This window comes from Asparagus officinalis, chromosome 3 (genome assembly GCF_001876935.1).
Source record: "Asparagus officinalis chromosome 3, Aspof.V1, whole genome shotgun sequence".
NCBI classification, from domain to species: domain Eukaryota; kingdom Viridiplantae; phylum Streptophyta; class Magnoliopsida; order Asparagales; family Asparagaceae; genus Asparagus; species Asparagus officinalis.
Window position 1 is genome coordinate 25646961 of NC_033796.1, and position 72089 is coordinate 25719049.

At 35.5% G+C, this 72089-nt stretch overlaps 2 protein-coding genes across 7 annotated transcripts; one reads left to right on the forward strand and one right to left on the reverse strand.

The window, feature by feature from the left end:
- On the forward strand, positions 1917–10961 carry LOC109833495 (arogenate dehydratase/prephenate dehydratase 1, chloroplastic-like). The gene is made up of 11 exons (XM_020401183.1): positions 1917–2455; positions 6895–6959; positions 7040–7132; positions 7212–7412; positions 7499–7579; positions 7682–7777; positions 9360–9437; positions 9515–9604; positions 9686–9753; positions 9867–9948; positions 10465–10961. The coding sequence occupies exons 1-11, from the start codon at positions 2194–2196 to the stop codon at positions 10519–10521; spliced, it is 1173 nt and encodes a 390-aa protein (XP_020256772.1). The 5' UTR covers positions 1917–2193; the 3' UTR covers positions 10522–10961.
- On the reverse strand, positions 33525–57593 carry LOC109833496 (probable tetraacyldisaccharide 4'-kinase, mitochondrial). Of its 6 annotated transcripts, none has more exons than XM_020401185.1 (9): positions 57312–57593; positions 57093–57216; positions 55943–56170; positions 50979–51077; positions 48810–49019; positions 46965–47024; positions 44941–45021; positions 44560–44768; positions 33525–33961 (listed from the first exon to the last, which is right to left on the reverse strand). In XM_020401185.1, exons 1-8 carry the CDS (start codon positions 57488–57490, stop codon positions 44598–44600), a joined length of 1152 nt encoding a protein of 383 aa, XP_020256774.1. In that variant the 5' UTR covers positions 57491–57593; the 3' UTR covers positions 33525–33961; positions 44560–44597. The 6 variants fall into 6 exon arrangements, 3 of the variants coding, with proteins under 3 accessions (XP_020256774.1, XP_020256773.1, XP_020256775.1); XM_020401184.1 differs by having other exon boundaries at positions 50928–51077; positions 57312–57592; XM_020401186.1 differs by lacking the exons at positions 57093–57216; positions 57312–57593 and adding an exon at positions 56754–56927 and having other exon boundaries at positions 50928–51077.

Sequence of the window (72089 nt, forward strand, 5' to 3'; positions counted from 1 at the left end):
TTTTATGACTAGATTTCACTAAACCTCCAAGAAGTTTAGACATTTTATTACTAAAACCCTAAAATTTTGAAAATCTAATTAAACGTGCAATAATAATCCCTTCTTTATATAGAAAAACTGATTAGTGGTTCACTGTTAATATTACATATCAAAAGAATGCCACGTGGTCCTTCTTAATTTTTAAAGAGTTAATTTCACTAAACCTCCAATAAAGTCGGTTGTTTGGCACTAGGCCCCTAAATTTTTTAAAACTCGTAATAAGTTTGAGGATTTTAAACAACCCACAAAATATTTTGATATTTTGCACTTACCCCACATAATAGCATAATCCCATAATTTTACACTAACAAACATTATCCCCTAAAACTAGTATATACCTCTCAAATCATTTCTATTTGTAGTTTAACCCATAAAGTTACAAACAACGCCCTTAAAATAGAAAAATTACAAACAATCCTCTTAAAACTTGGAACAACAACCAACCCTTCTGAAAAATCTAAAAATTACAAATAACCCCTTTTAAGTTCAACAAAAATTGTAGACAACTCTGTAAAATGCTAGAAAAAGTACAAACAAATCCCTAAAAATATGAAATTTACACGCAACACCCTAAAGATCTAAAAGTTAGAAATAACCCTTGGAAAATCTAAAATTGTGAAAAGCCTTTAAAAAATCTAAAAATTACAAGTAGACGATAAAAGTTTAAAAGATATGACCAACCACACTAAAAATTTAAATATTACAAATAGGTCCTTTCAAAAATGAAAAATTACAACAACCCCCTTTAAAAACTAAAAGTTACAAAAATATCTTCAAAATTTCAAAAATTATATACATAACCCTAAAATTATAAACATTTGTTATTGGAGGTTTTCTACGAAAATTTATTGCAGTTTAAGTGATAAAACAAAAATCTTATTGGACTTTTTTTAGATATAATCTAGTGGGGGTATCTTGGTTATTTTGACCGTACATGAACCAACCATGCTAATTTCGGAGTATGTTGTAATTTTTTTTTGGGGTTGTAACTGATTTGGCAGGGGTTTTGAGGAGAGAAGGTGAGGTGAGGGGAGGTGCAATGAGGTGGAGGGATAGATATCCCTTTTAACCCTTTATGTTTGGTTAGAGAAGGTGATTTAGTATTAAAAGTTTTTATTATCTTAACGTTTTAATATTATAAAAATAGAGAAATATTATAAGGATGGCATTGGCGGTTTAGTCATATAATAAGAATTGCAATTTTTGAAATAAATGCCATTTAAGCCCTTATTCTGTATCTCTTTGTAAGGAAAAAGCACTAGCTCAAAAGTTATCTAATTTTAAAGAAACAACAACTCAAAGAAAATTTTAGTACAAAACAGGTTTTAGAAACATGATGCTTGTACGAGCACGGACATAATGCTTGTACACTTGATTAATATTATGTGACCACAGTCAAACCATTTTCTAATAGGAAAATAATAGAGGCACACCCCAACCATAACTCCAACCACACCCCCTCTATCATTCGCTACAGTGCACCGGACCCCACATGAGATTTTAAATTTTTAAAATCCCATATGGGGCCCGGTGCACTGTAGCAAATGAGAGAAAAGGTGTGGTTGGAGTTGTGGTTGGGGGTGTGCCCCTAGTGCCACCCTTTCTAATAATTACTCAACCAGGGGAGGGTGTACCCAAATTACTCATCACTAAAAATGTCATTTAACACTTAACTTCTCTCTCTTTCGAAAAAACAAACTTTAATTCCCTCCAAACAAAAACTCATCTAATTCCACAAACTCCGACGGTGCACCCACATCCTCACCCTAACCAAAAATCACGGGCCCTACAGCAGGGTGCAATCATTACTCAGTACACCAACTGAGTCCACTCTCAGAAATCTTTTCCCACCAATAAAACATCAGAATCCACACTGGATTCAGACACCTTGGTCAACAAAAAAAGATCAAGCTGAGGAGTTACTTCCCAACCAAAAATTTCCTAAATTATATCCTTTTTTAATTATTACATGAAACCCTCGAATAGTTTTTTCTTGATAATCTCTCACATTGTTGAAAGAAAATAAAAATAAAAATCGTGCTGCCAACAACCCTTAGTGTCTGCCCACCAACTGGCAACTGTTTGTTAAAATTCCCCAAGGAAAACCCAATTTGATTTGGGAACATCGAATGATCTCAAACGAATGATCTCAAAATGGCTCTGAAGGCAATTGTGGGCCTCGATGGGGGATTTCAGCAGTTGGGTATGAGGGATTTGATGAAGAATGGGCATTTGGGTGGTGGGTCTTTGCGCCGGAGATTGGAGGTCTCTAAGTTTGGGAGATTGGAGTGTGAAGGAGTTAAGATGAAGCCTGTGGATGGTGATGAGAATGTGGAGGTGAAGAAGAAGGAGATGGGAAATGGCGGTTCGGGTGAAGAGCTCAAGAAGCGGAGCAGGGATTCCACTACTCTTCCAAGTGGGTTTTTTCTCTTGGTATTTCTTTAATTCATGTTTTGTAGATGTAGTTGTTGATTGTATAGTTTGCATATATATATATATGTTAATTTGTTTAATGTGAAGTCTCTGATTTTTTTCCCATTGTGTATGGTAGGTAAACTCATTGTTAGATATGGCAAGATCTGAGTCTAATGTAGCATCCAACTTTGTGGAAAGTAATGTATGTTTGATGTAATGAAAAAACTGTCTTAGCTGGCAAATGCATTTGCTTCATGCTTGAATTTTGCTTTGATAATTAAAAGGTATGGGATTGAAATTTTACCATATTGAGGAGGAAATATGAAATTCTTTTTTTCCCCTGCCGCATCCAGTTCATTAGGTTCGCATGCCATGAAGTTTTTAGGATTTCATAAATATAGTAATGTATGTTGATTGCTGCTCTTGTTTTGAAGGCCAGAGAAGGATTTTTATGTCAGCTACAAATAATTGGGACATTGCTTTTAGTATTAATCAGTTGGAAAAGTGTTCAATACATGTTCTCGTGTTGAAATGTCTCATGCATATAATCAGATTTGGGGGACAGACCTTTTAGTTCAGTTTTGTTAAAATAAAATTAGGAGTGCAATTGGTTTCATATATATTGGTTTTGTGATTAAGTGCATGATTAAATAAGATCAAAAGAAAGAGTCCATTTGATAAAATTGGATCATTAAAGTAGTGATTAACAGTCTATCTGATCATACATCTCCTGAATCAAGTCTTTGTAAAATTACCGTCTATTGGTATCAACTTCCATGGTTTACAGGGCATCAAGTTGATTTGGGGAACAAAGATCTTATTGGTTTATGTCCACTGAAACAGGTAAATTTTAATCATGCTATGTGCAGGGAACACTAGCTAAGAAAGAGTCTTGTGGGGGTGAAACTAGTCTGCCTCTTCAACCCATGAAGAAAGCCAAACAACTCATAGGTCCACGTACAGTCTCGTCAAGGTGCAAAGTCGGTTGTTTGAACTTGACCTGACTCTGACCAAAATGCAGTGCTTAGGCTCAACCAGATACAAGCCAAAGTAAATACTGGAAACCTATAAACTAGATCGTGCACGGTAGAAAGCAGTACCGGAAAAGAAACCATTTATAGTTTTGTGGGGTCACATATTAGAGGAAAGTGATTTAAATTGAATCCTATTTAACAAGGATTTTCATTTAGAAATGGGAGGTTGATGTATGCAGAATTGTCTTCATTTAGTTGTGACCTCTTTTAATGCACCTTGTGAACTCGTTTGAGCACCGTGATTTCAAACTAATTATTAATAATGCTAAGTTGGACTTGGGCGAGAGTTTTGATTGATATTTTTTCTAATATGTTTGAGATTGTAGCCTATAGTTGTAAAGGCAAAATTCAACTAGAATAATAGTTTTTTTGCTAGCTAATTCTATATCGATGTTTATAATAAGGAGGATATGCATGGTGTTGTAATAATGCTGGTGCTGAGATTGACAAGCGTTTCTTCTTCTGTGTGGCTTTGGAAACTTTCTTGGTGCAACTGTAAAGAAACTCTGATGCATGTCTACAAAGCAAGGATATTTATTGTGAAGTCATTCCGGACATTTGTTTACGATATGTCCTTTCACGTCATTTTGTTTCATATGTACTCCTTTGAAACATTTATTTTTGTGTTTCCATGAAAGCCTTTGTTTCTACGTGGTGCGACTCCCTCCAATCTTCATGTACCAATATAGCTACAGCTCTAACGAGGGTTTAAGAAGGAAGCTTGAGACATATTTAAAATTTTCTTCGCACTTATGAGATGTCTATATGTAAGAAAACATTAAGATCCTTACTAATTTGACAAGTTTTACTAAAAGTAGAAAGAAAATAAAAGATAATCTTAACTGATTTAAATCTGTTGTTTCTAATCAGGCCATAAAAGTAAAAACAATAAAAATCTGAATAGGTCCAACCAAAGACTCAGTCATATGATGCCTCTTACATGTTTAGCAGTTATTTGATTCTCTAAAATAGTATTCAATTATGTGAGAAAGGTCTTTTACAAGTGCAATATGACACCAAGGTGTCCGATGCATAACCATAAATTTTTTTCTAACCAAACATAGTTCCAACAATTTTTTTCCTCGAAGTCCATCGGCTTAAGAGTGTCTTAGACTCTCAAATGTAACACACGTGCATGCAAGTTTCAGCACTTGATGTGCGGGGCTTACATTGAAGTGCCCATTCTCCTAGGGAGAGTTATGCTACAGACTAGTATAACGTAGGTTGTTCGTATCATATTTTTTTAAAATACTCATGAATTTAGCTTATTTCTTTCCCTGGTTTAGAATTAAAGCTTCTAGCAAGCTAGCTCACAGTCGTCTACGAAAAATGTTCTCATCCGTGATTTATTGACTTATAACCATTCATCATTTTATATGAAAAGTATTTTTCATCAGGTGTGGAAGTTGATATAGCATGAATGCTTCTATCCTGAAGTTCTGCTATTTCAAACATCCTCACTTCTTAAAATTCCTAGGGCAAATGTACATGTTATACACCCATTCAAATCCTCAATTTTCTTACAAGATATTTTCAGAAGCTTTTTGGATACTTCTTTGACATTTCTTGGTCACGTGCACTATATTTCTCAAACACGTGTTTCTTATTCATATATGACATGTTTTGATATGCATTTACTTACAGTTATATGAAAGACATATTTATAATTGTAAAAGATATATTTAATAAAAATCTAATGAATTTATGTTTCCACATAAGAAGTGAGATAAACCAATTATTCAGTAGAAAGTTGAAGTGTTAAATGACATTCCTTATGTTAAATCAGTAAAATGAACAATAGTTTAATCTAACACATGCACAAACATTATATGTTATTGAATTATTAGAAGACATTTGTTAGATATGCATGTTTGTGTATGTATGTTACGATGATCTTTCACTTTAATGCATAGTACACATTCCATTGTTAAGTGATCAAGCCCCCATGTCCTTTTTTGGAGTTTCCATGTCTGTCTCCATTGTCAGTTATAATTCATCTGAGATCATGTGTGAATAAGTAAAAAGACGAAGCTATTGAATTCTAAAGGATTGCATCACATCAAGGACATACAAATTCATGATATAAACCATTTGAGGCTAGGTTACTCGGACACTTTATCTAGCCTCCCATATCTGTGTCCTACACTTCTCATATCCGTGCCCATGTCGAACACTTCTTGAATATATGCATACATTTTGTCAGACTTGTACTCAATTATATGATAAAATGTTTTAGTTTAAAAATCTCTTGGCACTTCTTGAATGTATATTGTGCACTTCACCTCAAATTTATGAAACTTGTTGGCCTTGGGACAGGTTCGTTCTTGCACATACCTAGTTCATAAGTATGGTTTTAAGGGTCGTTTGGGTATCTAGTTCAAAAATGAGCAGTTTTTCAATTTGTAATCTACTCAATAAAAGAAACATAGAAATGGTATAAGAATTCTAGTTCTCATAACATGTGAATGAAAAACAATATCGATGTCATATAGGTTATTAATTTTAATGTGTGTATATGTGTTCCCGTGTCTTTACTTTTACAATTTTGTTGTGTTCTTTGTCCGCACCCTTGTCCGTATCCACACCTGCACCTGTGTCCGTGCAACATAGATTTGAGGCCTTCACTAGTTGCAATCCTCCACAAGTAAGGTATCTAGAAAGCACAGTAACAGCTATGATATGTTTGGCCAAACATCTAACAAAGCTGCAGAACTTCTTAAACATTGAAAATATGCAACAATGAATTAAATCACTTGTTATCAGAACCCTGTGATTCTTATACTGCCTGCAGGGGCCCTGTTACACTTTAATCAGTTCCTTGTTGATTCTTGTCTGATCAAGGAGCCTGCAGTAGTTCTTTTTTTTTGTTTATTCTCATGGAAAAAAATGTGATTATCCCAGATGAAACCAATCTATTATATCATTAGTGGATCTTAACCAAGATCCTTTCTTGTTGGGGAAATTTGTTAATTTTTTTCACAGGTGTATTAAGATAATCCGTTGACTCATCATTCATCAATTTACTCAATTACTTTAGGCAGGTATTGCCATATTGAAGTGTTTAAATCACTTCATTCATGAATCTATACGTCTTTCTCTTGACAACTGGACCAAGAACGATCAAATATTGTTGTCTCGGATGATGCATTTCTATTAAGGTCCATAGCCGTTTGTGACAAGAAATTATGTGCATTTTTAGGACAACTATAAGATCTTTGTAGTTAAGAATGATTTATTTTGTTTATTTTCTATAGTCCGTTGATCCATTGTGAACGTCCTTATATTCTAATGTTGTTTGACTATTTTTTTTCCTTCTGAAGCTAGTCACATAACCAAGTATATGATGTTTCATATCATTGTAGGCGGTAATTATGTCTCAGACTAATACATCTTACATTCATTGCAGAGCCGTTATCTGCTACTAATCTTTCTGATTCTAGCAATGGCTCCAATGTGCGCATAGCATTTCAGGTATGTTTTCCCTTTGCCAATGACATCTTCAAGCAGTAATATATAACATTTTCTTACAAAATTTCAATTTATTAACACAGGGTTCACCGGGTGCATTCAGTGAGGGTGCCGCCCTTAAAGCATACCCAGAGTGTGAAACTATTCCCTGCGAACAATTTGAAGTTGCATTCAAGGTTTAAATGCACATAATCCATGATCCTCTTAATTAATTGTCTATCCCTTGAGCTATCTTAACTCCACTTCTCATCATAGGCAGTTGAGCTTTGGCTAGCTGATAAAGCCATTCTGCCAATTGAGAACACATATAGTGGAAGCATACACAGAAACTACGACCTTCTTCTCTGCCATGCACTTCACATTGTAGCCGAGGTACAATTGTCTGTTGATTATTGCCTTATGGCTCTCCCAGGAGTGAGAAAAGAGGAGCTCAAACGTGTTTTAAGCCATCCACTGGTTGGTATTTTTTATTCCTTATATAGTAACTACAAGGCATCTATATTTCATTATTTTTCAGTAACAACTTTGTATAATGGTTACAGGCACTTGCTCAATGCCAGGGTGTACTGAGCGAGTTAGGTGTCACTCAGGAGAATGCTGATGATACCGCCGCAGCTGCCCAGGTATTTTATAAAATGAATAAAAAGTTATAAACTATTTGGTTCTTTGTTATGCATTAGATGTGCAATAGCTTTATTTCTCTAATTTGCTCCCTTTTTGGTCAGATTGTTTCGTCTAAAGGATTAAGAGATGCTGGGGCTATCGCAAGTGCTCGAGCTGCATCCATATATGGGCTTGATACACTCGAAGAAAAAATTCAGGTAATGATACTTTCTTTTAATAGACTCCATTATATTATTCCGTGGAGGAAGTAGTAAACAATAGTATTCTATGCATGTATGTTTTGACCTCATTAATAAGATAATTTTATGCTAGATTTTTTTTTTGCATAAACACTAATGTAAAGCATTCATACTGGAGCTAGTTCATATCCTAGAGCAAAATGCATATATTTTGTAAAAGCAGTTACTATTTGATTTTTCTGTCATATTTTCTTCTTCCATTTAGTTAATTCCTATATATTTAAAATTTCCTACTCCAATATGAGATTGTGGGTTACATTTCTTGGCTAAATTATCATATTAGTGTTAAAAATAGTACCTAATGACCACATTGGTAATGGTATCAAAGTTATCTTCGGCGACAATAATGTATTTAAACTTGCATGATGAGACAAATACACTGAAGAATGAATTTTCCGACTATTTTTCAGGCGACCAGGTGATTTGCCACGTTCACATAAGCATTGTTTTAAATATCCCCGACATGGCCCGATATATCCCCCGATATATCTTTTTACAGGGCTTGCCGCAACCGATATGGTGTTTAAATATCCTTTACCGTTTTTTAGCTATTTTGAGTGATAAATCCCCGATATGGCCGATATATTAGCCAATATGTGGACTAATATATCTTTTTTATATAGCTTGTTCCAAAATAATATACCGTGTTTGGAATTTTTGGGCGAGATATCAAGATTTTCCCATTATATCAAATGACATTTTGCCCTAAAAAAAGCAGATCGAATGTTGCAACGTTGCTTTGCATTTTTGTTTGTTTTAGAAGGTTGATTAGTGATCCTAAACATATACTATTCATATTTTGTATGTCTAAATTTCATTACATATGTTGAGATTACATTTTAATGCATTATACTATGTATGCAAACATTCATTATGGCATTCCGATATTTACCACATATCCCCGATATTTCCCCGATATCCACAATCCGATATGAATTTTGGCCATCCGATATTTTCCCGATATCCGATATTTAAGACCTTGCACATAAGTGGCATATTTATGATGATGTGACAACTAAAGTTAGCCTCATTCAATCCATTAGAGGGGAGATTTTCAAATTAGAGTAAAAAAAAGATTAATTTTTTTAATATGAGACTTCTTTGGGGGTTCTTTATTGCTGAGCTCAAAGAACCCATGTTTTTAAGCAATGGAGAACCCCAGATTTAATAGAAGGAGAAGAAGCCCCCAAATTAAAGTATCTCTCTTTTCTTTTACCCTAATTTAAAACTTTACCCCTCTAACAGTTTGAATGAGGCTAACTATAACTGTCACATCATTATAAATATGCCACATAAGCATCACATGGCAGATCACATGAGTGGTTGCTGGAAAAGTTGGCTGGAAATTTATTTTTGGGCCTATTTGTCTCATTGTGTATGTTTAAATACCTTGTTGTCACCGTAGATAATATTAATACCAATCTGGTCATTGGGTATTACTTTTCATACTAATATGGTAATTTAGCCCATATTTCTTATTTCATTAATTTGGTATATGCACAAATCAGTGAGTTTTTGTTTTCTTGAATAATCATGGCAGGACAACCACAACAGCATGACTCGTTTTCTAATATTGGCCAGGGAACCTATAATTCCGAGGACAGACAGGCCATTTAAGGTGTTAATTCAGTTTTCTCTTCTATTTACTAAACTCTATATAGCATTTTGAGGAAAGGTTTGCATCTTTCTCCCCAGACTAGCATTGTTTTCACTTTGGAAGAAGGTCCAGGAGTTATATTTAAAGCTTTGTCAGTCTTTGCTTTGAGGAACATAAATTTGACAAAGGTGTGTATTATGTTTCCAATCTTTCTCTAATCATGTTACTCTTATGAATGTCACCATGATTTTTTTTTTGTGCAAGTGCAGATTGAAAGCAGACCGCAAAGGAAACAGCCTCTAAGGGTTGTTGATGGCTCAAACGATGGGACTGCAAAGTAATAGTTATTCTTCTTATTTCTCCTACACTGGAAAACTATTTCAAAATGATTTATCGCTATGTAAAAACTTAAAAATGTAGAGAGTAATAACTGTAAGATTTCTTTTTTAGGTACTTCGACTATCTCTTCTATATTGATTTTGAAGCATCCATGGCAGAGCCTCGGGCACAAAGTGCTTTGTGTCACCTACAGGTAAGATTTTTTCCCCTTTAAGACAAATTAAAATTGGTTATAATTTCTGAACCAATTTGTGATTAAGCATCTGATATTGCAGAAAGATTCCAATTTAATAAGCTGTTAAGTGCTTAATTACTTCTGCACATGAAGAAGAAAATAATTAAAAGTGATTATTATTTCCATGACTCTAGAACAAAATATTGTGGCTGAGGTAATGAACTGGGAAAACTATAAAGAAAGTTGGGCATCCTTTCATAGGCAGAGTTGTGTGAGTTAGCGTTTAAAGCTCAAATCTGTTAACAGTTTTTCTTGCTCTTCTTTGAAATTACACTGTTGCACTGAATTCCAAGCAATCTCTGTTTATTCAGAGCCAATAATACATAAGTTATACACTCAATAAAAGAAATAATACTGCAGGTCTCTACGCTCTACTCGAACATATTTTTTCTAAACAAATAAAATGGCATGTGATTGGTTGGATATCTGTCCTTAGCAAACTGCAATTTTAAAAGTGTTTTTCCTTTTGTGCAGGAATATTCAACATTTCTTCGAGTTCTTGGTTCTTTCCCAATGGACATTTACCCATAAGAACCTCTCTGATGGAAATATTTTGCACAGAATAGTTCAGTTTAGATCCTTGGTTTCTGTTGCAGGAGTAAGTATACAGTAGCTTCAAAACGGGAAATATTTCAGAATCAATAAATTTCCCTTTCAACCTCCAAACAATACTTAAAAGTTCCAAAAGCTGCAGTCAGATGGCTCTCTTTAAGATTTGACGGGAGCGCAGCCCTGTCATTTTTCCATTATACCTTTTGCTTTTTAGAACCAAAAAAGATATTTCATATATGTGCAGTTTGTTGGTAATTTTGCATAGAGACCAACCCGAGTTACAAATTATAATAGCAAGACATGGGTTACTGTTGTAGTATACCAAAATATTAGTTTTCATCCAGAGCTCTTTTTCAAAGGCAACATATTGAAAACTGATGCATCATTCTCCGGCTGATGAAAGTTGCATATTTTGGTCAGTATTTGTGCATATGCTTATTCCTTGATCTGAATTCTGTAATTCTGTGAATTTTTCATGTCATTTGTAATGGTTATTGTGATAACCGATAAGGGTAAAGCTGCCAGCCGTTTGATTTTGTGAAATAGCAGCGGCTAATTTTGGTATCTTGATGTCCTTCATGACATTGTGCTTAGGAAATTGCAAAGATAAATGCATGAGAAATGTTTGAATATCTTCTCAATAAATGAGAAAGTAACACACAAAAAGTTTGAAGATTGAGAGATTGAAATCATGCTCATCCATCTGGGTTGAGAGATTGAGAGACGTGAGTTGAGTGGTTCCTCTTGTAGTTCTCCTTGATACATAGTGAATTTCTTGTATTGTTATTCTGTGGACGTAGGTCGAAGCTGGTCGACCGAACCACGTTAATCCCGATGTTTTTTTCTTGATTATGATCGTTTTATATCTTGTTGATTGTGGGTTGGTTTCGGAGTTGCGCATATTGTAGTAGGCGGGGAGAGTAAAATTCCCCAACAAGTTTGTGTTGCAATCAACCACCTCTTAGTCAAAATTTTTACCAAAAATCTAAAAATATCCTTAAAAACTCACATTCAAGTCACGCAACTCATTTTGTTAAAGTTTAGGTCTCTTTAGGATATAAGTTGCGTACTTAGAACATGAAATTTTAAAGCTAATTTTGATTTTTTTTTAAGTGAGATTTTGACTAGAAAGTGATTGATTATAACACAAACTCACTTTTAAAGGTGGTTTATGTATAAATTGACGTTTGAAGGTGATTTATGTGTAGTTATCCTATTTTTAAAGTAGTTTCTAGGAGAAAACCCTGGAAATTACTGGTATTTGCGTTGGTTCAGTTGGATACTACTTAGAAGTTTTAAAGATTTAGTTGCAAATAGAATTCAAAATGGTTGGCATTAGAAATAATATGACTGATATGATAATGAGACTTTTGCTTTGGGCACTTTTCAGATGTCGCTTACATTTTCTACGTCTTTGTAAAAATTGAGCCCCAGGGGGCTTTTTCGAAAAATGTGAAGAAGATGGTATCATTATAGACTTGTTGAGTTGAATTGGTGATTTGGTAATTTTGAATAATCTTTGTTGAACAATAATGTACGGGTGGAAGAATAACTAGTAACCAGTCGATGACCAAATGTTTCTCTTTGGAAAATTTGGTAACCTAATTAGGTCAACTAATTGCTCTGTTAATGTATTGTACAGTTTAATGAACTTGTTTTTGACACTTACAAAGGCTGACATCATTCCGATTGTAGATTTCTTCCGAGGGATCCATAAAAGATATTTGGAAATTTTCCAAGACTTTTTAATACAAAACCTTATAAGCTATTAAACACCTTTTTTTTAATAAGAGTCAAGATTCAGGAATTTGGAGAATTGTAATAATCACCGTAATGTAATAAATTACCCCCTTCATCTCTATATATGTAGGCTTTTAGAATTAAATATTCTTAGTTATATTTTCATCTGTTTTGCCTATAGCTTTTATGTTATACTAGTTTTTACACACGTGCAATGCACGTGATTTAATATCATGATTAAGTATTTTTGGCAGTTTGTGCTTATTTTTTTCTTTAAACTCTTACATCCCGATTATTTTTTTATGTTTGTTTAAATGGGATACACCCAATTTAAATTTTCATGTTGATATTTGAATTGACATAAAACAAATATAATTTAAAAATAATTTGAATTTTTATATTATTTTTGACCGATATGAAACTAAGCTTTATTTGAGAAAGTATAGCATTGCAAAGTGAAAAATATTAAAATAGTGTTATACAAGGAAGGTAAATATTTAAAACCAATATGGCAAAATGATTGATTTAAAGAATGTTAAAACGATGCAAAAGTGAATATGAAGTTTATTCCTAATCATTGATAGACTTCATAAAAAAATATAAATTAAAGATTAATATTAACTCTAGTATACTTTTATATGATAAAAACATCCACATAAGAATATAAAAGTACTGAAAAAATTTCATGAAACTCCCTTCTAAAGATTTCTAATTTCACTCAAAATAATTAAACTATTCTATAAAATATTATTTTTATTTCTTCTATTTTATTTTTTATTGAGTTAAGATCAATCCTTCTTCAGGTTTATCATTTATCATTTCTCGGACAATTCTAGAGTATTGTCTTTATCATCTACATCAATTATGACATCAGGCTAATTTTGTATTTTTTATGCTATTATCTTTCCTGGGCTCGTTAATTTTTTATCATCTCATTTAACTTTACAAAGAAGTCAAATGTACTTATGATGTTCAACACAAACTGCTCAAAATATAGACTTTGATTTTTTTTTCTATTTCAATGAGAATAAATATTAATTTCATATATATAAAATTCTTTGTGTTCCTAATTTATTACTTAAATAAATTAGAAGCTATCTCTTTATTTTCCTCTAAAATGAATTATTCTGATGTGCATCCAATAAGAATTTCTGTTATTTCAATAATATTACCTTTGCTCTATCCCTGACATTTTCCATAAAGATCTAAACTTTTGCTCTATCCCTGTCATTTTCTATAAAGATCTAAACTAGATACCTGCATTATTCATTACCAATTTCTCTTAGATTATAATATTAATATTTAATTTGAAGAACACAGTATGGAATTTATGAATACTTACTAATTTTTCTTATGTCTTCCATGGAGATTTTTTCTTTGATTAGGATAAAGTTATTAAATTATTTTTTAATATAACTCATTCAGTGCTTCATTAATAGATATGTCTTATGTTAATGCCAATTCAAGTGATTCATTGACGTTTTCTGAATTTTAGATTTATTTCCATCACTTTCCCATTTGCAATGGAAATAACTCAATTCTTTTAAAGTTATCTCTAAATATTCTAATAGTTTCTCCATATGTAATTCCTTGTATTCTTTTACCCTATAAATATTATTAACGTCAAAGATTAAAGTTTCTAAATTAAAATCAATTAATGCTAAGGTATAATATTATAGTGTTTTATCATTTCTATGGATTTAAACATCTATCAATTAATGTTACGAATGTATTTTGGCTACCCCAACTTATTACTAAAATTATATGAAATTACTTTAATTTATATAGTGCCGATAATTTTTAATCTATAATATTTTTAAAAATTTTATCCATTAACCGGATGTTTTTAATCAATTCTTATTGTTTTTGTTTACCAGTATCAACTTAGACTATTCTTAGATGCTGAAAATGGATAGTAAATCCCTAAATTAGAAATTTTAATATATATATATATGAAAAATACCAAACAATTACACTTTTCTTTGCCAAGTTTTAAAATTTTAGCCCATTTTTGTGGTTTTGAACTTTGAGGGTGTGATTTATAATTTTTAAAATTTTTAAAGAGTTTTTTAAAAAATTTACTTTTAAGTTTGGTAGTTGTAAATTCTATGTTTCATGTGTTGGTGGTAATTTTTTAAATATTATTATATTTCTTGTAACTTTAAAATTTTGAGGGTGTCTTTTGTAATTATTAAAACTATAGATTAATTTTGAAAAATATTAAATTTCAGCAGTCTACCAATCGACGAATTTGATGTGTGCTAGTTAAAAATTTTGAAAATTTAGAGTTTTTTTTACGATTTTTAAATTTTGAAGGAGTTTTTAAAAAAAATTGAGGTTAATTTTGGCAAATTTTAATTTTTTAGGTGTCTAAGGGTAATATCTTGAATTCATCGTATTTTATTTACAAATTTTAGAATTTTAGGGTGGTTTTTTATAATTTGAACTTTTGAAGGTGTTTTTATAATTTTTGAGATATTGAGGGTGTTAATTAAAAAATTTAAATTTAAATATCAAAAATTTTAGGTGTATCATGGTAATCTCTTGAATTCATCTGTGTTGTTTGTAAGTTTTAAAATTTTAGAATTTTAATGTGCTTGTCTGTAATTTAAACTTTTGAGGGTGTTTCTATAATTTTTGAGACATTGAGGTGTTAACTGTAAATTTTAAATTCTTTGCAAACTGATGTTAATTTTTTAATTTCATGTTTTTTATTTTATGTTTTGAGACATTTGGATGAGTTTTATAATTTTGAACTTTTCAAGGTCTTTTATGCAATTTCAAAACTTTTTATGATTTTTTTGCAATACTTCATGTATTATAATATGTTATCTACTTGTATTTTCTTTATCTTAACAAACTAATATAATTTTTATGTTTTATATATTTTATTAATATTAGTTTTTTTAAATTGTTAAGCTAAACATGGTTCACATAGGATTAGGATAAGATATGATTATGATTAGGATAGATTAAGATATAAATAAAATATTCAAAATAGTGAAGGGTAATATTGACCATTAAAAATTAGAATTTGATTATAGATAATGTAGTTCAAACTATAAAGGGGTATATTTGTCTAAAAAAGATTTTTCGAACTCGTGCTTTTAAAGAGAGTATGATATGTGTGATTTGAGTTGATGTGTGTTCTATTTTTCAATCTTGGTAGAATACACTTCCATTCCAGTTGCCATTCCTACACCTTGTTAGAATATGAAAGTACAATCCTCAAAGTTTTGGTGCCATTAATTGGCTAGGACTTTAAAACACTTACATCCTCTAAAAGAACTCATACTATATAGTTATACTATAAGACTACAAGTAGTTTAAACATCATACTCCATTTAAAAGTAGGAACTAAGAAACGACTTTCATTAGTCGTTATTACCCCTGATCCATTTTACTAATTTCAAATGAAATTAATTAAAGCTAATTTAATTATCCGAACATATATTAATCTCCTGATATATATTTACTCCTAATTTGAATAATGAAAGTATATTTTTAAAAAGTTGAATCTTTAATTCTTAAATCTCTAAAAATGAGCTTTGATCCATTTGAAAAAAGCTTTCTTAATTAACTAGAAATATCAATATGAGAAAACTTTAAAATTAGATAAATAGCTTCAAGATTTGCTAATAGTTATATACAACTTACTTTCCTTCATATATGATCAAACACTCTACCATGATAAATCATTGCACTTTAATTTCTCTATAGATATTTTCTCTCTTGTTTAATTTCTTTAAAAATTTATAAAATATATCTTCAATCTTCACTCTTCACCCTTATCTTAGAAAACTTTAAAAAATAAGATTACTTTAAAAAAAAAAATAATTATGCTTTCCTCCCTTCTCTATTTCGTATAAAATGAAGAAAGAATATTTTGCAACAGATAAAATATTTAAATTTTTTAAATGTTAAAAATAGATTTGCTATACTCTGATTTATGATATCTTCAAAAAAATTTAACTCCAATGTTTTTTGTGAATTAAAGATAAATATTAGAAATTTAAAATTCGAACTTGCTCAAGAAATGCATCCTCCTCTAAGATTACACATGCATTCCATATGTGCTCATGTATGTAATTTCTTGGAGAATTCACTGAGGTTCTCAATAAGTAAGCTTAAGTTCTTTGTTTTAGTTAGCAATTTGGTGTCTAATTTTATAAATTTTAATAAATATGTTTGATTTGTTTCTTCAGAAAGCACTGAAGAGATATAGACTTTGGGAAGAACAAGAAGTTTTTTCCTGAGATTGTAAGCTTACAATAAAATAAAAGGCAGGTTGATGTTCGGAATGATTAATGTAAATTTTAGTTTATATATTCAAGATTAATTTTTGTTATTTATTCATGAATTTTGATTGGTCTTTTATGTGCAAGTTATGATTGTGTTTTCATTAATCATATTGTTGAGCATATCTTAGATTTGCTTGTTGAAATTTGTATTATACAATTATCTTCTATATAATACGATAAAACAAAACTCTTAATGTGGGTATGACATATTTGTAAAGACTTAACTGTTGGATTTAATCTAATAAATCTATTTGTGGGCACATATGATTAATCAATGTGTATTGCTATCTTTCAGGATAACCCACTAAAGTGATCAATTAAGTTGGGTTAATTTGGTATTTAAATAAGTCATGGGGTTATATGTGCAGATACCAGGTTGTAATTGTGATTTATTGAGGGGCTAAATTACAAAAGTACAACATCTATAAATAAGGGGTTATGGTCCCTAACCTAGGGTTACATTCTCTAATTCTCTACACCACCATCTAGCTAGAGAAATTCGGATTTAGAGAAACCCTAAGGTTAGAAGATCCAAAACCCAAAATCAAGATCAATCTATGGATTCAGGTATAAGCTTCCGCTCTTTTTTAGATTTTTTGTTAATCTCTTTGAATTAATCATGGCTATATGGTTTTAGATCTCAAGTTTTGATTTAGATCTAACAAGTGGTATCAGAGCCACCTTGATTAATTCTTAGGGATTTAAGTTTTATTGGGTTTTTGATCTTAAATCTCTGGTTAAAGATTCAGTTTTGTTCTCGGATGAACAGTAATGTTCGGTGAACAGTAGCAAAAAAAATTCGGATGAACAGTAAAGTATTTTTTTTGGATGAACAGTAACTTTTTGGAATTTTTTGGATTTTCCTTTGATTTTTTTCTTCAATTTTTCTTGGATCTGGATCAAGAAATTTTTTCCGATTCTGGATCTGGTTTTGAAAATAAAAATAAAAAATCGAGGAATTTTTTTTTGGGGTTTGTCGGCGGCGGTTTCAGTTTGAAACCCTAAGGGTTCATGGCGAAAATTAAGGAGGTGGTTACCTCAAACGAACCTCGCGTTCGTTCAATATTAACCGAGCTTCGCGCTCAACGAACCTCGCGTTCGTTCTAAGGTGAACATCGTGTTCAACTCAGGTGAGCGTCAAGCTTAATTTTAACGAACCTCGCGTTCGTTCTAAGGTGAACATCGCGTTTCAACTCAGGTGAGCGTCAAGCTCAAATTTAACAAACCTCGCGTTCGTTCTAAGGTGAACCTCGCGTTCAACTCAGGTGAGCGTCAAGCTCAATTTTTAACGAACCTCGCGTTCGTGCTTCAGACGAACCTCGCGTTCGTGCTTCAGACGAACCTCGCGTTCGTGCTTCAGTCGAACCTCGCGTTCATACTTCAGTCGAAACTCGCGTTCGTACTTAAGTTGAACATTGCGTTCATTTTTTTTAACGAACCTCGCGTTCGTTCCCAAGTTGAACCTCGCGTTCTTTTATCAAACGAACCTCGCGTTCGTTCATTTTCAGACGAACCTCGCGTTCGTGCTTAAGTGAGTCTCGTACTCAATACAGTCGAACCTCGCGTTCGAAGTTAAGGGAACTTCGTGTTCATTATGGTTAAGCCTCGGCTTTTCATGGGTCCACTTTGGTATACTTAATTTATTCAATTAAGTTATGGACCCTAATTAAGCTATGAGACCCTAATTAAGTTTTTGGAAATTCTGTTGATTTAAATTAAAATTTTTTAATTTAAATCTAATTCGGTTTTTAATCAATTATTTAATTCAAATATTATGACACTAAGGTATTAAGGTTGTCTCTCACTCCAATTGATTAATTGAAACAAGAAGTTGCCAAAGTAACCTCTCTTGTGTAGATTGTTCATGAGGAATGTGAGATGTTTGTGTGTATGCTTTCGTGTAAATATTTAATCGGCCCAAAGGAAGGTTAATATTTATTTAGACTGTATACACATCTGCGATGATAAGCGTGTGACAATTATAAGGTTTACATGTGAATAATGAATCGATCCAAAGATAGTTTCATTATTTGACATGAGTTATTGTCAATGTTTGATCATTGCAACAAGGTATCACTTACAAGTTAATATTACTGTCCAAAGACTTGATATTAATGTTGTGCCGGTATCTTGGATGGGGATTGTCATTATTTGAATTTTATTGATTATGGTTATTGATGTGAGCATTTTTGTTTTATTTCAGCTAATGCATCTGCTGCAACAATTTCTGCTAACATCAACTCAATTCCCATGCTAAATGGGACAAACTTCAAGGTTTGGAAAGAGAACATATTAATTGTTCTTGGCTGCATGGATCTTGACTATGCATTAAGAACTGAACAACCCCAACCTCTCAATGCGGATAGCACTCCTGATGCAAAGAAGGAGCATGAGAAGTGGGAGCGTTCAAATCGCATGAGTCTTATGATCATTAAGCGCGGCGTTCCGGAAGCCTTCAGGGGCATAGAATCCGAAGGGATTACTAAGGCTAAAGATTTCCTTGCCGAAATTGAGAAGCGTTTTGCGAAAAACGATAAGGTAGAAACAAGCACGCTTTTAGCTCGCTTGATTTCAATGAAGTATAAGGGCAAAGGAAATATCAGGGAGTACATTATGGAAATGTCTCATATTGCTTCAAAGCTTAAGGCACTTAAACTCGATCTTTGTGACGAGTTATTAGTGCATCTGGTTTTGTTGTCTCTTCCTGCACAGTTTAACCAATTTAAGGTCAGTTATAACTGTCAAAAGGAGAAATGGACTCTAAATGAGCTCATTTCATACTGTGTGCAAGAAGAAGACAGGTTGAAGCAAGATAAGACAGAAAGTGCTCATTTGGCCTATGCCTCTAAGGATAAGGGCAAGAAAAGGAAGAATGATAAGGAAGCTGCTAAGGGTCCAGTTGAGAAGAAACAACATAAGGATAATCAGGGTTGTTTCTTCTGTAAGAAGCCTGGACATGTAAAGAAGGACTGTACAAAATATCACGCCTGGCGTGATAATAAGGGTACGTTCCTTGCTTTGGTCTGTTCTGAGGTTAATTTAGCTTCAGTACCTAGAAACACTTGGTGGTTAGACTCTGGTGCTACTACTCACATAAGTGTTTCTATGCAGGGTTGCCTGAGCTACCGAAAGCCAAGTGATGTTGAAAGACACATCTTTGTGGGCGACGGACAATCGGTAGATGTGGAAGCAATTGGGCACTTTAGGTTGTTGTTAGGAACTGGTTATTATTTGGATTTAAAAGATACTTTTGTAGTACCGTCTTTTAGACGGAATTTGGTTTCTGTTTCTGTATTGGACAAATCAGGTTATTCTTGTTCATTTGGAAACAGTCAATTCAGTTTATCTTTTAATTCAAATGTTGTGGGAACCGGTTACTTGAGTATTTATGACAACCTATATTTGCTTGATACAATTGCTTCTTACAATGAATCCTTGCATGTGGAATCACGTGGTACTAAGCGTAAATTAAATAAGGAAAATTCGGCGACATTATGGCATAAGCGCTTAGGTCATATCTCAAAAGGTAGAGTTGAGCGTCTTGTGTCTGATGGCATTTTGGATTCCCTTGATTTTTCGGACTTCGACGTATGTGTTGAATGTATCAAGGGAAAACAGACCAAAGTGAAGAGATTAGGTGCCAACAGATCTTCGGATGTCTTAGAATTGATACATACGGATATTTGTGGGCCATTCCCTACGGAATCCTGGAATGGTCAACAATATTTTATATCATTCATAGACGATTACTCACGTTATGGGCACCTATATCTTATTCATGAAAAATCTGAGTCTCTGGACATGTTCAAAGCCTATAAAGCTGAAGTTGAGAATCAACTCAACAGAAGAATTAAAACCGTCAGATCTGATCGTGGTGGTGAGTACTACGGTAGATATGATGGTTCAGGTGAACAACGTCCAGGACCATTTGCTAGATACCTAGAGGAATGCGGTATCGTCCCACAGTACACTATGCCGGGTTCACCTAGCATGAATGGTGTAGCTGAAAGACGAAACAGGACTCTTAAGGATATGGTAAGAAGTATGATTGCTCATTCTTCTTTACCAGAGTCACTCTGGGGAGAAGCACTTAAGACAGCAGCTTACATTCTGAATAGAGTACCAAGTAAAGCAGTTGCTAAAACACCTTATGAGCTTTGGACTGGTCGAAAGCCCAGTTTAAAGCATTTACATATTTGGGGATGTCCAGCTGAGGCAAGGCCTTATAGGCCAAATGAAAAGAAATTGGACTCCAAAACAGTTAGCAGCTACTTTATTGGATACTCTGAACGCTCTAGGGGCTATAAGTTTTATGATCCCACTATAAGGAATATTTTTGAGACGGGAACAGTAACATTCTTTGAGGATGTTGAGTTTGGGGGGAGAAATAAGGTTAGAGACATTAGTTTTGAGGAGGAATTGGCTTCAGATCCAATCCATACAGTTACTTTTGACAATATTCAGGTTCCTATACCTGTTGTTGCTCAAGAAGTAAATCCGGAACCTCAAGATGATAATGTTGAACAACTCCCTGTTCCAGAAGAACAAACTCAACAACCTCAAGAACCAGTGCCATTAAGGAGATCCACTAGAGAAAGGAGAAATGCTATTTCGGATGATTATATTGTATTTCTCCAAGAACATGAGGAAAGTAGTGGAATGTTAGAAGATGATCCGATCAACTTCTCTCAGGCCATGAAAAGTTCTAACTCTCAACAGTGGATTGATGCCATGAATGAAGAGTACAAGTCTATGCAAGACAATAAGGTTTGAGAACTTATCCCATTACCAGAAGGTCCAAGCGGGATGCAAATGGTAATGTGGAGAGGTATAAGGCACGTCTTGTGGCTAAAGGCTATACTCAAAAGGAAGGCATTGATTATACAGAGACTTTCTCTCCGGTTTCATCGAAAGACTCTTTCAGAATAATCATGGCACTTGTTGCTCATTATGATCTTGAGTTACATCAGATGGATATTAAGACTGCATTTCTCAATGGAGACATTGATGAGATGATTTATATGGTGCAACCACAAAACTTTGTGTCGGGAGACCCAAAGAATATGGTCTGCAAATTAAGGAAATCCATCTATAGACTGAAGCAAGCTCCTCGTCAATGGTATCATAAGTTTCAACAAATAGTTATCTCGTTCGGTTTTGAGATGAACATTGTTGATGACTGTGTATATCACAAGTTCAGTAGGAGTAAGTATATTTTTCTGGTTCTGTATGTAGATGACATCTTGCTTGCCACTAATGATATAGGCATGTTGCACGAAACCAAGAGATTTCTATCAAAGAATTTTGAGATGAAAGATCTTGGGGACGCCTCTTTTATATTAGGGATCCAGATACATCGAGATCGCTCTCGGGGTATTCTTGGATTATCACAAAAGAGCTATATCGATAAGGTACTTAAAAGGTTTGGCATGCAAGATTGCAGACCAGGTGACACCCCTGTTGCTAAAGGAGACAAGTTTAGTCTCAATCAGTGCCCTAAAGGTAACCTTGAAATTCAGGAAATGCAGAAGATTCCTTATGCTTCGGCTGTAGGAAGTCTAATGTATGCTCAGGTATGTACGCGTCCGGATATTGCGTACATTGTTGGGATGTTAGGCAGATACTTAAGCAACCCTGGTATGGATCATTGGATAGCAGTCAAAAGGGTTATGAGGTATCTTCAGAAAACAAAAGATTACATGCTCACATACAGAAAATCAGAAAAATTAGAGGTCATTGGGTATTCGGATTCTGATTTTGCTGGATGCCAAGATAGCAGAAAGTCTACATCAGGCTACATTTATATGTTAGCAGGAGGAGCTATATCATGGAAAAGTGTCAAACAAACACTAGTAGCTTCCTCCACTATGGCAGCAGAATTTGTAGCTTGCTATGAGGCATCCAATCAGGGAATATGGCTGCGAAATTTTGTCACGGGACTGCGCATTTTGGAAAATGTTGAAAGACCACTAAGGTTATATTGTGACAATAAATCTGCAGTAATGTATTCCAATAACAACAGGAGCTCAACTAAGTCAAAACATATTGACATTAAGTTCCTGGTTGTGAAAGAAAGGGTACAGAGTGGACAGATATCCATAGAGCACATTGGGACAAACTCCATGATAGCTGATCCTCTTACTAAGGGATTGCCACCTAAGGTCTTTCATGAGCATACTGCTCATATGGGTGTGGTATTATTTGAGGATATTATGTTTTAGTGGGAGTTTGTATTTGTGGTGCTTTATGTTTGGTTGTATTGTCTGATCAGAATAAAGTATTCAGTTAAGACACTCTGTTACATTATGTTTGGTTTTGACCTCACTAAGGAGGACCAGTTGAAAATAGACATGTACTGATCACATTGCATGTAATTTTCATGCTGCACATCCATGATTGATCTATGTCGTTTGATTGTATTGGTATATGTGACCATTGATGGGTCGAGTCACGATAAATGTGACGAAGGCCGCTTTGATCCTATATTGATATAGTCAATGGACGAGATTGTTCGGAAATACCTTTTCAGTGATAGTAATTTTTGAGCTCATAAGGTTATACACAATTTAAGGAATCATATGGTGCCCAAGTGGGAGATTGTTGGATTTAATCTAATAAATCTATTTGTGGGCATATATGATTAATCAATGTGTATTGCTATCTTTCAGGATAACCCACTAAAGTGATCAATTAAGTTGGGTTAATTTGGTATTTAAATAAGTCATGGGGTTATATATGCAGATACCAGGTTGTAATTGTGATTTATTGAGGGGCTAAATTATAAAAGTACAACATCTATAAATAAGGAGTTATGGTCCCTAACCTAGGGTTACATTCTCTAATTCTCTACACCCCCATCTAGCTAGAGAAATTCGGATTTAGAGAAACCCTAAGGTTAGAAGATCCAAAACCCAAAATTAAGATCAATCTATGGATTCAGGTATAAGCTTCCGCTCTTTTTTAGATTTTTTGTTAATCTCTTTGAATTAATCATGGCTATATGGTTTTAGATCTCAAGTTTTGATTTAGATCTAACTATTAACTTTCTCTACAACCCAATAGTAAATTCATATCGCATTAATTTTTTTAAAAAATTGTATAACCATTCAACATTCAATAGTAAATTCATACCTTATATTTGTGTGCTTTTTTTCATATTGCCAACATAATTTGTACTTTACATATCAATGAAGAAGCCTATACGGGATGCAAAATAGAACTGGAGTCAAGAGAGCGGTTAAGTTTAATTGTCTTAGGCTCCTCTCTTTTGTGCATAATAGCATGCTACTATAAGATCTCTCATTATGAACTTATATATATATATAATAATCTAATTATCTATTTTAAATCAAAATTTTGTCTTAATTAGAACTCTACTAACTAAAATAGATTTAGCATTCATTTGTCGAACCCATCTAATTATGAAATACACTATGACTCTCTTATTATATCATTAGAAGTAATTTTTCTTTCAAAATTAAAGGGTTTCTCTCATAAATAATGCTAGAGTTGATGTAGACTAAACCATTAGAATCGAAAAACAGCTTGCTCACGTTAGAGGCAACGCATATATATATTAAATAATATATATATATATATATATATATATATATTAATATAATTATATATTATATTATATTAATATATAATAATATATATATATATACGTATTAACATAATATATGAGAACAAGTGAAATCTAAGGTGACACCTAAGCTCCCACTAAGAAACGCGACTAAAACTACATCATTCAAATTCTTTTTTATGATCACTCCGTTGTAACTTGATCTACCGTTTTAAACCCAAATAAACCAATTTTGGGTGAACGCCGTTGCCCGGTTTTGACCATTCGTTGAGCTGTCAAAAATTACTATTCATGTCGAAATCCGTTTCAAATTGTGATGACGCCTTAGATAACATATATATATATATTCTATAATATAGATATATATATATATATATATATATATATATATATATATATATATAATATATATATATATATATATATATATTACGGGTGAATTTCCTAAATGACGCCTTAGATAATCATCTAAGGACTCGACCTAAAATCCACATGATGAGGCTACTTGTGAATGTTCCGCTCCGTTAAATTGAATCTACATATTTAAAACCCACACTGTCAAAGGTATGCCCAAGTTTGGGGTAAGCCGTCTTTTTTCTTTGACTCTTCATCCACTCGTATGAGAATTTTAAGCGGTTTCGAATGAATAGAACTTTTTCATGCTCGAGGAGGTTCAAACGATGACAGGTGTTCAGCCTAACTTGTTATTGAGGTTTAGATATATAGATCAAGTTCAACGGAGCGACATGCCAATGTGCTCATCATTTAGTTTAGGTTGGCGTTTTAGATGATTATCTAAGGTGTCACACAGCGAACACTTTTCCTATATATCAAAACAGCTTTGTACTGTAGAGCAAACCACATATTATATATATATATATATTATATATATATAATAGTATATATATATATATATAGGTATTATAATATATAGTTATATTCTTATAAGTTTATACTAACCATATTCGTATTTGAATAACAATAAAGGTTTGGTCCCCTACCTAGGAGCGAATTTGGGGGTTTTTCAGCCATTTATAGTAGGTGAGGGGTCCCACTTAAAATATAACCTCCCCACTTTATTTTCTCCATCACCTCCCCCTTTGTCACTGTTCCACCAATACTTGGTGGAGGGGGGTTTTTGGGGGTGGGAGGGAAAAGTTGAATTCTAAGGTGACTACTCCTTAAGTTACATCCACTCTAGAACTGCGACTTATGTGTAGTATATATCACTCACTCTTCATCCTATTACTTATTTACTCTGGAATAACCATCTTTCCGTTGAAGGGCTTGAATACATAAACAAAGCGTATTACATATTCTTTTTCCTACACACCAGAGATGAGGGCATTTTTTTTTCCATATCCCTTTGCGCGGTGAATCCCGTTGCGGTTTTGTACCCATAATGAACCAACTCGTTGAGTCCTGTGCTATTATTATTAAGTTTTTCTAGTTATTCTGATCCCACAAAAATTCCGTGGTAAAATTGTGAATGACGCCTTGAAGAATATTTTATCATTAATAAACTAACTTAATCCACGTTATAATACAATATTCCACTATTCTAAAATAAAAGTTCCCTTACCTTATCCATACTCTCCAAATTACGCCCCGCATACATAATCAGTTACTACTCCCTTTTTTCATATAGACATAGGTTTCTTTTGGGAGGGGGTATCCTAACAATAATTATATTATTCACGAGTTTATTACCAAGTTTATTATATATATTACTAATAATACCTCCCATATTATAAGTAGTATATTCCCCTGTAATATAATAGTCTACCCCCCTCCACCTCCGGCTCGACCCCACTGATCTCTAAGTTTATTGATCGCTTATGATCACCCTCCCAATTACCTCATCCCCTAATCCCTACTCCGCACTAAAATCACATGACTCTCCTTTCCCCCGCCAGCTACCCCTTCTCCACACCGCGTTCATCCGCTCCGTGACTTTGATCATACATATTCTATAAACCCAACACACCAGCTTCGGCCCGGTATCCACACCCCTCCTCTCCGCGCCATTAAATGATACTCGTTCATGCGCGCTCGATATCAATATCTTAAACGATTTCGAATGAATGGAGGCCGAACCCTCTTGGTGTGTCATGGCTTCGAAGTGAGGGTCCACCACCGTGAAGACGCCTTCCCTCACCCTATTAACTTGGTGAAATATGAGTCTTTTTAGAATATTATTAGATTCAAATATTATAACGAGCAGATCATCCATTATTCACGCTCAATCATGCTTTATTAGCTTGCGTTCTTAGATAATTCCATCTAACGGGTCACACTAGGACGACAGCACTTTTTCCTATATATATATATATATATATATTATATCTGGATTATGTATCATCCCTTTTTATCTATTATATATTCATTTTTATTGTTCTACCCACTCACCACCTACTATATTATATATAATATATATATAGAAAAAATTATGTCAACTTAAAATAGACGGTCTCCGTAAGTTTCTTAGTTATTGATGATCACTTGATTGGCTACATTGTGGATAATCCGCTCCTCGTGAACTTGACTACATATTCCTAAAACCCCAAACACACTAAATTTGAGGTGAAACCCCGTCGTGGTTTGACCCTCCATCGAGCCAATGTAAAAAGTTTTAAGTTCATTCGAAACCAGTTAAAATTGATACAAGTGGATTGAATGGTCCAAACGACGACGGGTTTTCACCCCAAAAATTTGGTAAATGTTGGAGGTTTTAGAATTATAGTACGAAATCCAAGTTCAATTGGAGCGGATCATCCACAATCATCAATTTGACCTAAGAAACTTAGGACGTCCACTTAAGTTGACATAAGTTTAATATATATATATATATATATATATATAATATATATATAATATAGTATACATATATAATATATATAATACTATATATATATCATAATATATATATATTATATAGCATATTATACTATATAAGTATATAAGAGAGTAGAGAGAGAGATTAATGTGTATCCTTGTCATAGGAAGAGCGATTTCTCTCCTTGTCGCCTATCTGTGGGCAGCAATCCGCAGCGCACCATTCATATAAAGTAGGGTACAAATCCTAAAGCAACCCACCCCTCTCTCAATCCTACTTTATGAGGATGAATGAGCGATTGTAAGCCACAATAGGCCTTCAAGGAGGATAATCCTCTCCCTAATGACCCAATGGATATACACCATTAATCTCATATCATATATATATATATATACTACTAATATAATATATGAGAAATATGGGTATGCTTGGTACCAAGCACCAACATGTTTGGCTTATTACCAAGGCGTACGCCATTTTTCTCAATCTTCTCTCTATATATATATATATATATATATATATATATATGTGTGTGTGTGTGTGTGTTTTGAACGAGAAAGTATTACAATATTCACATGGGCAAGAAATAATATGTTATTTATAAAAACTATTGATAATTATGTTACTATATATCTTATATGTAACTTTAATAGTAAAAAATGTCCATAAAATTAAAATAAGAACCGTGATATTTGACGACATGTAACGCGTGTGCATTCTACCTAGTAGTATCATATTCATGAGTGGTTGATATCATATTAAACCTAACAACAAAAAGCTAAAAGGGGATGACATATTCCTGGATATAAACTATTTTTTACTAGTAACATTCCTGTAGAAAAACTTTAACGTGCAGCTTTAGGTTAAAGGTCATCTTCTGGTTCCTAATCATAAAGTATGTCTTTTATCAGGTCACTATTAATTACTATTTCTGCTACTATTTCTGCATTATAGAAACTAAACCTCTAAAACTCCCAAAGGAAGGTGAGGTTAATTAACGCAAAAACGCCATCTAAAAACTTTCTTTTAAAAAAACCTAAATTTATCTCAACTTGAATGGAAAAATGAGCACCTTGAAAAAAAAATAATAAAATGAATTTCAAACATTGTAGGCTTAAAAACAACAGTGTGGTCTGGTAGTTAGACAAGTGGTCCATTCTGCTAACGGGGCAAACAGGAAGTCATTGAAGAGAAGAAGCTATATGCCAAAATCTTAATTCATCTTCCTCAAAGAATTAATGCATTAACAAAGAGTTAATGTGTGAAAGCATGAATCACAAAAACTCATGATTGCTTAACCCAAAAAAATAAAAATAGAAATGGAAAACGAAGTTCAATGCCTTAAGTACCCTCGCTTCACAAATCATTAGAACTGATCATGATATACATGCAGCTGTCCTAAAAATACATGTGAAATTTTCACAACGTACCCTAGTTAATTTCAGTGAAAACTCGTTGGGGGGCATAAACAACAAGGAACAAGAAGATGATGAATAAACTTTTGAAGCAAGATCAAAGAAACTGAACAAGAGGAGGAGGAGTACCTATAAATTTAATTCGTTTGAGTGCTTGAAGCACAAGGAGATATTGACGCGGCTCAATCAAATTACATAGCTGTTGACAATATCCAACCACGTCCTTAAATTGAGACACGCCAATACCTCCTCTTCTATCAAACACTCTTCGATCATCAAGCTCAACTTCTTTCGCAAAACACGAAAGTTTTCCAAAGATAAAACTTTGAAACTCCAGCGCACGCAAGCAGCACAAGCATAGAAGCTGGAGCTGTGAGAGACAACTATGAGCCCTTTGGACGTAGGCTATGGGAGTGGATAAAACATTTTTGCGGTCTTTTTCTTTGTAAGTGAGAGCTTGAGCTCTACAATTCTCTCGAGGTTAGTTCCCCTCTCTAGCTATATTACATGGCTCCAATTGCTGCCGTAAAGGGAAGCAAGAAAAGCCACACCGACATATATAATGAGTCTCTAATGCAAACCACATGTTGTTTAAGAGTCCTAATCAGCAAAACTGCTTACCTGTCATTAGATTTTTCACTAGTTAGTCCTTGTTTTTATCTTTTTTTTTTCTTCTCTCAATAGGCCAGGTCCCTATCAATTGATGCTTTGATGCTCCCATGCAATTGTACACTCATCAACTTTTGAATTGTGCACGCATCGTCTCAAAATTGCTTATGATCAGCAAGTTAGTTTAGCTTTTGTGCTGTACTTGATTCATTTTTAGCTGGATGTGATTGGAAATTTTAGTATGATTAAGATTCTAAGCAACTGGGTTTTTTCTTGTAATTAACTTGTTTTGATGGGTACCTAATTGTGTAAGGATCCATGCCCACGTGTAGAGCTTTAGATCACACATATCAATCATTGGTTACTTGATCGAGTATATTAATTTGATGGTGATTGTGTTATATAAATAATCAAATGGATTAGTTAGCAATAGAATAATTTCATGTGTAACCAATGCAGAGTTTATGTATGTGTATTTAATGTTGCTGATAATGGTTCGGTTAGTTAGCATGATGTATTTTTTTGAGGGAATGTAAAAGAAAAGAAAAAGAACGACAAAATATTCAGAAAAAGATCTATAAGACAGTTTTTTTTTTAAGTGATTTTAATAAAATGAATGAGGCTCTGGATAGATTCCGAATGTTTCTGCAGATGTAGGTGTTGCAATAATACTGCATTGAGTTGGGACCTCTCTCTCTCTCTCTCTCTCTCTCTCTCTCTCTCAAACAGAAGCATTTAATTTCCTGCCATTATCCTTTGGTGTTCTTATGACTCCTTTTAATTGATCTGCAAGATAAGTACAGTAAAAAGTTAAGCTTATTTTGGTCGTCTTTTTTAGGTCTAATAATCCCAAGCTCCCAAGACTCTCCTTAATTTGGTGTTTGAGGCAAGTCCTCAGCAGAAACATTTCAATAGGTCAATAGAAAATTTCTCAAATTCTTTATATTTATAAAGAAGGTCTCTATTATTGACTTCGTAATAGTAATAGAAAGTAAAGGTCTTGCGAAAGTGTGAATCAATGGGTTCTAATAATTCCTGAAAGTGAAAAATTGTAAATGTTATATTCACAATATTATCTTCACACAAGTCAATTATATGTAAAATCTATAAACAAACCTTTTTTTATGGTTGAAATTTTTTTGTTCGGATACTGTCATTTATTTCAATTAGTAATTGATTGGTCGTACAAAAAATAAAATTAACTATAATAGGTTGGTTATTGGTTGTAGTAGATAGTATTTGAACATAGTTAGAACAATAACTATTCTATTCGCAAAACAAATCTTCAGATGTAAAAGTATACATGTCTCGTCAATTTATCTGAACTTTTTGGAGTTTCGACACGACCACGAGTGAGCCTGTGAGAGAGATTCTAAAACTACATCAATGTCATCCAGATTCAAATTCAGGTAAGCTGATTAATCAACAAGAAGTTAACCACCATGGAAAAAGACATTCCTTCAGAATTCTTAAAATTTAGAGTTTTAGTTATAGTGAAACCTTAATTAGGACGTAGAAATAGACCTAAAAAGCTAACCTAATTTGGCAAGATTAGTGCTGACCAGACGAGATCCAATGATCAACTCCAGTTCAACTAAACGTACAAAGCTAAAATGATCTATAACTTTATTCGCATCCACTCCACCAATCACTTCTAGCTTCTAATCGAATTCAATTGCGCGCCACTATTGATGAGCTGTACTGAGTCTTAAGTTGAGAAACGTTTTGAGTACTCTCATTTTTTGTAGTTCCGTTCAAATAGACAAGCCTAGTTGTTGAGGGGGCCCATAGCAAAATAAATGTAGATTCCATTGAGCGCTTTGTGCAGTATTGAGTAATATCACTCTTCTTCCTTGGTATATCAAGGCTCATGGCCATTTATGGCCATTTATTCCATAGAATTGATGAGGCTAGAGCAGGAACAGTCTTCTCTAAAGAGAGCACATGATGCTCGTGAATTTATACTCCATACCCTACTGAACTCTTGATTGTGTTACATGCATTGTTGTAAATTGGAGGAGAACTATTCATGAATAGGGTTTATATTTAAGTTATGATGATAGAGTGAAGGTCAAGCCTGAATTTAGGTTCAAGGGCACATCTGGTTGAAATAGTTTGGCTCGAATGGGATAATTCCACCTATGAATATTGTATCAATTATGAATTTCTCACTTAATTTTACAGTTTCGAATCCGAAAACAATTTCTCATGACATTATTATACATGAGATGGAAGGAAAGAGGCCAAATTATCAGTACAAGTTCTACCACAAACAGCCGCATGCATACAGACTGATTTGGTCCGTAGAGAGGAAAATAGGGGGGGCTGTTTGAAAACTTCACTGTGACCTTGTATGGATTATGCACGTACAAGATATTTCTATATGCCCGTCTGAAAACATATCAGTTTCGGATTATCAGGAGCACGAGTTCTATCAGAACAACACGAATACATAAAGATTGTTTGATCTCTACGGTGGCAAATTGCGGACCATTTGAAAACGTAACCGTAATCGTTCGTGGGTCAGAACAGTCTGCTCGCTAATTAGGAGATCAATCTAATGGTGGCTAACGTGTAATTTTGACGAGGACCGTATGGGCGAGGAAAAGGGTACAAGAGGCATTCATTCATTGATGAGGAACGGTCCAGAAGAGCATTAAATAAGATCAAGGTGGGTGTTATCTTCATTTAAGGGAGGAAGAGTCAGATTCTTGGCAGCATTTGCGTCATGGCCGTGCGAATAAAGGCAGCCTTTGCCATTTAACATTTTCTCTGCTCTGCCTCTACCTTTTATCATCATCATTCATCACGTTAGGTTGGTTAAGACCCGTATCATCCTTCATACGCGATTCAATTCCTCCCCCCTCCTTCATTCTCTTGTCTCTACTTGCGTGTTGGGTGACAGCTTGAGCTTAATTTGGATGGAGCTTTGCAGTTTTCGGGGGTTGCTACACTTTGAATATTACAGTCTGTTAGAATATAAAATTATATCCTTCCAATCTCTCCGTAATTTTAGAGTTTTGTAAGCAAACGAGATGTTTTGACACGATACTAAAGTGACCCAAGTCCAAAACCGACCAAACATGCATTTAACTCGAATTTTAAAAGGAAATATACAAAGCTTAGAGTTTTGAACATGAAAAATGACGTTCAATCTGCAAGAACATGTTAGAATTAGAATTTTAACTTTCAATTCTCACAGTAATTTTAAAATTTTGATGACAAAAATAGACCTTCCACACCTTTGAGACATGTGTTTTGTTTTACTTGCAAAGGCCACAGACTAATTTTGAAACTGAAAGTTAACCAAAATATCGTTTTACTTGACAAAAGACCTTTGACATAATCAATTCAGTTTGAAATATCATTAACTAAAATCTTGCATAATTTCAGCTTATTATGAAACAATTGATATTGATGGTATTTGAAAATGTGTTACAGACTTACAATCCAAATACATTGCAGTTTAAGCGCACAACAAGAAGATACACAAGCTCAAGCTACTTTCTTTCGTCAGATCTTAAATTATGTACTTCCATGGTTATAAAATTCTTGTTTATTTCCCAAATTTTTTTTCTGCAGGTGTGCTAAACCGTTTCACCGTATCCGAGGAAGTATTCATAACCGTATCCATTAGAATATGAATATGATTACTAAAATTTATAACCAATAGAATATGGTTACGGATATGATTTTGTAGTGAAATATCCGCACTCGTATCCGAAATATTCGATTACATATTAGTCATACTTTTATGATAGTTTCAATTATTAGATTATGGAATTGTGGTTAATTTTGATAATCAATATGTCTAATCTTAAGTTTTCAATTATAATGAACATATAAACGAACTCTTTTGTATCACATGAACTATGTTTTTCTCAATACTATCTAGCTTTCTCATATTCGTTTTGTATCCGCATGCATATCCGCTTATATATTCGTATGTATATCCATAACTGTATCTGATTTTAGCAGATATGGATATGAATCCTTACCAAGGTATATCCATATCCGAGATGGGTAAGCGGAAACGAATATTATAAGCATAATATCCGAACCGTATCCGGACCGAACGCACCTCTATTCTTCAACCTTTGCACGTTCTCCAATTATATCGTAACATAAAAGCAGGTTTCAGTTATGTAAGCCAGGTGTTCCACAAAAACACACTTGAGAGTGCACCTCACAATTCATGGATCAACTTTACAGTTGAACTTGAAGCTTTTACCTTTCAATAATTTTCTATCAAAATCATGATAGTGATGGTGGCTTTACAGGGTGACTTTAGGTGCGAAGGCCCCAATTTACTCCATGAAACACAACATGTTTCAGAGACAAGTCATCTTCATCTCTGTGTCTTAAGAGAACTGAAAGACCACTGCTTTTCATCACATGAATGGCTGTGTTGGGAACCACACAGACACATTTTTATTTTCATCTGCAGCGACCGATGGCTGTGATCAAGGAAGAATAGAGTTCTATGGAATAAAGCAGTGAGAAATAGATGGGCTCCATTATCATGAAAAGAAAGGAAGAAAAGAACTGACATACTACAAATCTCTTTCGAGCAGTTGCTTTCTCCTGAAGACAAGAATTGACGAGTTTTCCAACACTAAATACAACTTTTCTGTGTGAAAGCTATCATCAGAAAACATGTATTTTGATTGAAGGTTAAATATCGTAGTCTGAGCACTTGGAAAAGCTTCTCTGAAATTTGCCTGAGAAGTCAAAAAGCAGAATACCTGCTAAAGGAGAATATCCTACAAAAAGCTTGTTAAAGAGTTGTGATGATTGTGCTGATCTGGTTCGTAGTTGCCAATCATTTAGATCATGAATCCAGATCAAATGTCTTCAGTGGCACCAGCCGCCAACAACTATCAAGCATCGCATTCTTCCAACAAACTCAATGCACACTTCAACATATGTGTACCTTTTCATCGTAAAAGAAAAGGATGAGAAAGAAATTCAGCAGTTAAAACTGAAAACCTACTGATAATTTTAATCGGTATGAGCTCAAGAAAATCACACAAGCATCACTTGATCAAGTCAAAGCAACGACTTCTTGTCAACAGCTGTACCAAAATTCAATCTAGCTTATATTCTTCGCCTGGATGTTGTACTTCGTTCTAGATACATTAGTATTAATCTTATAAAACAAACATGAGGAAATGAGACCTTAAGTGTCATCTCATTTAACTTAGGCGATGGGGAGATAGCTATAACTAATAAAAGCATTCTTCTCTATATGATTTAATTTGATCATCCTGAATTTCGTACATAAATGTAAAAAAACATACAAATAGTTATCTAAGTAACCCATTAGAACTAGAAAAGTGGAACATGAACAATTTGTGGGATAAAATTTTATATGTTAGTCGAATAGAAATAGAAATAGCATATATTTTTAAAGTGTTAAGTCACTTGGAACTGCACTAAACCTAGAACTGTAATAGTTTTCAAAATTATCCCACTTTTTATCCTACCGACGCGTGCGCGCACACAGATATATGAAACTCAGTTCCACCCTTCAAAATTGTCCCACGTTTTGGCTAAGAACTAGGAGGGAGAAAACTAGAACTGAAACTAGACCCAAGTTCTCTTCTCCTTCCTCTTTTTCTTCGACGTCACAGCCTCCATTTCAAAATGGACTGGCGTAAGAAGTTGGATCGTGGCAGAGCTTGAGATCTCGTTGATCCTATCCCAACATCAACTAATTCGTTGTACACATCCATCTACAACTCACCTGACCCTTGTTCTCATTTGAATCAAGAGTCCGAGAATATTATGTTAGCATATTGAGGCCTTCAATATAATTCTTACTTAAATACATGTTACAGTTAGAGTTAAGGAGGATTTTTTTAACGAAAATTTAAATTTGTTCTGTTTACTCGCCATATCCATCATATTGGAACTGAAGAGGAATTTTGAATTAAAATTTATATTCTCTTGTCTAAATTTACTTGCCGTGAAAATGATTACAATAATAATCATAAAAATATTGTTGTCACTAAATCATAGTACTCTTTTATAAGATTTTATATTAAATAATTATTAATTAATCTATTCCTTTATACAAATAGGAGAATCAGAGAATTTCTATTCATGCTACAGTAAATTCAACAGTAAAATAATTACTATAGTATGAATAGTATTTTATTATTGTGGCACACTGAAACACTGTATCGTTTTCAAAAATGCGAGATACTGTAGCAATGCAAGGGACTTATGATTGGTGTTATAAACAGTAATACTATTAGTGTAGCATACGGGAACACTGTAGCGCTTTCAAAATACGAGATACTGTAGCAATTCAAAAACTTACTATAGCATTTAAGAAACATGATTGTTGTAGCATGAAAAAATTTATCATCGTGCTTTACAAGGATCGCAAACTAGTAATAGTAAGTTTAAAAATATATAAATTGTCATATCATTGACAAATATAGACTATATACTTCTTGATTGTCTTAAATTATCCCACATTATATTACAAATATATCCCGCTTCATAAAATCATCTCTCATAATCCCACTAAAATATCCCACTTTCATAAAATTATCCCAGTTCAACAATTATCCCAGTTCTACTAACAAATATCCAATGGACTATTCCACACTTACGTGACAATAAAATGAACAGTAATAAAATGAACAGTATCCAACATCAAACTGATCATCCAGATACGTGCACGGGACTTTCGTCGTGTTTATCAACGTAGGAGAAGTCGTGTTTCAGCCTTGCACCGGATCTCTGCAATGTGGTTTTGATAATTTAGATTTTTTTTGTTACTTTCAGTTTAGTAGTTGATTTGAATTTGAATTGTGAGATTAGATATGATAGTTATTTATTTTGATATCTAATTGGTTGAGAGAGATTTGATTGAGAGATTTCCAAATCTGTAATATTTTTCTCTTTATAAGCTTGCTATAATCAGAAACGAAAATCAATTGAATGAATAAATGAAGAAAATATTCCGTTACCTGATTTTGGTGTGAAACCGTACAGCCTAGAGGTGTGAAACCCTAGCCGTCGTCTTCTTCCCCCCCTCTTCACCTCTGAACAGCAACTCAGTCCTCCCCTCCACCTCCGACAATAGCCAAACACCCATGCTTCCTCATTCTTCAACAACGTCGCCGCCCCTACTCCTCGAATGCCCTGACAAACCGCCGATTGTTCGTCCCATCTCGTCGTTGCCTACGTCCTCCCGCCGTCGCATCACTCCATCCTCGTCAAGTCGATGCGGTCGCCACTTCAACGACCAGTTGATGTCGCGTCCTAGTCGTCGCCAGTTGCAAAATCGCATGTCGCTTGCGTCATCCGCCGCCACGTTCTAGTCCCGCCGACTGCAGCATCCTCCAATCGCCGATTCCTTCCGCAGTCGCGTCGTCCTGCAGCCGCGCTGTCGTCACATCGTCTCTCCGCTCCCCTCAGATCGAATAACAGAGAAGGCATTTCGGATCTGGAGTGTTTTGACCAGAACCGACCCCATTTCATTTAGGTCTGCTTTTGTTTTGGTCCAGACCGAGCCAGGTTTAGTTGAACCTGATTCCTAGTTCAGATTCAACCCGCACAGTTCAACCCGACGAAGTTTCGTTTCTCTCACTCAGTATTTTTTATAATCTCATTTTTATTAGTTAATTGCATGAATATATCACATCTAAACTCTTATCATATATTCACTGCTTAGATTGAATTGGTGAGTTGAGAGTAACTGAACATGTGACTTTTAATTTCGATATTGATTTTAGAACTTGCGAAATGATAATTAATATTGCGATTAAAATATTTGAGAGTGGAATTGTTCATGATTATCGTTATAAATCTTGTTAAAAACCATCTATCACATTAATTATTTCGAATTAATTTCCTACCGAATATCATGAATTTTGACGAAACGGTGCGTTGTTCGAATTAAATCGCTGATTCCGATAGACCCCTACCCCGTTTTTCACATCATTTTTGGTATCAGAGCGTAGTTCTAGGTTAGGAAATTGTTTTTAGTTGAGTCTTTATAAAAAAATCAGTCATCTCATTTAGCTGTTGTGCACACCATTCATCTCATCTAGTTGTTAGTGCATGCCCACTCGCACCGGTCTACCCTATCGATTAGGAGAGTCAAGTGAGTCGACTAGTGAGTCCAGTATGTCAGGCAACACCGATCCCGAACTCCATAAGAAACTCGATGAGCTAGCAAGACAACTAACTGTCGTAGTCCATAACTTAACAAATTTTCAAAATGACACCAACGAAAAGTTTGCTAGGCTCGAAGAAGCACGTGTTGCAACCCCGCCACCGCAAGGTCAAGGTTATGAACAATTCGCCTCACCGCTGCAAGGTCAAGGCTATGGAAACATCGTTCAGCGACCCCCACATCAACCGATACCTAATCCGGATGCACAATACCTGAGGAGTATTAAGGTCAGCGCACCAACCTTTGACGGCAAGCTCGACCCACAAGCTTTTCTGGACTGGCTGAAGAACATGGATTGCTAATTCGATTGGTACGCTCTGACGGAACCCCGAAAGGTCAAGTTCGCAGCGATGAAACTCACCAGACACGCCTGCCAATATTAGACCAACCTCGAAACATTGAGGCACATTAGAGGTGAGTTACCGATTACAACTTGACGAGAAATGACCAACGAACTAAAACAGAAATACCTTCCGCCATTATTTTATCATCGATTGCTAGACAAGTGGCATCGTCTCACTCAGCACCAAATCCGCAAAAGAATACGTTACACAATTTGATGAAATGTTTACTCGATGCAGCACTATTGAGCAAGAGGCGCTAATGAAGGTTTTATCAAAATTTAGAGCTGGATTGAGAAGTGATCAGCAAACCGAACTCTTTACTAGGGGAGTAGACACCCTTGAGAAAGCTTACGCATTAGTTCAAGATCTAGATGAAGCCAAATCCCATCAATCTTATAGGAGTCAGGATTTTAGAACTCATTCCTCTCAATCTTCCCGTGCCACTACTTCTAGTCATCCTCTGAGTCGATCTAACACCAGTTCTTCCCAGTCTAAAGTCGACCCCAAAGGCAAGGAGCCGGAGAAAGATTTCTTCAAGATTGGCCCTCATATCAAGTGTTACAAATGCCAAGGGTATGGGCATGTTTCTGTGAACTGTCCGACCCATCACAATGTTGCTATCATCGATGGCCAATACGAATATGAACCTGAACCTGACAGCGATGAGTTTGTCCATCAAGTTGACGATGATACCGATGATTTCGAGGATGATGCAGATGATACTGTCTTAGGTTGTCTTGGGCAAATTGAAACTCCTACCGTATCAGTTGTCAGATGCGTCATCTCCTAACCCAAGGCTGTTGATGATTGGAGACGTACTTTTATTTTTCATACATTCACAAAGATTAGTGATAAAAATTGTAAAGTGACCATGAACAGTGAAAGTTGTATTAATGCGGTCTCCTCAGCTGTGGTCGCCAAACTTGGTCTTAAGGTTGTACCTCATCCTAACTCATACAATGTATCATGGATTAACGACACCGCACTCAATGTCCAAGAGAGATGTTTAGTCCCTCTTTAATTTGCCATTTATAAGGATAAAATTTGGTACGATGTTCTGAAAATGGATGTGGGTCAAGTTATTCTTAGAATGCCCTAGTTGTTTGATAACAACATTCATATCTTCGGACGATCCAACATGCTATTGTTCGAGCATGACGGGAAGAAGATCAAGCTCCTTCCGGTTCAACCGAAAGGTAGTGACAAGAAGCCCGATCCAGACAAGTCTTCCCGAGGTGTTAACCTGATTGGGGCTAAAGAAACCGATCGTGAAATGGCCAATGGAGCTCCCGTATTCGCCCTCACTGCACGAGAAGCCCCTAAAGACGTTGCTGACGTGGTCCCTCCAGAAGTCGCTCCTGTGTTGGAAGAATTCGCTGATGTCTTTCCTGAGGACCTCCTGGACCAATTACCCCCGATGCGTGATATCCAACACGTAATTGATTTAGTCTCGGGAGCAACTCTTCCCAATTTACCTCACTACAGAATGAACCCCAATGAGCACGCAGAGCTGAAGAGGCAAGTTGATGAGCTGCTGAAGAAATGCTTTGTCAAAGAAAGCATGAGCCCCTGTGCAGTCCCCGCATTACTGACGCCAAAGAAAGACGGAACATGGCGTATGTGTATGGATAGTCGTGTGATTAACAAGATCATGGTGAAATATCATTTCTCCATTCCCCGGTTGGATGATATGCTTGACTTAATGTCTGGAACCACCATCTTCTCTAAGATTGATCTTAAGAGTGGCTACCATCAGATTCGCATCCGTCTCCGTGACGAATGGAAGACCGCTTTCAAGACGAAAGACGGATTGTACGAGTCGATGGTCATGCCCTTCGGCTTGACTAATGCTCCGAGCACTTTTATGAGAGTGATGACTCAAGTACTCCGCCCTTTCACGGGAAAATTCTTGGTGGTGTACTTTGACGATATCCTTATTTACAGCAACTCTCGTGAGCAATACGTGGACCATCTACGTCAAGTCTGTGCTGTGCTAAAAAGAGAGCAACTCTATGTCAATCCTAAAAAATGCACTTTTCTTACACACAAGTTATTTTTCTACGATTTGTGGTCTCTTCTGAAGGAGTATCCGCTGATCCTGAGAAAGTTAGAGCTATCGAAGAATGACCTGAACCCAAAAACATTAGGGATGTTCGAAGCTTTCACGGACTCACTATTTTTTATCGTCGATTTATCAAGGACTTCAGCACCATCATGACCCTTATTACCGATTGTTTGAAAAAATATGAGTTTGAGTGGTCAAAAGCTACTACCAAGACATTTGTAGAGATAAAGCAAAGAATATCGCAGGCACCTGTTATGTGCCTGCCCGATTTTTCTAAGGTCTTCGAAATTGCGTGCGATGCCTCTGGAATTGGTATAGGTGGAGTCCTATCTCAAGAAGGACATCGTGTTGCTTACTTTAGTGAAAAGTTGAATGATACAAGACAACGCTATTCCGCCTACGATAAAGAATTCTATGCAGTTATACAATCTCTTCGTCACTGGCGTCACTACCTATTACCGAAAGAATTTGTTATATATTATGACCACGAGGCCCTTCGATATATTCACTCTCAAAAGAAGCTGAATGCTAGACATGGTAGTTAGGTTGAGTTCCTCCAGGACTACACCTACACGATTAAACATAAAGCGGGAGTAGAGAATAAGACCGCTGACGCACTCAGTCATCGCATGTACCTTCTCTAAATCATGAGTGCGAAAGTAGTTGGTTTTGAGAAAGTCAAAGAACAGTATGAATCGTGCCCTGATTTTAGCGAAGTTTATACTTGAAGTAGTTGGTTTTGAGAAAGTCAAAGAACAGTATGAATCGTGCCCTGATTTTAGCGAAGTTTATACTTTGCTGAATGATGGAGTGACCCGTGAAAGAACAGTATGAATCGTGCCCTGATTTTAGCGAAGTTTATACTTTGCTGAATGATGGAGTGACCCGTGAAATTGATGGCTTTCTTCTGAAGGATGGATATCTTTTCTATTTTCGTAAGTTGTGTATTCCTGACACTTCTCTGAGAAAATTTTTGATTTGGGAACTACACGCTGAAGGCCTTGCAGGACATTTTGGGAATAACAAGACTGTCGAAGCAATTGAATGTCATTTCTATTGGCCAAGTATTAAACGTGACGTTGTTAGGCTAGTGGGTTGATGTCACAACTGCCAACTAGCTAAGCAACATAAGCAGAGCACTGGCCTGTACACTCCTCTCCCTGTCCCAAATTGTCCCTGACAAGATGTCAGTATGAACTTCGTGTTAGGACTCCCGAAGACAATTAGAAAACACGATTCTGTCCTTGTTATGGTGGACCGATTCTTCAAAATGGCCCACTTCATATTGTGCTCCAAAACTTCCGACGCTGTTTAGGTGGCTAAACTGTACTTTAATAAAGTTGTTAAACTACATGGACTATCAAAAACCATTGTCTGATAGGGATGTTAAATTTACTAGTTATTTCTGGAAAACCCTTTGGCACAAAATGGGAACCAAGCTTTAATTCTCAACGGCTTTTCATCCCCAAACCGATGGTCAAATTGAGGTAGTTAACAGGAGCTTAGGTAACCTATTGAGATCGCTAGTTAGCGAAAATCTTAGGGATTGGGATCAACATCTGCCTACTGCTGAATTTGCTTATAATAACTTTGTTAATAGGTCTACAGGTGTCAGTCCAGCTGAAGTCGTGTATGGTTACAAGCCTAGATAGCTTATAAATCTTATCCCCGTGTCTGCACATCATAGAGTATCTGAATCAACATCTGCATTTGCATCTCGCATTCATGACTTGCATAAAGAAATCAGTATAAAGATCAATGACAGCAATACTAACTATAAAATACGAGCAAATCTAAAGAGGTTTAAAGAATTTAGTGTAGGCGATTATGTGATGGTCCGGATACGTCCGGAACGGTTTCCTCCGGGAACTGTTAAAAAGTTACATGCACAAAGTGCTGGACCTTTTAAAATTCTTAAGAAAATTAATGATAATGTTTATGTTCTCGACCTTCCTGAAGGTTTTAATATTGGTTCGACTTTTAATATTGAGGATTTAGTAGAGTGCAATGGCCCACATTTTAACCCTGACAACCCACTGGTTGATGAGCCTACCTCTGAGCCTATTTCTAAGAGCTCCCCTTTACCTCCACTTCCCCAGATATCACCCACATATACAGCACATGACATTGATACTATTATTGATGGTATCCACAGGTACTTGGTTCGTTGGAAAGGTCGTCCTGAGTCTGATGACACTTGGCTCGATCGAGGTGACTTACAAAGGCTGGATCCATATCTACTTGAGCAGTATGACAGCCATCACGATTTACACTCGACGGGGTTAAGTTCTCTCCCATCTGGGGAAAATGACAAGGACATCCAGGCACGTGCACGGGACTTTCGTCGTGTTTATCAGCGTAGGAGACGTGTTTCAGCCTTGCACCGGATCTCTACGATGTGGTTTTGATAATTTAGATTTTTTTGTTACTTTCAGTTTGGTAGTTGATTTGAATTTGAATTGTGAGATTAGATCTGGTAGTTATTTATTTTGATATCTGATTGGTTGAGAGAGATTTGATTGAGAGATTTCCAAATCTGTAATATTTTTCTCTTTATAAGCTTGTTGTAATTAGAAACGAAAATCAATTGAATGAATAAATGAAGAAAATGTTTCGTTACCTGATTTTGGTGTGAAACCGTATAGCCTAGAGGTGTGAAACCCTAGCCGCCGTCTTCTTCTCCCCCTCTTCACCTCCGAACAGCAACTCAGTCCTCCCCTCCACCTCCGACAATAGCCAAACACCCCTGCTTCCTCATTCTTCAACAACGTCGCCGCCCCTGCTCCTCGAATGCCCTGCCTGCGCCGTCCGCCGCCGCGTTCTCGTCCCGCCGGCTGCAGCGTTTTCCCGTCGCCGATTCCTCCGCAGCCGCGTCGTCCTGCAACCGCATTGCCGTCACATCATCTCTCTGCTCCCCTCAGACCGAAGAACAGAGAAGGCACTTCGGGTCTGGAATGTTTTGACCAGAACCTATTTCATTTAGGTCTGCTTTTGTTTTGGTCTAGACCGAGCCATGTTTAGTTGAACCTGATTCCCAATTCAGATTCAACCCGCACAGTTCAACCCGATGAATGTTTCGTTTCTCTCACTCAGTATTTTCCGTAATCTCATTTTTATTAGTTAATTGCATGAATATATCACCTCTAAACTCTTATATATTCACTGCTTAGATTGAATTGGTGAGTTGAGAGTAACTGAACATATGACTGTTAATTTTGATATTGATTTTAGAACTTATGAAATGATAATTAATATTGCGAGTAAAATATTTGAGAGTGGAATTGTTCATGATTATCGTTGCAAATCTTGTTAAAATCCATCTGTCACATTAATTGTTTCGAATTAATTTCCTGCCGAAGATCATGAATTTTGGCGAAACGATGTGTTGTTCGAATTAAATCGCTAATTCCAATAGACCCCTACCCCGTTTCACATCACAAACCAAATGTGATCACTTAATGAATGGGTTAGATATTCATATACCTAAACTACGTTGTTTTATATATGCATATTACACGTTTTATAAGAAGGAAATGAGATGAACGATTAATATCATGCAAAAAAATCCTTAGTAGTTAGTAATCACTCTTTCACCTGAGCCAAGTAAGGTGGCACCTACAGTCTCATTTCCTGTAAATTAAGAGGTTAGCATTAATAATATTTAAAATCACCCAATTTCATCATGTAGAACATTTACCGGGTAAAAAGGTACCACAACGAGTGCCAGATTGTCATAAAACTCATACTGTCAAAAGGTTCCATGTTACCATCATTTTGAGCTAATCAATTTTTTTTTAAAATCTTTCATCTCGAATTCAGACCATATGATGCGGTTGAAATATAAACCTGAAACTTTCGCAATACTGGAAAGAACAAAATTGAAAATGTCAAAATGGCTAACCTCCTCTAAGTGGCCCTTCTCACTTAGCACAATTGCGCATGAGAAAGGAGATGCTTAAAATTTCTTAATAGAACTACATGGATAAGCTAAGTTCGCTTCAGTCACCTATAAAATTGAGTATTACTCCCTAACATTGTTTTAAATATCGGCCGATAATCGATATTATCGGCCGAGTTATCGGATTTTTGAGCTCTCCGCTAGGATAAGTTGGTTTTGTAATCGGTTATCGTTTTGGAGTGATTATCGGCGAGTTATCGGCGTTATCGACACTTATCGGCCGATAAGTAAGGCTAAATTATCGGGATTATCGGCCAGTCATTTTGAGTTGAGTTGTTGGGTTTTTAAAACCCGACCCCACCCGTTTTGTTAATAATATGAAACTTAAAACCCGAAACTTTATGAATCCGACCTTCAAACCCTAACTTCGTCTCCGACGGCTGCTCCTTTTCTCGTAGGGCGCTTCCTCCGTTATCTTCATCTCATGTTCTCTGTGTCTCTTCGTCGCTCGCCTTCATGAACTTCAACCTTGAACTTCGTCGCTTGCCTACCCTCTGTCAACCATGTTTTTTTTGTCCAGAAACATGGCTATATACACATGTTGTGAGCTTTCCTTCTCTTGTAATTCCTTCATGCACACACTTTCTCTTTTGAGTAATATCAGTTCTATAACTATTCTTTTATCATACTTTGCTTTTCTGTTTTTCCTGTAACAGAGACTTATATAAGAAATTAGTGAATAAACTGTACATACTTTGCTTTTCTGTTTTGGTATGTTTATATTTCATTAAGCATGCTTAGATTATATTTTTTAGTTGTTATATTATATATATACACCATCTAGTATATTGCTCCGATAAATACTACTTATCCCCGATATATCCCCGATTTCCGCTATCCGATAAGAATTTTGGCCGTCCGATAAATCCCCGATAACCGATATTTAAAACCTTGCTCCCTAAAACCTAAAAATAAGGAAGAAATGGATGCTCCATCATCAGCCTGCCTAAAGAAAGAAAAGGATACTTACATATTAGAGTCCGAACCCTTTTGTCAAGAACAGTTAAGTCATTTCACATAACCATGCCTTTCATGTTTGTCGATAAGAAGCCTACTTAGCTGCATTCTGAAATCTTCTTCTGTGTGATCCTTAAAAGGGATAATTTGAATAGAAGAACAAAGGACTAAAATGGTCAAATCATCCTGTTCCACAAGAGTAATTGGGTCTCGATCATAATCCTGTATAAATAAATTTAGAAGTTTTATTAGGCAAGAAAATTAAGGGATGTGTAATGGAAAAGTCACCATCGTAGACAAGAGATTGAGAACAATGAAGTCATATTCTTGCTAACATCAAATATTACTAGCTCACAACCATGATAGACAGAGAAAATCAATTTGGATGTAATACCTTCTCTGTCACTACTACAATTGCTTTGGCCTCAAATCCATCTTGAAGCCCTTCTAGTCTCTCTCTGATGATACCGATATCCTAAATTGACAGAAACAACATAAGAATATCAACTGAAACTTTTCCAAATAAATGTCAGGAAGTAATTGTTTTGGGAAGATCACAATAGTTTATAATCACCAAGATTCACTTCTGACAATTTACTGCACTTAACAGCAGCAAGTAGTGGGATAGCCAGAAATTGCAGCTTGGAGGGGCACTCTATTTCTTCTCTTAATATAATTATATGTTTTCTTCAAGAGAAATATGATGTATATTTGAAACATGTATCTTGGGGCTAAATGCTGACTGAAAATCAAGAACGAAACAGGGGAAAAAATTTAATTGATACAAATATTTTCCTTTAGGCTAATTAGCACTTAATACCTTATAGTTTTCTCTTGTTAGCACTTATATACCCCCACTTGCTTTCAACAGCACTAATATACCCTAAAGTTTTTATAATTGACACTTTAATATAGTCTGTTATGCAAATGTGAGAATTTTCTCATGAATATCCCCATGTGCCATTCACATTCTAACTTTAGAATATTGTAAGCCTTAATGTTTATAAATTTACTATAAACCTACCCGAATTCTATTTTGTAATAGAATTGTCATAGGTTGAAAATGGAATTGGGATAGGTTTAATAGTAAATCATTAGAGTTAAAAATATTCTAAAATTAGCATGTTGGTGTCATACAAGAATATTCGAGAGAATATTCTCATGTTTGCATAACGCAAGGTACTAAAGTGTCAATTTTAAGAACTTCAAGGTACATAAGTGCTATAAAAAACAAGTGGGGGTATATAAATGCTTATTAGCCTTCCTTTATCAGTTGCTAAGATAGCTAGCTAGATTTAAAAAAATTAAGCAAAACAGCACAATCCTAGACTAAAAGATCAGTGTCTGCGCCTTTCTTAGTGAGAGAAGCAACTCCATACAAGATGGCTTACTGAGTATCTCTACCAATATATTGGGTTTTTTTTTGGGTGGGGTGGGGGGAAGGGGGGACACGTGGAAAAAGAACTGTCAGCAATCGGCAAACATTCCATCTTTTTGCTTACATAATTAACTTATCAATGTAATAGCAATAGCAAGACGCATTAACTTCCAACTCCCATGTTGTTTTATCCAAAATGGATGCAATTCTCTGGAACATGACATTCTTGTAATACAATCTGTAACTAATTTGTTTAGTTAATAGCACTTTGCACTGGTTTCTCCACACATAAATTAGAAGTATCTGACCAGATAGCACAGTAGTTCTATTCATGAGTATGGTTGTAGTGTTGCTCTTTAGGGTGACAAGGAATTGGACAAATGAGATGGATGTAGTAACTAGGTGACAAGGGAAAGGCAGTGCAGTTCATAATTTTATACTCTTACATACCCCCCTACCCCCACCCCCACCCCCTACCCCAGCAGTGGGCTGAGAGCCTTGTGTGTCAAGCAGCAGGAACTATTTTTTTAATCCACTTTAAATTTGTTGTTGCTCTGATATCATGTCAAAGTTCCATGCCCTACACCAAAACTCCAAGGTTATAATGAGGGTTGAGGGTGATAATTTTATACTCTAATGAAGTTGGGGAAAGCAAACTCTAGTATACCATTAAAATCTGAACTTACATCAAGATAAGTCAAGCAAAAGATAATACTAAGCTCTAAGTATAAAAAATTGAAAACTGTTATTATTTACTTGAATCATATTGCATGACCTTCAGGTTTTCCAGAGGGTTTTGTGCTCGTGTTAGTGGTGGTGGGGGGGTTGTAGCAGCTGAATGATACACTGTTCCAGCAACTAACCGTGGCTAAAACTGTTTCCAAATGATTGATATTATACTCTTAACAGCAACCATCACTTCAATTTAGTGCATGCTTCTCAGGTTAGATATCCATTTCATAATATTCAAATACAGTGAAACTCTTGAATAGAAGAGTTCTGAATTCTTGTATCTGTCTACCAAGATACTTAGTACTTACATCAGCTCGAATCACATGATGATCACTGAAGTCTAACCGGTCAACATGCAATGGTCCAATCTGCAGCAAATGATAATTGGCAGTAAATTTCATAAGGAATTTTGAGTTTTCAGTTAAAAAGTCGGAAGGAAACACATTAAAAAGAGTGATATCTCATTCACTGCTGACGTAACTTAAAGACAAAAATAAGAGAAACATTCGAGAATGCGTTTCCTGAAAGCAGAATATATAAAATAGTTGATTCAATGTGACAAACAAGGTAAAAATCGAACTGATAGGTAAGTCGATTCAATGGTTTCCACATCACATGCCACATTTCAAATGGAAGCTATATTCCCATGCATGTTGAGCAGATGCTTTGATGTATCTTATGTGTTAAAAGTGTCTCCACCTGATACGCCTTGTAGATGGAGTATCAAGCTGGTGTAGGGTGTATAGGTCTGTTATTATGAGTGACTTCACTATTTTGCTTTATGTTTCTTTTTGAACACTACTAGGCCATCATTGGTGTCAGCGTATCTAGTAGCTTTAACCCTGAACCATGAACTAAGACATTGACAGTGACTAGGTAGCTAACAAACCCGCATCTTAGTTGTCCAATGAAATCTTCACTTCCTTCAATTTCATTTTTTTCGTCTACTTCTTATTCATGGTTTTAGTCTCCTTTCCTTGATTTCCTATTACAGGGTTCTGGAATTGTCTTCTGAAAAATTTAGGACTCAATAAACACAGGGTCCTTGGATTCAGCTCATAGAACTTTCATTTATATACACTCATGAAGGTACAATATAAAGAACTTGTCAATAATATGTGACGAGGCATCTTGCATCTTGCGTTTTTTTTAAAAGAAATTTTATGTGTCTTCATGTCTGTGCCACATTAAGTATGTGCCCCATGTCCATATCCATGCAACATACACGAAAAGAAACTGTCCCCACTTAACAAACGCACCTATCCTTCTGAGAGAAAGTGGGTTTACTAATCAAGACATATGCAGTACTTGCTTCTAGTATGATGCAAATGCACAACAGGCCAAGGCAATAGTGTAAACAAAGTATGGCGAATAGATATATATTTTGGGAGTGTTTATTAACGTATGATTTGTACTCTGTTCATAGGCAAGGAGACACTTTTTGGTTGTATATTCAGTATGTCACAGTTTCGTATTCAGGCAGTCGTAACCTAGCAAAGCCTCCTTCTCAAACTGGTCAAATCAGATATGGTTAATGCTGCAAATCTTCACATCAGATATGGTTAATGCTGCAAATCTTCACATCTCGCGACGGAATCTGCATTGATTTGCCAAGGATCATACATTCTTCCTGTTAAAGTGCAAGTAGGCTACCATTATGAATTGATTATAATAGGTTTACAATTAAAAATAAATAAATGGCATTCATTTGGTGGGAAGAAGATGATGAAATTTTAACCAAGCGCGCGCAAACCAACCCAAACAATCAGAAACTGACTTAATGTGAAACTCATGAGGATTGCAAACATTGACTGAATAAACCTCATGCATAACAGGGTTAACAGAGAAGAAAAATGTTATGTTACTATGTACCACAACTAGAGCACATTACCCAGATAAATTGATAAACTAAACAAAAATAACCAGTAGATCTTGACTTTTTTTAATTGCAAGCATAGTTATATTTACTTACATCAAGAACAAGCTAATCCGACCCCAGCTGGACCAGGGTAAATCAGCGCAATAAAACTCCATGTCAAGTAGTAATAATCTAATTTCTTAATCTTAGTAAGGAAATCACCAAGACAATTTACATGTAGAAAAATGACTAAATACTAAAAGCATATGGCCACGGGGGAATCAAGTGGAAATACCTTACTAATCGACTGAACAAAGGCATCTGGGAAGCCAATTCCAGATACACATAGTACAACAATATTATTTATGATGCTCAGTGGCAACTTGGAGTGTGGATCCTTGACTTCAAAAAGATGTGATGGGACCAATCTAGTGAAATAAATAGAAGCTGATGCACATTCTTTTTCCAGAGTAGATTCAATGATTCCGAGTTGTGCTTTAGAGGCCTGGACAGTAAGCCAAAAAAACAACAGAAAAATTACTGATTCGTTATAACCAATATTACGTCTTGTGTAGCTAATATACAATTAAAAACTTGACAACTGTACAACATATGACGGACAGAACCAAAATAAGATGTTTTTCCATAAATTTGTTCACCCACTTACTCAGATGGGCATTAAAGTAGAGGTCAAAACCAACGTGCACACGAAAAAAGACCATGAAGTACAGAATTCCAGATCATGCAAGTAAATAAGATGAAAAAGAAGGCAAATGTCATTTCATTGTATGAATTCATACTGTGGCTCTAAAGGAAGTAAATGTACAGCTATCTTCAACTAGAGAAAAATTCTCCAATAGTACAAGTGTATGTTAGGTTCCCTAGGAAGCAGCGCATAAGAAATTGACTAATTGAGGCCACAAATCTTAAACGATACGAAATTATAACAAAAACAGTGACAAAAAGACCTCCTTACCAAAGTTTTTTAATTATTTACATGAATCCTTTTCTATCCATTCAGATCTATTATGGGTTATATCCTGAGTTTAATGATCAACTATCACATCATTTCCAATTGCCTCCGTCTATATTTTCCCATCCTCATTGTTCCATTAACTGTGGTTTTACCACTTTTTAACTAGCACATGAAAGGTAACATTGAAGTAGTAATTTCAAGCTAGACAGAAGAAATATAAAAACTGTGCATGCTGGTTGATCATCAAAGCATATAATGCGGGGGAAAGTGGGCTGTTAGAGCTGCCACTGACATTGAAGAATTGCAGAAAAGGCACATTGGTTTATCAAAAGGCTAACAAAAATGAGGGTAAAATCTCAAAAGGGCAGTAAACCCATCATATGAAAGCCCAGTATGAAGAGTAAATTACACATACATGACAAAAGAAACTGGTAACATGGTTGCAGATGAATAATTACAAGTTATAGATAAACAAACTGAAAGCATTTCAGTATGGGGAGTTAATATGTTCCAGTTGCACTCTAATTATTTTTCCCAGAGTAACTAAAAAATAGTCAAGTTTTGGTTGCTCACTATTGTACGCAATAAATTCTGCTTATCTGTATGCAACATTATTCCAAAAAAGCAACAAGCAAAAGCTCAAGTGATGTAAAAGGCTTTAGAATGTATAGTCAACAAAAGAATTTCCAAGGAATGCAGCAAATAGAAAAAAATCAAAAAATAATGAATGCAGCATGTGATTCTTTAAAAGTACAAAAATATGTTGAGAATTTTTTTTACGTTGCTTAAAATTGGAAGCATACAATTTTCCATAATTGACTTCTGCATTATATCTCAAAAAATAATCTTTACCATCCGTTGCCAAAGTTTCACCTGTATTCTATAGTTTGTCAAATGCATATTCATGTATTTTTCTTGTTTCCTTTGCCGACTAACAAAGAAGATAATCGCTAATCTATCTACTAGACAACTGTGAAGAATAATAAGTTTCATAACGTCAATGTGGAGTTGAGAGATTCAGAGACCTAAAAGACTGGCTTTGATTACATGTGCACAGGAGATGCAATCCAGAAGGTAGCCGCTGATTCTAGCAAAAACTAGTCCATATCATGAAACTTAAGCTCATGCACCCAAGGAGATACTCCAAAATCCTTTTATACTTGAAAAAAACACATAGGAAGAGGGAAGATCACAAGATTTGCATGGATTGCACATACTCATGATGAATGATACACTTATACAAGTTTTGGAGCCAAATGACAATATATACCCAGTCAAGAGTTAGTAAGTTTTAATGTAACAGCCTGTTGCATGCAAATATATCCATCTAGAGCAAGGCCAACATGAAATAGTTTCATTATAATACAAACATATTATAACCCATGACTATAAGTGAAAAAAATCAAATAAGAGAATTGAATGGCCAGTTTTATATACCAAATCTGCATGATGGATGACGACAATGTCTGCGCGGCCAAGTGCACTCACCGGTTCCCGCAAAGATCCGCGTGGAAGCAAGTGGTTGTTCCCCCATGGCATTAAGCTATTTAGCATGACAATTTCCACATCACGAAACAAACTCAAATGCTGCCTATCAAAGATTGCAACAACAGGAAAGACACAATGTTAGCAAGCTATGTATCCACGAGGGAAGGTATCTTCAAATGTATGTTAACATCTTATCATAATTCTAAATTTGATGTTTACTGCAGCTTGGTAATAACCAATAAAAGACGCTTGAACACCTTGGCTGGCACAAAGGAAACGTAACAATTTGAGCTTGATAATAATATGTAGAGGGGGAAAAAAGGAAGCAAAAACAACCTTATGTTATTCCATGATTGTTATACAAACTGGCTGAAAGTTCAATAACACTAATAATCACAGCAACAGTCCTCAAGATAACAGAACTGTAAGGCAATCAAATAAAGTGTGAAAACAGTCAAAATTTTACTTAACTAGACAAAAGATTTAGAACCCATATCTAGAACTAGAACCATTGTCTTATCATTGCTAAGCATACTTAGCATACATCTTGAATCTATTTTGTCATGCGTACGTGATTAAAAGTTCCATACTGACATTGTTGATATTCTTAAACATCCGCTACCTAAAGCTTACTCTGCAATTGGTGCCAGACCTGAATCAGTCTTGAGATTGGCATTTAAAAAATGCCTAGATGGGTTTACATGCTAAGAGTGGTGCCCAGCAACTAGAGACGCCTCTCAAGTTGCTTGCAGACAAATTTCCTAAGCGACCAAAATAGGCACCTAAACAGGTCACGTTTTCCAACATTGCTTGGGACCGATAAATTGTGACCTCCCTTGCTATCACAACATGGATCTAATAAGTGGATTTCTCATTAGTTTACCCAAGGACGAGGCCAGTCATTTGTTTTTTGATAAACAAAGGTCCTACAAACACTTGGTGCCTGGTCCTATGAAGCACGGACACGCATAACATGAAGCCGTGTCGTGTCCGTGTCGGACACACGTGTCGAACACACGTATCCTATGTATTTTTTAGGATTTGTCTCGTGTCGGCGTGTCGGATGGCCTTGTCGGATCCGTGTCCGTGCTACATAGGCCTGGTCAATGGTTACAGTGGTGGATCCAGAAAAAAATCTTAAGGGGGTTGATGACAAGTATTTATTTAACTAAAGTAAAATATAATATTATAAAGGACATAATGGTATGAGGTGACGGCTCATTTTGCTAAATGAGCTACCAATAGATAGTCATGTGGTGAGACCCACTCTAAAAGTCACATCATATGGGTAGGCCTCAACACATTTTATCTCTTGGTAGCTTATTTAGCAAAATGGGCCCCCACCTCACAACCATCTTATTATAAAAGCCCGCATCTTTTAATATGCCAGTGAGCACAAATAATTAGATTTTATGAGTTTTGAGTTGCTAAAGAACTAAATTCACATACTTAAATAGGCTAAAGTCATATGTTTAGTAATTATATAAGTTGGGCTGCTAATTCACATACTTAAATGTGCTGCTAATTGTTTTGTGATTATATAAGTTGGGTTGCAAATATTTTAAAACTAGAGGTGGTATATTGTAAGTTGAGAAGGTAAGGAAATGATAACTCCATATTGTTAAGGGTGCAGTTTTCCCCCTAACATTAATACAGATCAGCCCCTGAATGGTCACATGTACAGAAACTGTAATAATCAATTTTTTTTTTTATGAAAGGAGGCCCACACCATGTTGGAATTGAAAAAAAATTCTTTAAGGCCCATGTGTGTTAAGTCATCCTAGCAAAAGCACATTAACCAATATACATCTTCATTTCTTCCTTTTGGTTATCCTCTCACAAGGGGTTCCTGAGATTTTGGGTTCGGTGGAAGAAAATTTTCCCCAACCTCCACGAATGATCTTCCACGTCCAAATCCTGAGAATCCCTATAGTTCCGTTTTGTTACAACTCCCATCACAACTAATTAACTTCCTTATCCTTAGGGATTTCTCCCTCAACCCATTCCTTTAAGAACCCAATCACCTTTTCTCCCCATCTCTGTTTCTAAAAAAAACCTGCACAGAAAAAAAAAGGGAAAAAAAAGAGAAAGGAAACCGCATCAGAGAACAAGAGAAGGAAGGGACGAGGGTTGGATTCTCTTTTGGAGTTGGGGCACATAGTCTTCTTCCAACTAATCGGCAAGCATCCTTTTTCCTTGATTATTATTATTATCATTTGGATTTTTCCTTCATGCAAGCATACTTCTCTAAACCTTTCTTTAAAATTTATCCTTCTAAACTTTTTGTTGATATTGTTCATATTTTCATAATTATATGGATGACTTGCTCCTTTGTTGATAATTGATATCTTGGATTTCCAGGCCATGACTATTTAAAAGTACAAATTTATGTGTGTTAAATAAGAGCATTAGTGATTTTGGAATTTTCCCTATACTGTTAAATTATTCCTAGCATGATTTCCCAGTTAGACTTTTTGTTTACATTGAGATTATTGTCTCTGCATGCGGACCTAAACAATTAATATATGGCTTTGTGTTCTCCTTTATGAAGTATGTGCTTGGGTGTTCTCCGAATTTCAGCTAGTATGTAACTATGTCTCCGGTTCTGTGGGATGAAATTCTTTTTAGACTTGAAGACAGTGTTGGTTTAATATATTTTCCCTAGTTGACAGAGGATGAATACCATTAACTTATTTTCCATTTTTTTTAAACCTTTCTTTAAATATGTACTTATACAAATTAGTTGGCTATATGAAATATTGTTGTTAAAGTTTTTCACGGAATATACTGTAGGTTCTTAAATGTTTTGACTTCTAGCTAATGACATATTATTCTGCTTATAATTATTAACTATCACCTGAACAGATAAATTTTTTCAAAATTTTGGCTTTAAAAGGTTTCCAAACTATAGTTAGTTTCAACGACTTTACTCCTTTCCCCAAATGGAAATAGTATATATTATTTGTTTATTTTGATAAGGGAATCTGTGTGAATTGATAAAATAAAATTTCTACCGATCCGAACTGATCCGAAAAAATCAGTTTTATAAGTAGGGCGGTTCGGGTCGGTTTGAAAACTTTTCAACCCGAACCGACCCGAACCGACCGAATATAGTGTAATACTACCTATTCTGATCTCAAACCCTACCCGACCCGTCCCCAAAGAGTCAAAAACTCAAACTCTAAACTCATTTTCTGGATCATTATGGGTTGAAAACAATATCATTATATCAGTATTTAATGCTTCATAATCTCCTACTTTGTTGATATTTTTTTCTTTAACACAGTTTGTTGTTTGATAAGAAGTTTGATGAAGTTAGAACCGAACAAACCGAACCGAACCGCACCGAACCGACTTGCAACAGTTCGGTTCGGTTTTGAATTATAGATGCTTTGGTTCGGTTGTTCAAATTTTGGTAAAAACCGAACCGAACCGACCGTTGCACACCCCTACTTGTAGGTCGGGAGTTCAAATCCTGTGACCTTCAAATTGTTTTCATTTTTTTTCAGTGGGCCTTACAAGTGGGCTTTAGTTTTTTCTTAGTTATTCTTCTTTTTACTTGTTTAAGCTTATAACCTTTTAGTGAACTAGTAGCACATACTGTGGATTTCTGTGATACTTTGAAATAGATTGTGTGGTTGAAATCCGTGTTGATTAGTAAAGTCATCAAATAGGCTAGACTGTGCATGAAGACAACTTCCGTCAAAAATATGATTTATAAGCGTGTTTTCGTAGCATGGCTATGTTCTCGATATCGATATCCCGATATGAGATTTTTCCTTGGCTATTACTATTATTATAGCATCGACTAGACGATGTACCCCTCTTGATTTGGATATGTTCTGGGTCACGGTTATTTTTCATAGTTCTACAGAAGCCGTTCCACGGTAACTCTGTGGTTAGTGCACAACATTTCATGCACAGTTACTTAGATTAAACAGACAAACATGGGGTTTAATAAAGGGGAATTAGACGGAGAATATAACATGTATATAAGCGGGCTTGTGCGTATTCTTGATATCCTGGTATATATATATAAGAAATAAGGGCCCATCCTGACTTGAAGCCGTGTTCCCGAGACGGTTTACGGGAAACCAACTTATAAACATGAAATATTTTTCTCTAATTCAAATAACTTCTAAAATAATAATAATGTGCTTGCGTGTCTTATGATTGACTTTGTTTGATATCTATTATTGGCATTTTTTCCATCTTTAATTGGGTTTTCATTTTTCTTTATTCATACCACATTACACTTACACGCGCATATTTTCTTTATTTTACATGCTTGTTGGGAGTTTTCTGACTCCTCTGGGGTTTGCATGCCCCAGACTCGGTGACTGTTCTTTCTTCGCAGGATCGTGAGTATTTCGAGGGGCAGGTTCATCGACAGTGATCACCGTTCATTCCATTCAGTTTTCCATTTCACTTGTTTTTAGGTAGTTTTTACTGGAGACTTTCCTGTAATCTCTTGTGGATCTTTAGACGAAGAATGTTATCTTTTCTTCCATTTTGGACAGTTATGGACTTTTCACAGACCTCTGAAATTTTAGATATTTCTTTATCTATGAGTTTTCCTTTATTATCTTGATCACATGCTCTATGGTGTAGTTTTGGTTTTATATTGATATACAGGATGATCTATAGGTGTGAATGTGACCGTATAGTTACATTGTCGGCCAAATCACGTTCCAAACTATTATATTTTGGAACCAGGACGTGACAGAAACTCAGACTAACAATAACTTTCAATGGTTTATCGGAAAAAATTAATACATTGTTTTATTTTGTTGGTCTAGAAGCATCAAAAATCTAATTTTGAAAAATTAGTTTAAGAAAAAAAACCTGCTCTATCAGTCATAAGGAAGCAGACATAACAAATTATAGAAATGCACAAAGTTGAAGTATACAAAAAAAAGCACAACTGAAGGAAAAACCAAATTACAATGTGCAAAGACAAATACCTGCATTCCATCATCCAGAATTACCACACCAACTTTTTTATTTTCATGATTTGATTCATATCTATGAGAACTCGATAGTTTCTCAAAAATGAGAGAGGTATCCATCCTCCCATATCTTTCAAGTGTAGAAGCAGCAGTAGTTATCCTGTTTGCACCCATCCCAATCCTTGTAGAAGTATGCAAAAGGTGCCTATGAAGCATTTTAGCTTCATCGCCACCAGCATAACCCTGTGAGTAATCAAAATCTATTGCATCAGCACAATTATATAACACAGTAGACACAATAATCTTCGCAAGGAAAAGACAAGTTTTGATGCTTCTGCTGGATTGTTGGATGTGCATTATTAAATAATGAAATAAGCACCAGGAAGTTGGACAACAACAGCAACTCTTGTGGGGCACGATAATGAAAAATACTAAGATGCGTTAGGATTGATCCTCAAATATATTATTCATTTTACACTGAATTGAACAAGGTCTTTCATATACTATCTAGCACATGTGTTATCCGGATATAGGGTTCTAATCTTATTCTAGTATGGTTGTTTATGACATTTAGAAGCTCGAAGATAGATCCTAGAGTTGTGACTAGATAAAGGTTCTTATAGGTGAACCTGGTCATAGATGGCTATATAAATCCCATAAGAAGCTGAAGACACAACCTTCTACTCAATAGTCTTCTAGCTTCTCTTCTTATTGTAAAGTATTCTAACCTAATGTTAATCTTCTAAGCTAATGGAGCATTATATGTGATATTTCCTAATAGAGTTAGAAAAGAATGTTTTTCAACTGCATCAATAATGAAGAATACATTGCCTTTCATTCCAACTCTGCGGAGGCTAGCTATATGGATCACTTTTGCTCTCCTCAGCTTCATTACTGAGCCATCTTCTCTACAAGATTATCAACCTTCATTCCAATAGGCTTGCTATCGCCTATCGACCGCACAGAATCCTACATCTTTGATGTGCACTTCCACAATACTCATGCAAACTCTAAAATCTACACGAAAAACCATTCCAATCCTCAAGGAGTGAAAATGTGAACCAAATTAACTCTTTGGCATGTGTTCATCTCGTAATCAAAAGGCAAATCAGCAAAATTTATATTTTTTAAAAGAAAAAAACTAAATTCAAGACTGAAAACTTGCCCTAGTGAGAATGAGCGGTGGGATCCCAGCTCCATCCATGACCATCGCTAGAAACTCCGTCATGGGAGTCTTTCCATTCCCTCCCCACGTTAGATTCCCTACGCTAATAACAGGCACCGGCAACCTAAACAAACAAAAGATACAAAACCACCACTGAAAACATCGAAACAAACAGACTGAGAGCGGAACATAAATCTAGGGCTAGGGTTAGGGATTCGCCTGTGTTGATGAAGAACGCCGTGGAGGTAGAGCTTGCGGCGGAGGAAGAGGGAGAGCTTGTAGAGGGAGGAGGCGGCGGAGAGGAGAGGGGCGAGGGAGCGGTGGAGGAACGGGAGGCTGTGGAGATTTGAGTCGGAGGTGGCGGCGGTTTGGGTCACTATTTTCCGCAGCTTCTCCATTGGGGGCTCCGGAGTTGGAGGGAGGAAGAAGAGGGAAAAGGGTTTTAGAAGGATCTCACGTTTGGATTGGGGCCAACGAGCGGCAGGGTAGGTTAGGGGACAAAAAATTAAGGGTTTGTTGGGATTGAGGGGAACGAGGGTGATGGGAAGTTAGGGGAACCATTCATCTCTATTCATCTTGTTTGGGAACACTTAGGAGGTGAAGTTAATTCACCTCCATTCATCTTGGTTCACCCCCAAATAGTATAAAAATTGTTACCCCCCAAATTGGGGTGTAACCAAGGGGAAGGGAAGGTTCACCCCCAAATAGTATAAAAATTGTTACCCCCCAAATTGGGGTGTAACCAAGGGGAAGGGAATTCCCTTCCCTTCCCTTACCCCCCAAATTGGGGTGTAACCAAGGGGAAGGGAATTCCCTTCCCTTCCCTTCCTTTCCCTTCCATTTCCTTCACTCAGTTTCCCTTAACTTCCCTTTATCCCTACGAATCCAAACAGGTCCTAAGTTTATGTTTCCCTTCAATTTGGAAGTGGACAAATTTTCAAAACCATCCGGTTTTGAAATTTATTCTCAAAAAAAAAAGATCATTTTTAACTTTAATTACAAAAACAGACCCAGTTGGATGAAACTGGGTCTGTTTTAAAAAAAAAAAACCAAACTTCACGGGAGTTGAACTCCCGTGAAGTTTTTTCTCATAACAAAATTTCACGGGAGTTCAACTCCCGTGAAGTTTTAAAAAAAAATTCAAAAACAGACCCAGTTTCATCCAACTGGGTCTGTTTTTGTAATTAAAGTTAAAATGGGTCGTTTTTTATAAATAAATTTTAAAAAGGGATGGTTTTGAAAATTTGTCCATTTGGAAGTCATGGGAACTTCTAATTGAAAAAATAATTATGAAGAGGTCATTTTATTTTGAGTGCTACTACGGGGATCCAAAATATGGGACCAATGGATGGGACAGGTAATGCGTCCTCTCCCTATTGCATAATGAGTTGGCCATGCCAACTTATTATGCAATAGGAAGGGGACAAATCACATGTCCCTTCCCTTGATCCCATATTTTGAATCCTTAAATCATTTTCCTTTTATTTTCTAACTTCTAACAATAAAAATTTTAATAATATGTAACATTATTTATGTAAGTTTATATATATTTTCTTTCATTTTTTTACTTTTTTAAACTTTTAAGAGGGTGTGAAATAAGTTCTCCTTGAATTTTCTTACTAATTTCCCAAACAAAATTTACATGTTTCCCTACCTTCTCTTACTTTTTGTGGATGGGGCTCTTAAGGAAAATATTCCAATTCCCTTATTAGCCCTGTTTGCACTTGAAAATATGCAATGTTGTTTTTTTCCATTTTCTTTTTTATTTAATACTTACCCCTAAAAATCTTAAATATTTCGATGCAAATCTCTCAAATCATTGTAAGTCCTCTAAATCTTTTCTATTTGGATTCAAGTCGCCCTAAGAGAAAATGCCTGTTGAGACATTCCATTTAGCTTAGAAGAAATTGGCCGCGTTTTTTAAACCAAACATTTAGCTTAGAAGAAATCTCTTCTATTTCATTTATTTTTAGGTTCTTTAATGATAGTAGAGATATTCCACAAGAGAATGTGAAGTTCTGATAGAAATTTATACCTACAATGAAAGGTCGATGTTTTCGTTTTCAAACTCTCTGGGATCTTTCACTCTTCACTTTTTTTCTTAAAATGATGTCACTCTATATAGAACTTATTTTCTTCTCATCGCAAATTCAAACTCAGGTTGTCACTGACTCTAGTCGTAGCTCCCCATAGCCAACATTCCCTTGTCAACAAATAATTTTTGAATATACCACTGGGCTCATGACATTTACATAACATAACACCGAGGCCCAAGAGCAAGAAAACGTGTACTATCCAGGGAATAAACTAGAAGCAAGGCAGCGTAAAATTGATGCGTCTAAAATCTACACAAGGCTAATCAAGTTCATAGCCTAAATTTGGTACGCTGTATCTCTAATTTAAATCTAGGTGGGCCTCAATTAGATTCAAGATTTCTACATCCCAACAAATTAGTTAAACAAACCAAGTCGAATCTATATTATATATATTATATATATATATATATATATATATATATATACATACTATATATATATATATATATATATATAATGTATATATATATTATATATATATATATATATATATATATATATATATATACTACTACTTCTAAAAGAGAAAACAAGTGTCAAATCTTTTGCATGCCCATTTTGCCCCTTTTAACTTGTTTTAATTATAATTTTATCCTGTATAATCAATAATGTGCCATTTTCTCTTCATCCACCCGCCCCCCGTTCCCTCATTTTAACGTCCTACTCCTCTGCCGCTCAACCCACTGGTACCCATGTCTCTTCGCATTCTGCTCCCTCATTTAACTTTCCTCTCTTCTGCGCCGCTCACACCCCACCTGCCCCCTTATGCCTTCCGATTCTTCTATTTCTCCACCAACCCGCCCCCACCTGCCTCTCCTACTTAAACCCTAGCATGGATCCTAGCTCCGCCTCTGCCTCCGATTCCTCGTCTTCTCTCTCTCGCTGTGGTCGGAACAATAACTCCAATCAAGAAACCTCCGATAAAGGGAAAGAAGGGAGCTGACCGAGTCTTCGAGCTCCCGGTGCCTGTGACCATACCGGGCGGCACGAACGTGAGGCCGAGAGCGTTGCTCGGCCTCAGCTTTGATAGTGACAGCACAGCCGATGATGATGAAAGTGAGTCTGGTGCTAGCATCCTTCACCAGAACTTAACTTCCGCCAGCAACGCCCTTCAGAGGCTGCTACGAAAACTTGGTGCTGGGCTTGACGATCTTTTGCCATCTTCGACTGCATCCGGGTCGTCGTCACATCAGAGCGGGCGGCTAAAGAAGATCTTGACCGGGCTGAGGGCTGAAGGAGAAGAAGGGCGGCAGGTGGAGGCGCTGACTCAGCTTTGCGAGATGCTATCGATAGGGACGGAGGAGTCGCTGGGATCATTCTTCGTGGATTCTTTCGTGCCGGTTCTTGTTAGGTTGTTGAATCATGAGAGCAATGCGGATATTATACTTCTCGCGACGCGGGCGCTCACGAATTTGTACGATGTCTTGCCGTCTTCTTACGCTGCAGTCGTTCATTATGGTGTTGTTCCTTGCTTCTGTGCAAGGCTGTTGACCATTGAGTACATGAATTTGGCTGAGCAGATCAGATTCCTGCTATTCTCTGCGTATTAGTTTCTGCTATCTCTTAAAGATACAAATTTGTGTGTTATATGACTGAAAAATCGGAGAAAGAAAATGTTTTTGGCACATTTTTCGTTTCAGAGAAATAGTTACTGATTCTTTTCCACCTTATCTATGCCAGCCACTCTCATTATTTGCATGTGTTGTTTCTCTTGCAGTCTTTACAAGCTCTCAAGAAGATATCACAGGAGCATCTGACTGCTTGTTTGCATGCTAGCGCACTTATGGTGGTGCTGTCTTATCTTGACTTCTTCTTTACTGGGGTTTAGGTAGCAAATTCTTTCTTGATGCTTATTTTTATCTATTAACTGATTTTAAGTTGAAATGATCATTCTTTTCAGAGAGTAGCTCTATCTACTGCCACAAACATGTGCAAGAAACTCCCATCCGGATGCTGCTGACTTTGTAATGGAAGCGGTTCCACTGCTTACGAACCTTCTCCACTACCATTATTCAAAGGTAATTCAGATGTCTATTATATAGGCATGAAGATAATTTACTTCTTTCGTTATATGTGTCTTACCTTTGCTTGAATCAGTAAGATGTCTGTTTTACTTAAGACTTCTGTTGAACTTTGGTATTTGATGCCAGGTTCTTGACCATGCACATTAGTTTGTTTGACGAGTATTGCTGAAGCCTTTGCCTCATCCCCAGAGAAACTAGATGAGTTATGTAATCATGGGTTGGTTGCACAAGCTGCTGGGTTGATCTCCATCAGTAACTCAGGAGGGGGCAGGCCTCTCTCACTCCATCAACATACACGGTATGCATATTTCAATCACCAGATATAGGTTAGTGTATAACATTCTCCTTCTGCTAATCCTAATTTTGAGCTTATAAAAATCTTCCAAGGTTTGATCCGCCTTCTGTCAACATGTGCGAGTGGATCACTGTTAGGAGCTAAAACTCTTCTCCTGCTTGGTATCAGCGGTATTGTTAAAGATATTCTTTCTGGTTTTGGTCTCGTAGCCAATATATCGGTTTCTCCTGCTTTAACAAGGTCACCAGAGTAGGTATTTATATTTTCTCCTCCATTCCATGGTATTTAGGTTATTACTCTCTCTTGCAAGTGTATTTTTGGCAAAATTAGGTTGTCCCTTGAATGTCATTTTGGCCTATAGCTCTCTGTGCATAATGCAAGTCCTACTGTTCAATTTTGGAGGGTTATGGATCTTAGCATATCATTTACAATGTCATCTCTTTTTAAATTATAAAACATTTGGGATAATTGCCAGTTGCATGTTCAGACCTCTGCATGGATTTCACTCATCTGTGAAGATCTAATGCATGTTAAGTTCCTAATGTTTCTTAAGAAAATTCTTTTCTCTATACATCTTTCAGCAGACAACTATCAGTAATTCAACCACAAGTTCATATTGTAGCCCAGAATTTATCATCTCTCTTGTTTTAAGGCATTGCAACAGATAGTGTTAGTTAAATACATTTATTATATTATTCAGAATTTCAGTTTAACCCATCAAGTTCCTTTTATTGCTAGACGAATTCATATTCTATAATTGCTACAAGATTTGGTTGTATTTCAAATTAGTTTCACGGCTAAATGTTTCTAAAGTTTACACTCTTTAAGTCATGATGTTGGTGGAATATATGATATGCATGAATCCCACAATCACCTCTCACAAAGTGGGTGTATAGAGGTCTTGATTACATCTATTGAGCTAGAATTTCAATTTCTTATGGTAGATGATTGATTTTGGTTTTTAATTTTTATGTACAAGAAAGACCATGTAATGAAAACACGAAAGTCTAAAGTTGCTGAGTGACCATGCGATTGTGAAATTCTACTATTATTTACAACATTCAAGTTTGCTCCACCACTTGTGGCTTGTGGATGAAACATCAATGAGGTCTGAAGTAATTGCATGCTTTGCCACCTTACATAATCACATATTGATCAATTTTATTTTGGGAAAAATTCTTTCACCCCCAAATAAAGATTGATTCCTATCTCCGGGCCAATAAGCCCAACACAGATAACCCTCTGGACTTAAGAAGTGGTTCCCTTTCCCCCTTTACATGTATCTTACATATCTGGTTGAATGTACCCTTTTTCCATTTTACCCCCATTTAAGGCTCAATTGCACCACTTTTATCGTGATTCACGATAACTGACGTCCTCACTTTCTCTCTAAAGATGAAAACACAGATCAGTGACCACAAAACTCATTCTACGATAAAGCGACCATGATGAGTACGTTTTCATCCTTAAAAATTTCAAATGGAACATAATGATTGCATTCTGAAATGTAATGTAATGCCAGTGAGTCAATGACTCGTATCTAAGGTTTCAGCGTTCATAAAATGTCAAATGTTATACTTTGAAGAAACAAGCTCGTATCCTATCTGATATTATGCATCATTGTGTTTCCATACTTAGTTGAAATCATGCATAGAAAACTTCCTTCATTGGCAATGATTTAAAACAGTAAAACAAGAGGATATGTACAATAAATGGTGGAAAGGTGAGAGACAAAAGCCATTGAGAAAGAAGACCCAGATAAGATATATAAGATGTAATTTTGGGGGGGAAATAATGGATCCTCTCGAAAATGCTCTCTTCCTTCCTAATTATTGTCTCATCAGCGATTAGCAAAGCCAAAATCAAGGATTTAGCTGTCAATTCCATTTGCCTTCCTAATTATTGTCTCATCAGCGATTAGCAAAGCCAAAATCAAGGATTTAGCTGTCAATTCCATTTACTAAGGATGAAAACTCAACATAAGCGATTAGCAAAGCCAAAATCAAGGATTTAGCTGTCAATTCCATTTACTAAGGATGAAAACTCAACATAAGTGGATCATGATCTCTATTGGAAGCAAGGTATTTCGTTCAAAAATCTACAGCGACAGATGTAGAACAAAGTGCATGGACATTAAAGGGAGTTAATTATTTTCTGGAGAGCATGGGGAAGACGATACAAGATTTTGATTTACCTAAATTAAAAGAGGATGAAATAAGTGATCGATCCATCATGCAATCTACGAATCATACAAGATGAGATAGATGTTGAAGTCCGTCAGGAAGATATAGATGGTTAATATAAATTATATGAAAATCTTTTGAAATAATAATGGACAGAGTTAATATGAATAAGGGAGGAGTTTTTTTCATAGATGGTCCTGGAGGGACGAGAAAAACATTCTTGTATAAAACTATACTTGCCAATGTTAGATCAAAAGGAATGATTGCAATAGCGACTATAACTTCAGGAGTAGCAACATCTTTACTACCTGGTGGGTGCACATCACATTCACGATTTAAGATACCTATTAATGCCATTGAGACAACAATTTGCAATATATCTAAACATGAAGGTACTGCACATTTGATTAGAAAAGCAACACTGATTATTTGGTATGAAGCACCTATGGCCCTCAAGAAAAGCAAATGTTCATACCAAATAGATAATCATCTTTCTTGTCATTTTTATGGGATGACCATCTTAGATATTTAGCTTTCTCGTCTTTCTTTCTTTTAATTCTTGATGTTCATTATATTGTCAGCGACCATCTTAGATATTTAGCTTTCTCGTCTTTCTTTCTTTTAATTCTTGATGTTCATTATATTGTCAGCGCACAAGGGTTTATTTACTATCCCAAGTTTATTTATTTTTTCTTTATTTTTGTCACAGGCCTCTGTTTTCAAAGAAACTACCATGACAATACCTAGAATTCCAGGAATCGTGCAACATGAAATCTTAAACAATAGAAGACAGGTCTTGACTAAGGTGATATGATGCCTGATTTTTGTGTACATGGAAATATTGTTGCTATTTTTGGTGTTCTCACAATTATAAGCATATTCCTTGGTGGATGTATGTTTCCATAACAAAAGGTCATTTCGTATACAGGATGCAGCAGGTTCTATTAAACTGCAGGATATTACCAGGGGAATTGTAATTCAAATATAGGGAATATGGTTTTCGATGTGTAGCGAGATTGGAAAAAGAAAATACAATGTTAATTTTTACATGACAGCATTATTAGCTTTAAAATTTGGCTTCATTATAAATCTCCCTTGCACTTAGCAAATATACAACATAAATTTTCGCATTGTTCCCATTGTTCTAGAAGAAAATTTCATGTAACTATATGTGACTAGCTTAGTGTTTTTTTTAAGTTGAAGTGAATGGAAAGGAGGCTACTACTCTTTGCAAGTTCTTCAAATAAAAAAAAGGAGGTTTTTTGGGTGATGGCATCAAGTGGAATTTCACTAAGTTCCTTGTGGACAAAGAAGGAAAAGTCGTAGAAAGATATGCACCAACCACCTCACCTTTGAAAATAGAGGTACTACTTTGACAGTGTACTGTATAATTTTGCTTTACTTTTATTTGTATTTATTATTGCCACTATATTTTATCTTCCAGAAAATAATACAGAACCTTTTGGGGTTTGCATGAATTTAATCTAATTGTAAAAAATCTAAATTTGATCTTAGCAACTGATATACTTTGAAATGTTTTTGTTTCTCTAGGAATCTCCTTGAACTCTATTGAATTTGATCTTAGCAACTGATATACTTTGAAATGTTTTTGTTTCTCTAGGAATCTCCTTGAACTCTATTTGCGACCATTGAGTCGTTCTTCATACTTTGAAATGTTTTTGTTTCTCTAGGAATCTCCTTGAACTCTATTTGCGACCATTGAGTCGTTCTTCTGTTTCATTTGTTTGAGGGCTATGCTGTTAAATCCTAAAGATTTTAATCTTTATTGCAATTAAGATGAATGTGGTAGGAAAAGTGGGGAGCTTGATCTCCCAGGGTGTTTACTCCTTTGCTATGCCTTTCCATCCGTTTGGAGGAGCTGTTGACATTATAGTTGTGGGAAGTACACCATAGTATGTGCGTTTTGGGAAGTTTCAATGTATCATTAAAGGTGTGGAAAAGCTCGTTACTATTAGTGTCAATGGTGTTGATGTTGATTTCTACATGAACCTTGATCACTCTGGCCAGTCCTATTTCATGAGAGAAGTAGAAGGAAGTGATTCATTATCCAACAGTCTTGCTTCGGTTGAGGGCAGCCCTCATAAATCAAGTCAAGATGATACTACTTGTAATAATGCTCAAGTTCGTGAATCTGTTTATGAGGAACATACGAAAGAAGAGGGGAATGATGAGAATTCATATATGTTCCCAGAAGCGCATTCTTCACCAGCACGTTTGTCCTGCTCTCCTGTGTTCAGTCTTTACAGTTATGGAAACATGGAGGATGTGGAAGAGATCATGAAATCTTCTAATGATTCTAATTCAGAGATGGTGCTTATCAGTGTCGATGGACATGTTCTCACTGCCTCAATCTCTTCGAATGAAGAAGAGAGTGTAGATTTTGTGCAGTCAACTAACTCACAGTTTCATCTCGGACCAGGTGAGAGCTCCGGCAAAGAGTTTGGTGCTATTTTTGGAGATCTGGATACATATTCATAGAAGGATACAAATACCTCCGAGCATCCATCTGACATCTTCATAGAAGGATACAAATACCTCCGAGCTGAAGGCCCTAAATATGCTAAAGAGGATTCAATCTGTATGGATGAGGCTCATGCAAATGCTCATCTTGAAATGAGTAATGGTGAGGATAATAATCATCAAAATTGATTGTATCAACTTAAATTGTACCAAATTGACTCATTTCTAAAATAATCAAGTTTCAAAACACATCTTTGTATTGACTCAACTTATTCTTGTTGTATGATGATGATGTGTCATATATATCACTGTTGTGAGTATTGTCTGACTCATACTCTCAGTTAGGGGTGCATTCGGTCCGGATACGGCTCGGATATGATGCTTACCATATTCATATCCGCTTATCCATCTCGGATACGGATACAGATACAGATATATCTTGGTAAGAAAAAATTATAACAATATCTGCTAAAATCGGATACGGTTACGGATATACATGCGGATATGCATGCGGATACAAAACAGATATGAGAAAACTAGATAGTATTGAGAAAAACATAGTTCGTGTGATGCAAAAGAGTTCGTTAATATGTCCACTATAACTAAAAAGTTAAGATTAGATATCTTGATCATCAAAATTAACCACAAATCCATAATCTAAGAATTGAAACTATCGTAAGAGTATGACTAATATGTATTCAGATATTTCGGATACGGATACAGATATTTCACTACAAGAGTATGACTAATATGTATTCAGATATTTCGGATACGGATACAGATATTTCACTACAAAACCATATCCATAACCATATCCTATCGGTTATAGATCTGAGTAACCATATTCGTATCCTAATGGATATGGTTACAGATATTTCATCGGATACGGATACGGTTTAGCATCCCTACTCTCAGTCCAATTTATTTACAGTTGTCATTATGCATAATATTGGTAATAAAAATTATCAGTAAAATTTGTCTATTTTTTTATCAGGGTATGTATGAATAAAGGTATGCTTCTTCAAAAAAACTTGTATATTGCTAGAAGTTCATTACCTTCTTGTAGTTTCTTAATATGCATCACGTGCAACGTACGTATAGCATACTAGTAAATAAAAACGTACGTAGTGGAGAGAGAATATCAACGCAATCAATACAAAGCTCAATGTCATGCTAAAAAAACAAATCACATGGCTATATCACTGTACATATCCTCAATAAGGGCCCGTTTAGATAATGGAAATATTGGAAGTAAGAAATAGGTTATAGAAGTAACTTTCAAAACTATGAAGTAGGAAGTAGTGGAAATAGCTTTTTTTGTTTCATATATTTTTTTGAAGTAATGGAAGTAGAACTTCTTCCTCTTCATTTACTTTTTTTGTTTGGATAACATTTAGAAATATTACTAGGAAGCAATTAACACATGTTGCTTCCATAATTTTAAAGCCATGCAACGCTCTTTAATTTGATCTAGCACGTTACAACCAGTTTCATACCGTTATGACCCATCGCCACTTGAGCAAGAAGAATCCTTCAACCACATAGCTTCAAAATAATTATTTACCTCTCGCCTACGATAAGACTCCGGATGATCATAAATTCCTATGAATCTCTAATTTTCCTCCTCCCTCGCTCCTTTGATCATAACATCAACGTGGTATTTAGACAAATAATTAATAGACAAACTATTCTCTTCATCCCAAAGAAAAGCTGGCCGACGATCATCACAAATTACTATAAAATAATTGTTAAAATTAAGAGTAATTTTATCAATGAAAAGTTGTTAGAAGCAACTAATAAATAAAATATTAACAAAATATTATTTATTTCCTAGTTAATATGCATTTCAACTACTTCCGAGCTACTTCTAAGTATTGGGGATTGGAAAAATATTTTAAAAGAAAGGATGACACATAGGCGTCACATAAAAGTTTAAGGAAGTATTGGAAGTAAGTTTTTCAGAGAACCAAACATATTTTTTTGCTTGGAAATAGCAGAAGTAGTCTCTACTTCTTTTACTTTAGCTATTTCATAATTATTTCCGTACAAACAAACAGGCTCAAAGGGGAACATATCCATGTAAACTATCAATTATCCAAAATAATTATTAGCGACCAATAAAAAAAGGTTCAACAGTGTAATATGAACCACGGGCAAGGGGTTGCTATGGTGAGCAAGAGGAGAGCAGGTAGCCATCCCGAAGGCAAGCAGTTCCACTTCCCCTTAGCTCCAACCAAGCCATATCTTATCACCCCCACTATTCCCACTACTCGTGCGCCAAGCTTCACCTTCCCATCGTCTGTTCCCAAGATAGGGCAGACGATTAAGCTCCCCACTTTTTCCAAACCCTTTTCCTCCCTCTTTTCTAGAAATCCTCATCATCGTCATCACCGCCATAACCTCTTGTCTTCTTCCAAATGCATCCTTCCCCTCCCACCTAATCAATCTCTCCCTTCGTCAGAGCCAGGTTGGACTACAATTACCAACTGCAAAAAACAGAGGCGTCTCTTTAGGGCTACTCCTAGTTATCAGATTCCTAAACGCGCTAAGTGTTTCTTCTGCCATAAGCTCTCGCACATGGCAAAGGACTGACCCATTGGTGATTTCATCTATTTTTCCTACCATGGTAGAGGGCACATCTCCCGGGACTGACCTTATGGCTCGAGATCCATCGCCCCTCCTCGAGTGCTTCATATCCCCTCCAATATCGCCAATATCATTGAAGAGCTCTCCTCCTTTGCCATCTTTTACATCGCGGTAGGCCATACTTTGATCCAGGAGCTCAGAGATATGCTCGCCTACCACTTCAACATCCCAGCATGGCCCCACCAGATCAAACAAGCAGCAGGAACCAACTTCATGGTTCAATTTCCTTCTGACGAATTCCTAGACCAGGCCTTGGAGCTCAAGCTAATTAATATGGGCCCATTCCAAGGCAGATTCCTCAGAAAGAGAGAGGACCTCAGCCTTTCCACTCTGCCCAAACTCTTCCTTACGTGGATCCGCCTCTTCAGACTCTCATACCACCTTTGAGATTGGGAATTCCTGCAATCTCTGTTTGCAGGCATCGAAGAATGCATTATGAGTTCCAATGACGTAGCTTTCCATGATAACTTCAGAGACTACAAGGTTCTGATCAAGATTAGAAATTTATCGAATGTCCCCAAGAGGATTAGGTTCCGATATATCTCACCTATTGACGGTAATCTCATGGAATGTTATGCTGGCCTCATATTTACGAGCCTACTCCCTAATCTTATTTTGATGATTACAAATAATTCCTAACAATGTGTGTCGAGTGTTTGCATTTGTTTTGTTAGGTAATCTACACAAATATTAGTTAGAGGATAGATGGACTGAAGCTTTCACGATCATATCCTTTGGAGGATGGCAGAAATATCGGTATGAAGCCATTGTAAATCAAGTCATATTAAAGATCAAGCTTTATCCGTATCCAAGATAAGCATATTAAAGATCAATCAAGCTTAGGTAATTTAGTTTTAGGTTTATTCTTTATGTGTTAAATGCTCTAAGCTTAATATTATACACACACACACACACACACACACACACACACACACAATTCATTGGTTTATCCGTTTTCTTGTTTTATCCACAAACAAAGTTTCTACAAGCAAAATAAATATTTGTATACATATACGTTTGTTTTCATGTGGATAAATGGTTTTGGTTTAGTGATATAGATATGAAACAAATATACACTCATATACATATTTATATGTTTCATATTTATCATTTGATATAGATATGAAACAAATATACACTCATATACATATTTATATGTTTCATATTTATCATTTTGTCAAATGCATATATTGTGCAAAACTTTATTTTATTTATATGTTTCATATTTATCATTTTGTCAAATGCATATATTGTGCAAAACTTTATTTTTGCATAATAGTGAGTGTTTAGTTTGTAGAATTCATAACAATATTTTATATTATTTCTTTAAGTCTATAACTCATTCAAAAGTTTTCAAAACATTAGTTAAGTCAAAATGTCAAAAACATGTATTGTTTAGTTTTCATATTTTTGGACTATTTTACAAAATAAAGAGTTTTCACAATTGAAAAGTGCAATTCTAAAAAAAATTTGTAACATGTTCATTTTTATGTTTACAATCATTTCCCAAAGTTTCATAATTTTTAGAATTTATTTGCTATTTTTAAAAGAGGTTTAAAATTCAATTTTATTGTTCATTTCAGGCTGATAACTTATTATGAGTCGACTGATGGAGTTGATCAGTCAACTGATGAACTCGCTTGGAATTACCAAAAGTTTATGTTTTTGTGACTAATGAACTATCAGTCGACTGATGAGATCATCAGTCGACAGATGAGATCTTCAGTCGACCGATGAGCTATGAGCTGCCTATAACGGTCAGCTCATCAGTCGACTAATATTATTCATCAGTCGACCGACGACTTTCTAACGACTACTTTTTCCAGATTTTTAGGTTTCTATTTTTTGTCTTTTTTCTTGGTTTTTCTTGGTTTTGGGGTTTGTTCTATGATCCTATATATACCCCATACCTTCTAACTTCTGAGAATAATTAAGAGAGTTTTCAAAACAAGTTTAAAGGGTGTTTAAGTTTGGTTTAAGTGTGTTTTACAAAAGTTTGTTTGAAGAGGTTTTCAAAAGAGGAGGAGATCATCTCTTTGGTGTTTGGGCTTCAACTACATCTCTCTCTCTCTCTCTCTTGATTTCTAGAGAAGATTTTCTAAACTCAATTATAGCTTTACATTTATATATTTGTTTGATTATCATTTTGATTAATCTAGATTTTATAATTAAGTTTAGTTTTGATTTTTAATCTCTTTGTTACACACACTCGCTTGAGCTTTTAGTATTTTCATACATAGTATATTTGGGTTGTGAGAGATTGTAACATTGATTTAGGCTTTATTGAGTTCTCACTTTGTTTAGAGAACAATCACTTATTGTTGAGCGATAATTTGTGAGGTTCACTTTGTATTGCACAAGTATACCAAGAGGAGTGCAGAGGTGAGAGACATTGTCGGTCTTAAGAGGAGTGATATCAGTAGTAAAGCCTAGTGAGAGGTAGTAATCTCGAGCACTTGAGGGAGACACATGAGAGGCCAACACTTGAGGTGGTATTTGTGTAGTTACATTGTGAGTAATTATGAACGTTGATCGGTGAGCATTGAAAGCTGATATTGTGTGGTGTAAACGTTTTTGGGTAAATATCAAAAACTCATTATGATAGTGCATTCTCCCCGGGAGTGGGGAGCGGAGACGTAAGTCGAAAGGACCGAACTCCATGATTATTTTTCTTGTGTTTGGATTGCTCATTTGTCCTCTATCTTGTTTATATCAATTTATGTTTATTTGCCATTAGTTTACATATCCTTGCAAATAATTTATTATATATTAATCTTGCTAGGATATATTTGTTAATAAGTTTTAATTGGCATTAATATTGGATTTGATTAGCATTTACCTCTAGGGTGCTTTCAATTGGTATCAGAGTTTGGTGCTATTTGATTTGTGGCTTAACCGCCTTGAGTTAAAGATTCAAGCTTTCATATTGTTGCTAATCTTATTTTGATATTCTTCATATTGCTTGCATAATACATTATGGATATGCACGGTGCACCTAGATAAGATTATGTCATTAATGTTGCTCCTAGATTAAATAATTTTTCCTATGCTCAATGGTGTCTTAGATTTAAACTTTTTGTTCGATCTAGATATTTTGATTTATGGGAAATTATTGACGGTACTTATATTATACTCACTTCGAAGAAATCCAAGTGGAGTCAAGATGATCATAAAATGTATACAATAAATAAGTTTTTGTTAAAATTTTTGCATAATGCTTTTGATTCACGTTTTCTAACAAGCTTGATTCATTTGATAGTACTTATACATTA

Coding starts and splice junctions, on each gene's coding strand:
- LOC109833495 (XM_020401183.1), top strand. CDS start 2,194: ATGGCTCTGAAGGCAATTGTGGGCCTCGATGGGGGATTTCAGCAGTTG. Junction 7,133..7,211: donor AATTTGAAGTTGCATTCAAG/GTTTAAATGCAC, acceptor TTCTCATCATAG/GCAGTTGAGCTTTGGCTAGC. Junction 7,413..7,498: donor GTGTTTTAAGCCATCCACTG/GTTGGTATTTTT, acceptor TAATGGTTACAG/GCACTTGCTCAATGCCAGGG.
- LOC109833496 (XM_020401184.1), bottom strand. CDS start 57,490: ATGGAGAAGCTGCGGAAAATAGTGACCCAAACCGCCGCCACCTCCGAC. Junction 57,217..57,311: donor GGCGTTCTTCATCAACACAG/GCGAATCCCTAA, acceptor TTGTTTGTTTAG/GTTGCCGGTGCCTGTTATTA. Junction 56,171..57,092: donor CACCGCTCATTCTCACTAGG/GCAAGTTTTCAG, acceptor GATTACTCACAG/GGTTATGCTGGTGGCGATGA.